Below are 58,456 nucleotides of genomic sequence, written 5' to 3'. Positions count from 1 at the left end.
CTGTGTCAGTTAATTGGATTATGGAGATAAAAGGCTAGCTAACGCATATTTTTTAGATGTTATCTATGTACTATTTTATCTATTGTTAAATTATAGACATATATATGTGTGTATATATATGTATAATTGTTGAATTGTGAGTTTTGTTATTTCATTAGTCTTCAAATGAGGACATGTCTATTTTCTTGTGTCAATATACTTCTATGTACTGTCTACACATTTAAATATGAAGTCAGTTCTTCTAGTTTTGTATCAGTATGGACAAAATCAAGGGTTTATTTTATGTTCTGTGGCCCATCACTGAGAAGTCAAAGCAAGGACTCAAGACATAAACTTGATGGAGAAACCTAGAGTAAAGCAACTTACTATTTGCTCCTTTTGGCTTTGCTCAACTAGCTTATTTATGTAGTTCAGAACCAACTCCTAAGGATAATATCTCACAACCTGGGCTCTTCCATGCCAAGTAGCAATCAACAAAATGCCATGTAGACAAGCACACAGGCCAATCTGATGAAGGCACTTCTTCAATGAGGTCCTCTCTTCCCATACCCGCAAGTGAAAGTAAAGTTGAAGACCAAGGTTAGCCATTAAATTCATATAGTAAAAAAAAAAAAATCAGAGGGCAAGTATTCGAAAGAATATAGTTCACCATAGTCTTCCATTAGTTAAATACATTGAACAAACCACTAAAATCCTCTAATACTTTCTTTCCACTTTTAGAGTGTTAGGTTTTTAAGAGTGTTTCCAAGGAGAGGATGTATTAAACATTTGGATCTTCAGTTGATGTGCTATTTTGAGAACTTTACAAAATTTTAAGTAGGATGTAGCTGGAAGGAGGTCACCGAGGCCAGGAACTATGGTGGAAAATTGCTGCGCCAGCTCCAGTGGAGCCCGCCTGACATGAAACAATCAACAGGCCTGAGATACGTGTTCCTCGGAACTTGGTCTCCTGGAGACACTTGGCCACTTCCTCCTCGACTTTCTGCCTAGCTGATTCGAATCGGTATGATCAGGAGCTACATACTTGCTCTTTTGTTTCTTTTTCTACTAACAGGAACAACGAGAACTGATTTGGTCTTTATGGTTCATGCCTCTTTTGAAAGCATGAGCAAAAATTAAGTAGAATCAGAATGAAACTCCTAGAGATGTGATCAATAACTTACAACAGGAAGGATTAATTGTGGAAAATCCAGACCTCCTAGATAGTAAAAGAATTAAGGCGCTAGCTATTAGAGGGGAAAGTCCCACCAATTATAAAAATCCAAACATTTAGGAATTTCTACCAAATAGTTACATGGAAGAAAACATTATTTAATTAGAGGAAGGTGGTGGGCCCCTCCTTTAAGTAAAGACAGCATGAGTAGATACAGGACTATTACAGAGCCATTGCCGTATACAGGGACACATGATGAAGAAGGTAATAGATGGGTTAATATTGATGGAAAGAGAGTACTATATTATTCTTTAAATTTTATAGAATGCTTGGCCAGATCACGTCCCCGTGCTTGCTTATTATCAAAAGGAACTATCCTATCTTTAAAAAGACAATTATATACATTTTGGCTAAGAGAGAGTAAAAGACTAAAGATTCCTTACAGTCGTCTGTTCTGTTGTTATCCGAGAGATGGTATTTAGAGATTGAGGTAAATGAGGTTTATGACCACCGTCTGGCACCAGTCTGATTCTCAGGAAAATTTATTTCCTGTCTTGCTTTCTGTTCCGAACTTCATGTAAACCGTTAAACTTTTTCTTGGTTATTGTTTGAGTGTACCCTGGCAAGGGGCCAAAAAATTAGCTCCTGTTCAAGCATTGTATATAACCACAAAGCAGATTTCAGTAAAATCGCAGCAGATTCAAACCACCCTGAGTGTGTTGGGTCTGTCTGTCATTGCGCCAAACCTGTGCCTTCCTCAGTACCAGAGCCCTGCTTCTCCCGCGGTGTCCTCCATCTGAGTGGTCCGTGGCAGAAAGTCGATGGAAAATTCATGACATTTCTCATTCTGCTTGTCTCTAATGAGGTAAAAAAGCTTCTCTACCCTATGTTTCTACTGACTTAATGTCTTGCCAAAAATATTGGACCAAGCAGCCATATACTGAACAACCAAACTGTGAGACAAATTAAATAATTCCCTAATGTTTTTTTTATTAAGTATTTGCTTAGAGCAGTACGAAAATTTAAAATGCTGTGTTTACTTCATCCCACTAATGACAAAGGAGGCAAAAGCTGTTTTTCTTTATTGTTTTCCTTTTCATGTTAATTCTATGAGGTTATAAAGAATTAGTGCCACATAGGCCCATCATGTTTCACGGCATCCAGTAGTTTTTTCCTACTAGAATATTGTGGATTTTTATCTCAATCAGTTTTCCTTTCTTTCACGTGGTCAGAATTATTCCTTATTGGATAGGGTAATAAACAGAACATGTCTGTAAGTAATAACAGCATATGACTTATTGCCCCCAACACATCATGCAAATTTGAAAATACTTGCTTTCCCACACTCATACTTCCTTACTTGAATCTGGCCTTCTTGGAATTCCTTAAATAGGACCAGCTAGTTTTTATTTCCTGAATCCAAATCAGCATCACAAATACAACATAAAATTATACCACAAAGAAGAAGGTAATTTAGACTAAATAAAAATGAAGTTTTTAATTGATCAATAAAATTGAAGTGAATTGTGTCCAATATATCAATCATAGTCACACCATCTTTACAGGGGTAGACTACAACTATCCCTTATAATATTGAAACTTATAATATTTTCTCTTTAAATTAATATATTAAACTTACTTATTACTATCTTAATTTTATTATAAACATGTATATACCTATGTCATAAATTAATGAAAGTTTCTCTCCTAAGCTTTCTGGTCACTTTTTACTGTAAAAAAATCAACTGATAGTGAAAATTTGTTCAAATCAGTATATTTTGTAGTCTATAATTAGTATTTAACCTATTTAAAAAAGTTATATTTAAATATTTTGTGGGGTTACACAGGAGATATAAGAACTAATTGTTATTAGGCTTCTTTACTTTTCATAAGTTAAATTTGCCTATAGAAAAAATTATCTTTTTTGAATATATTTTGAATATTTCTAAAAAACAATGTGATGTTCTACATTGCATGGATTATGAAAGTATCTTTTATTCGACCGATGTAATTGTCATCTCAGACGCTTACTACTGAGTAATCTCACCCTTTCTAGTTCTTTCTGAACTCTGGCTTGCAGGTTAAACTCAGCTGGTCTGGCTCAAACTCTTCTCCAAGCTGACAGATTCAATCTGGCTTCTCTCAGCTTCCCACTGAATTGCTCTGTTTGGTCCCAAGCTAACTCTGCTGGATTAAAATTCCTCTGCAATGGATTAGCTGAACAATCCTAATATAACCCTTGGAAATCCTCTGTAATTTCTTATGTGATAGCTGAAGATGTGAGTTCTACAGCTAGGCAGCCTGAAGTTAGACTACAGAGAGCGCTATGGAACATGAGAAAGTGATTCAATCATGTTGAGCTTTGTTCTCTTAGCTGCCCAAGGTTACAGCAAGGGAAAAATGAAATAACCTTTATGTATATCTTAGTGTAAGTTAGGTAGTACCCAGGTAAGTTTATTAATGTGGGAAGTTGAAGCTTTCAGAGGGTTTATGGACTTCACAAGCCAACATACTTGACTCATGGTTTTATTGGAATTGAGATAGAGAACATCAGAGGTTTAGATGTTTGAGAGATACACTTGGAATTTACTGCTTAATTTTGGTCTCATAATGACCATCTTTCATTTATCTAGAGAAAAGCAAAACTTTACAAAGACAAATGTGAGTCAAGCAGTCCCATAATTCCTTTATTATTCTCTCGCCATGCTGTCATCTCTCTTAACAACTTGTGAACTTTTAGTAGTTGATTTTAGCCAAAGATGGTCACCATAGTATCATGTACATGCTGGATTTGTTTGGTTTTGTTTTTCAGAGCCCCATTCCCCTCTGTGTGTATGTGTCTGTCTGTCTGTGTGTTTGTGTGTCTGTGTGCCTATGTGTCTATGTGCCTGTGTGTCTGTCTGTGTGGGGCTATGCCATTTTTGTGCAGGTACTTAAAATAGCTAGCAGAGGGTGAAAGCCAGTGGAGCTAGAGTTACCGTTAGTTGTCAACTGCTTGTCTTGGGTACTGGGAAACTAAAATACAGTCTCCTGGCAGAGAAGCAAATACCATTACCCACTGGGCCAGCCTCAGACGCTGTTCTTAAAATGTGATGTGGATCCTTTTTCTCTTAAGGGGATCTACTGCTACTCTCCTTGAAAGTAGGCAAAATACTGTGACTGCCCCAACATGTGAAATGACACACAAGTGATATTATGAAGCTTCTTCAACCAGGTCTCCAAACACTATGTACCTCATTTTGATCTCTTTAGTACTTCCTTTCTTGGAGCTAAGCAGCCATGATATAAGGAAATCCAGGTGTATTCATATCCTAGGACTACCATAGCAAGAAACGACTTATAATAAAAGATTGCTATTTTATAGCTCTGGAGGCTAAAGTCTGAACTGAAGTTAAGGGTAGGGCCATGTTCTCTTTCATATTGGCCAAGGTTCTTCCTAGTTTCTAATCTTTATTCATTATTCTGGTCCTCCATCTTCACATGAGAATCTACTCATGTCTCTGTGCTAGCTTCTGTTTTAAATATCTGTCACACACACACACACACACACACACCCACACACACACACACATACACAAACCCTAAATTTTAGAAGTTAGATAATATTTTACATTGATTAAAATAACAAACTACACTCTCAGTAAAGGTTCTGTCTTCCCAATCCCACATTTATGCTCAACTATCCGCTCTTTCTTCCTCTTTCTCTCTCTCTCTCTCTCTCTTTCTTTTTCTTTAAAGACACATTTATTTAGTGTCATGATCAGACTATTACATTTAGCAATCAACAGCACGGGTTTAAAAGAACAAGCCGACAGACTGGATAAACAGTTCTCTGCACCCAAATGCCATGGAAGGGAGAGCTAAACCTTCAGAGAGGCAGACACGCCTGGGAAACCAGAAGAGACTGCACTCTGCACACGTTACTGATTCCAGAGGAAAACACCAAACGCCATCTGGAACCCTGGTGCACTGAAGCTCCCGGAAACGGCGGCACAGATCTTCCTGGTTGCTGCCGCCGCAGAGAGCTCGTGGGCAGCACCCCGCGAGCGAACTTGAGCCTCGGGACCACAGGTAAGACCAACTTTTCTGCTGCAAGTGACCTGCCTGGTGAACCCAAGACACAGGCCCACAGGAACAGCTGAAGACCTGTAGAGAGGAAAAACTACACGCCCAAAAGCAGAACACTCTGTCCCCATAACAGGCTGAAAGAAAACAGGAAAACAGGTCTACAGCACTCCTGACACACAGGCTTATAGGACAGTCTAGCCACTGTCAGAAATAGCAGAACAAAGTAACACTAGAGATAATCTGATGTCGAGAGGCAAGTGCAGGAACCCAAGCAACAGAAACCAAGACTACATGGCACCATCAGAGCCCAATTCTCCCATCAAAACAAACATGGAATATCCAAACACACCAGAAAAGCAAGATCTAGTTTCAAAATCATTTTTGATCATGATGCTGGAGGACTTCAAGAAAGACGTGAAGAACTCCCTTAGAGAACAAGTAGAAGCCTACAGAGAGGAATCGCAAAAATGCCTGAAAGAATTCCAGGAAAACATAAATAAACAAGTAGAAGCCCATAGAGAGGAGACACAAAAATCCCTGAAAGAATTCCAGGAAAACACAATCAAACAGTTGAAGGAATTGAGGATGGAAATAGAAGCAATCAAGAAAGAACACATGGAAACAACCCTGGATATAGAAAACCAAAAGAAGAGACAAGGGGCTGTAGATACAAGCTTCACCAACAGAATACAAGAGATGGAAGAGAGAATCTCAGGAGCAGAAGATTCCATAGAAATCATTGACTCAACTGTCAAAGAAAATGTAAAGCAGAAAAAGCTACTGGTCCAAAACATACAGGAAATCCAGGACTCAATGAGAAGATCAAACCTAAGGATAATAGGTATAGAAGAGAGGGAAGACTCCCAGCTCAAAGGACCAGTAAATATGTTCAAGAAAATCATAGAAGAAAACTTCCCTAACCTAAAAAAAGAGATACCCATAGGCATACAAGAAGCCTACAGAACTCCAAATAGATTGGACCAGTAAAGAAACACCTCCCGTCACATAATTGTCAAAACACCAAACGCACAAAATAAAGAAAGAATATTAAAAGCAGTAAGGGAAAAAGGTCAAGTAACATATAAAGGCAGACCTATCAGAATCACACCAGACTTTTCGCCAGAAACTATGAAGGCCAGAAGATCCTGGACTGATGTCATACAGACCCTAAGAGAACACAAATGCCAGCCCAGGTTACTGTATCCTGCAAAACTCTCAATTAACATAGATGGAGAAACCAAGATATTCCATGACAAAACCAAAATTACACAATATCTTTCTACAAATCCAGCACTACAAAGGATAATAAATGGTAAAGCCCAACATAAGGAGGCAAGCTATACCCTAGAAGAAGCAAGAAACTAATCGTCTTGGCAACAAAACAAAGAGAAGAAAAGCACACAAACATAACCTCACATCCAAATATGAATATAACAGGAAGCAATAATCACTATTCCTTAATATCTCTCAATATCAATGGCCTCAACTCCCCAAAAAAAAGACATAGATTAACAAACTGGATACGCAACAAGGACCCTGCATTCTGCTGCCTACAGGAAACACACCTCAGAGACAAAGACAGACACTACCTCAGAGTGAAAGGCTGGAAAACAACTTTCCAAGCAAATGGTCGGAAGAAGCAAGCTGGAGTAGCCATTCTAATATCAAATAAAATCAATTTTCAACTCAAAGTCATCAAAAAAGATAAGGAAGGACACTTCATATTCATCAAAGGAAAAATCCACCAAGATGAACTCTCAATCCTAAATATCTATGCCCCAAATACAAGGGCACCTACATACGTAAAAGAAACCTTACTGAAGCTCAAAACACACATTGCACCTCACACAATAATAGTAGGAGATTTCAACACCCCACTCTCATCAATGGACAGATCATGGAAACAGAAATTAAACAGAGACGTAAACAGACTAAGAGAAGTCATGAGCCAAATGGACTTAACAGATATTTATAGAACATTCTATCCTAAAGCAAAAGGATATACCTTCTTCTCAGCTCCTCATGGTACTTTCTCCAAAATTGACCATATAATTGGTTAAAAAACGGGCCTCAACAGGTACAGAAAGACAGAAATAATCATGCTATCGGACCACCACGGCCTAAAACTGGTCTTCAATAACAATAAGGGAAGAATGCCCACATATATGTGGAAATTGAACAATGCTCTACTCAATGATAACCTGGTCAAGGAAGAAATAAAGAAAGAAATTAAAGACTTTTTAGAATTCAATGAAAATGAAGGAACAACATACCCAACTTATGGGACACAATGAAAGCTGTGCTAAGAGGAAAACTCATAGCGCTGAGTGCCTGCAGAAAGAAACAGGAAAGAGCATATGTCAGCAGCTTGACAGCACACCTAAAAGCTCTAGAACAAAAAGAAGCAAATACACCCAGGAGGAGTAGAAGGCAGGAAATAATCAAACTCAGAGCTGAAATCAACCAAGTAGAAACAAAAAGGACCATAGAAAGAATCAACAGAACCAAAAGTTGGTTCTTTGAGAAAATCAACAAGATAGATAAACCCTTAGCCAGACTAACGAGAGGACACAGAGAGTGCGTCCAAATTAACAAAATCAGAAATGAAAAGGGAGACATAACTACAGATTCAGAGGAAATTCAAAAAATCATCAGATCTTACTATAAAAACCTATATTCAACAAAACTTGAAAATCTGCAGGAAATGGACAATTTCCTAGACAGATACCAGGTACCGAAGTTAAATCAGGAACAGATAAACCAGTTAAACAACCCCATAACTCCTAAGGAAATAGAAGCAGTCATTAAAGGTCTCCCAACCAAAAAGAGCCCAGGTCCAGACAGGTTTAGTGCAGAATTCTATCAAACCTTCATAGAAGACCTCATACCAATATTATCCAAACTATTCCACAAAATTGAAACAGATGGAGCCCTACCGAATTCCTTCTACGAAGCCACAATTACTCTTATACCTAAACCACACAAAGACCCAACAAAGAAAGAGAACTTCAGACCAATTTCCCTTATGAATATCGATGCAAAAATACTCAATAAAATTCTGGCAAACCGAATTCAAGAGCACATCAAAACAATCATCCACCATGATCAAGTAGGCTTCATCCCAGGCATGCAGGGATGGTTTAATATACGGAAAACCATCAACGTGATCCATTATATAAACAAACTGAAAGAACAGAACCACATGATCATTTCATTAGATGCTGAGAAAGCATTTGACAAAATTCAACACCCCTTCATGATAAAAGTCCTGGAAAGAATAGGAATTCAAGGCCCATACCTAAACATAGTAAAAGCCATATACAGCAAACCAGTTGCTAACATTAAACTAAATGGAGAGAAACTTGAAGCAATCCCACTAAAATCAGGGACTAGACAAGGCTGCCCACTCTCTCCCTACTTATTCAATATAGTTCTTGAAGTTCTAGCCAGAGCAATCAGACAACAAAAGGAGGTCAAGGGGATACAGATCGGAAAAGAAGAAGTCAAAATATCACTATTTACAGATGATATGATAGTATATTTAAGTGATCCCAAAAGTTCCACCAGAGAACTACTAAAGCTGATAAACAACTTCAGCAAAGTGGCTGGGTATAAAATTAACTCAAATAAATCTGTAGCCTTCCTCTACACAAAAGAGAAACAAGCCCAGAAAGAAATTAGGGAAACGACACCCTTCATAATAGACCCAAATAATATAAAGTACCTCAGTGTGACTTTAACCATGCAAGTAAAAGATTTGTACAATAAGAACTTCAAGACACTGAAGAAAGAAATTGAAGAAGACCTCAGAAGATGGAAAGATCTCCCATGCTCATGGATTGGCAGGATTAATATAGTAAAAATGGCCATTTTACCAAAAGCGATCTACAGATTCAATGCAATCCCCATCAAAATACCAATCCAATTCTTCAAAGAGTTAGACAGAACAATTTGCAAATTGATCTGGAATAACAAGAAACCCAGGATAGCTAAAACTATCCTCAACAATAAAAGGACTTCAGGGGGAATCACTATCCCTGAACTCAAGCAGTATTACAGAGCAATAGTGATAAAAACTGCATGGTATTGGTACAGAGACAGACAGATAGACCAATGGAATAGAATTGAAGACCCAGAAATGAACCCACATACCTATGGTCACTTGATTTTTGACAAAGGAGCCAAAACCATCCAATGGAAAAAAGATAGCATTTTCAGCAAAAGGTGCTGGTTCAACTGGAGGGCAACATGTAGAAGAATGCAGATTGATTCATGCTTATCACCCTGTACAAAGCTTAAGTCTAAGTGGATCAAGGATCTCCACATCAAACCAGACACACTCAAACTAATAGAAGAAAAACTAGGGAAGCATCTGGAACACATATGCACTGGACAAAATTTCCTGAACAAAACACCAATGGCTTATGCTGTAAGATCAAGAATCGACAAGTGGGATCTCATAAAACTGCAAAGCTTCTGTAAGGCAAAGGACACTGTGGTTAGGACAAAACGGCAACCAACAGATTGGGAAAAGATCTTTACCAATCCTACAACAGATAGAGGCCTTATATCCAAAATATACAAAGAACTCAAGAAGTTAGACCGCAGGGAGACAAATAACCCTATTTAAAAATGGGGTTCAGAGCTAAACAAACTATTCACAGCTGAGGAATGCCGAATTGCTGAGAAACACCTAAAGAAATGTTCAACATCTTTAGTCATAAGGGAAATGCAAATCAAAACAACCCTGAGATTTCACCTCACACCAGTGACAATGGTTAAGATCAAAAACTCAGGTGACAGCAGATGCTGGCGAGGATGTGGAGAAAGAGGAACACTCCTCCATTGTTGGGGTTGCAGACTGGTACAACCATTCTGGAAATCAGTCTGGAGGTTCCTCAGAAAATTGGACAGTGAACTACCTGAGGATCCAGCTATACCTCTCTTGGGCGTATACCCAAAAGATGCCCCAACATATAAAAAAGACACTTGCTCCACTATGTTCATCACAGCCTTATTTATAATAGTCAGAAGCTGGAAAGAACCCAGATGCCCTTCAACAGAGGAATGGATACAGAAAATGTGGTACATCTACACAATGGAATATTACTCAGCTATCAAAAACAATGACTTTATGAAATTCGTAGGCAAATGGTTGGAACTGGAAAATATCATCCTGATTGCGCTAACCGAATCACAGAAAGCCATACATGGTATGCACTCATTGATAAGTGGCTATTAGCTCAAATGCTTGAATTACCCTAGATGCCTAGAACAAATGAAACTCAAGACGGGTGATCAAAATGTGAATGCTTCACTCCTTCTTTAAAAGGGGAACAAGAATACCCTTGGCAGGGAAGGGAGAGGCAAAGATTAAAACAGAGACTGAAGGAACACCCATTCAGAGTCTGCCCCACATGTGGCCCATACATATACAGCCACCCAATTAGACAAGATGGATGAAGCAAAGAAGTGCAGGCCGACAGGAGCCGGATATAGATTGCTCCTGAGAGACACAGCCAGAATACAGGAAATACAGAGGCGAATGCCAGCAGCAAACCTCTGAACTGAGAATAGGACCCCTGTTGAAGGAATCAGAGAAAGAACTGGAAGAGCTTGAAGGGGCTCGAGACCCCATATGTACAACAATGCCAAGCAACCAGAGCTTCCAGGGACTAAGCCACTACCTAAAGACTATACATGGACTGACTCTGGACTCTGACCTCATAGGTAGCAATGAATATCCTAGTAAGAGCACCAGTGGAAGGGGAAGCCCTGGGTCCTGCTAAGACTGAACCCCCAGTGAACTAGACTGTTGGGGGGAGGGCGGCAGTTGGGGGAGGATGGGGAGGGGAACACCCATAAGGAAGGGGAGGGGGGAGGGGGATGTTTGCCGGGAAACCGGGAAAGGGAATAACACTCGAAATGTATATGAAATACCCAAGTTAATAAAAAAAAAAACCAAAAATTCTTGTTTGGGGCTGGAGAGATACTTCAGCTGTTAAGCGAAGGTGCTATTTAAAGACATGATGAGACTAGTGGCTGTTAGTAAGTGATTACAACTTTCCCAGATGATAGGAGTTAGTTTCCAGTACCCATGTCAGGCGAGTTGAAACTGCCTGTGGCTCAAGCTCCAGGGGGTCCAGTGGTGCCGTCTGGCCTTTGTACACACATGAACATATATGACATGCACAGACCCATACACATACACAAAGGAAAAATTAAAAAATTCCTTCAAATTATTTTATTGAAAAAATAGTTGATACATTATAATTTGATCATGCTTTTACCTCCTCAGCTCTTCCCAGACCTTCTCCACATCCTGAGTCACCCAAGTTTATGTTCTTCTCTTCGTCTCTCATTCAAAAGCAAATTAGAAACAAAAGCAAAAATAAGAAACACAAAAGAACTCCACAAAAACACAAAATCAAAAGTCAAAACAAACAAGCAACGAACCAACTCTCAAGTGTTTTGATATCCCCACGCACGAGTATTACCTAAACCGTCTTCTTTGTTATAGCTAGGACGTGCCGGGACTGTGTGGCTGAGCCCACAAAAGTGTTATAACCTGTAGTGCCCCTGTTATTCCTCTGGTTCACCTCTGCTGCTGCATTTTGGCAGTAATTAGAGCCTTTGCCATGGCTGCTACTGCTTCAGCAACCACCCTAACATGCTGGTTTCTGGCTTAGCAAAGTAATTGCCTCCATTTCTAAAGTCATGTTACCTAGTTCTAGTCACATTACACAACCTCAGGTTCTGTAATGACGGAAAGAGGAAAACCAAACCAAGCCAAACCAGATTATTTTAGATTAGCCCTCCCTGCAGTTCAATAGTCACCGTTTCATCACATCTTTAAATAGCACCTTTTGTCTCACTTCTTAGGAAGCTGCACAGACAAGTTCAGCCCAACTCACTGCCAAGAAACCTTCTGAAAATTTCCACAAACATTGTTTGCTTACAATTGCAACTATTGGGAACTACCAAAAGTACTTTGGGAAGATATAGGCAAACCTCTTTTTTTTTTTTTCAGTTTTCTGAAATGATCGCTGCCTTTATAATCTTATTGTTCCAGGTTGATATATCCAGAAAAATATTAAGGGTGAATGAATGCCTAAAATCTGTAATTCGAATTGTTTTTGTTTCAGTGCCTTCTGTTGTCTTCAAATTCTCTGGCATATAAACACTTAAGAGTCTTCCTATGTGATGGTAAACCTCACTACCCCCAGTTTTATACTAATGCTTTATTTAATTTCTGATTCTCTTTTGATAAGAGAAATTTCTATAATATGGTATTAGAAGTATACAAGACCACCTTGCAATTCTGTTCCTTGCTAATCTAACTTATTTAACTTATAGGGAGTGTATATTCAAATTTCAATCCTATATCATTGTACATGGTAATAAACAGTTTTATTTAATTTGCAGTGGGGCAAATCACATAATCAAAAAAATTTCAAAGCCTCCACAATATATTTCACTACTTCAAGTTTGCTCATCCACTCTTTGGTATATCTAGCCTTGTCACACATGCAGAAGGCTGCCTTTTAGTCTCTTACTTACTACTCTGCAATGTAAAAGGAAGACTTCAAAGATCCTACCCACCTCACAATAGAAGTATAAGGGCAAAACTTAAAGAAAGTGTAGAAAATACATTCTTTAAAAGTTAATATTTGTAATAAAAAGTTAACTTGTGTGGTGGTTTGTATGCTATTTGGAGGTGTGTCCTTGTCGGATTAAGTGTGGCTTTCCCGGAGTAGGTGTGTCACTGTAGGTGTGGGCTTTAAGACCCTTATCCTAGCTGCCTAGAAGTCAGTATTCTCTTAACAACCTTCAGATAAAGATGTTCTCAGCTCCTACTGTACCATGCCTGCCTGGATGCTGCCATGTTCCCACTTTAATGATACTGGACTAAATCTCTGAACTTGCAAGCCAGCTCCAGTTAAATGTTATCTTTATAAGAGTTGCCTTGGTCATGGTGTCTGTTCACAGCAGTAAAACCCTAACTAAGACACCTTGTTTCTCACCTGGATTTTCCTGAAGAGGCCAGTGGTTTGCCTAAAGGATGTCAGCTTTGAAATAAGATCCAAAAATAAATGCTGCTCCTTTGATCAATTAGGAGAACATTTCTAGAAAGAGATCAATGACAGTATTCATTTCACTAGTAGAAGATGGTTTAAATATTTAAACTAATTCTAAGCAGATTTACTTGGTATTGATACTAGATTGCAGTCTTGGAAACCCAATGTTCTTAACATTACTGACATAGGGAATTGAAATACTGTATCCTTTTAGACCAAGAGATTAAAGCAAATGCCTAGCACTTAACAATCTGAAGGTCTGGGAATTAGTTTCTATTTATCTGATTTTCTCTTATTTATTCTTATCACTAATCTGCATATAAAGTACAATGTGAGGAGAAACAATTGTACATTTAAGGATAGTAAAGATTTACAGAGGATCTGAGAGTCATAGCAGAAGAGAGTGGAGAAGAAGCAGGGGTCAAATGTTGGAAAAGGCCCCCTTTCCCATGATTGCTCATATTATCAATGCTTTATTTGGGATGTGGGTTGTCATATTAGATGTGGATAATCATTATTTCGATTATCATTATTTTATGTATTTGCCTTTTAATCAACAAAAATGAATATATTTATGCTATGTTATATTTTAGTATATGTGTAATTTGAAATGGCTCAATCTAGTTTATGATTATATTTGTTGACTCACATTTACGATGATTATTTTTTTTATGGTGAAGAAATTCAAAATCTCTTAGTAACTTCCAAATATATACTACATTGTTATATGTTCACCCTGATGCACAAGAAAGTAAGCAACATTACTTTTGTGGACCCGAGGATTTGTAACATTTGGGCAATATCTTTCTAGCTTCCGCCTTTCAGTCCTTGGTAGTCTTTCTATCCAGTGAGTTGGATAAAAGTTCTAATTGTACATCACATAATAGTTGTCTTCACATTGCCCACTGTTAGTAATGTCCTTCAATTTCACAAATGATGTGGCAAACGACCATATTCTTTGAAGACTGAATAATGTCGATTTGTTTTCACATACCACTCTTTGCTGGCTCATACACTTATGGATATCTTGGCAGTCACACATAATGTAATGTGTGTGCAGATATTTTATAAGTTGCCGATCTCATTTCTGGCATACAAGTGTACATTCCACTTTCAGAGCGGAATTGCTGAATTATCTGTCTTTTTCTATTTGTCTTTTTTTATTTAAATTTTTTTTTGTTGAAAATTGATTTTCTTTTCTCAAATAATACATCTCGATTACAGCTGACTTCCCATCTGACTACTACACCCAGTTACTCCCCTCTTCCTCTCTAGTCTGGATCCACTCCCTCATTAGTCTGGATCTAACTCTCACTAGAAAACAAGCAGGTGCTGCCTCGTCGTGCAGGCTTTCAATCCCAGCACAATCAGACAGATCTCTGTGAGTATGAGGACCGTCTGGAATTTCAGGACAGTCAGAACAATGCCTAGAAACCCTGTTTCAAAACAACAACAAAAAATAGAACAGCCACAACAACATAACAACCACATAATGAATAGGCATATAAGGGATGATAATAAAATAATAAAACAAAGACACCCTTATTAGAATAGACTAAAACAAACAAGGAAAAAGCACCAGCTTGATTTCATGTTCCATTAGTTGTGTAGGTGTTTTCACAGTTTGTGGAGAGCCATCAGTTTGTGGAGAGCAAGCTATTGTCTTGGTAACAAGCTTCTGTTGTTAGGGGTTCTCATAGGACACCCCTTTGGCCAAAACTTCATTATATGTGACCCAATACAGTACTAGAAGCTTCATTTCATTATAAAAGATGGTCAGTTGAAGCTCTCTCTCCCCTATTATTTGACACTTTCATTTAGATCACCTTTATCTATGTATATATTTCAGGAACTTCTACTGTAGTAGGTTTCCAATACAATCTCTCAAATAGCCCTTTGTTTTAGCTGTCTCTCCCCATATTCTCTACCTCACCACCCCTCCCCCTACTTTATCTTTCCATTCTAGTGCCCCCCACCAATCCAAAACTATATATTCTATTTCTTTCTTAAGGAGATCTATTAGTTCTTGTGGTTCATTACTTTATATGTAACCTCTGTGCTTTTCCTGATTGTAGTTGCCCAATTGTTGACTTAACAGCTAATACTTACGTATAAGCAAATATAAGTCATATTTTTCATTCTGGGTCTAAGACTGATTTCTCAGAATTATTTACTCAGGATGATTTCTTTTCTAGTTCTATCCATTTGCCTACAAACTTCATTTTTATACTCCATTGTGTAAATGTACCATATTTTCTTTATGCATTCTACTGGTGAGGACCATCTAGATTGTTTCCAATAAATAATATTATAAATAGAGCCACAGGGGCTGGAGAGATGGGTCAGTGGTTAAGATCACTGACTGCTCTTCCAGAGGTCCTGAGTTCAAATCCCAGCAACCACATGGTGGCTCACAACCATCTGTAATGAGATCTGACGCCCTCTTCTGGTGTGTCTGAAGACAGTTACAATGAACTCATATACATAAAATGAACAATAAAAAATAAATAGAGCCACAAAGAACATGAATGATCAGGGTTTTTTGTGGTAGGATGAATTGTCCTTTGGGTATATACCCAACAGTGGTATAGCTGGATCTTTTCTTTTTAATTAGATATATTTTTATTTACACTTCAAATGTTGTCCCCTTTTCCTCACCCAACTATCCCCCCTTCCCACCTCCCAGCCCTCACATTCCCTACGCTGAGGGATCCAGCCTTGGCAGGGCCAAGGGCTTTTCCTCTCTTTGGTGCCCAACAAGGCCATCCTCTGTTACATATGCAGCTTGAGCCATGGGTCTGTCCATGCGTACTCTTCGGATGTTGGTTTGGTCGCTGAGAGCTCTGGTTGATTGGTATTGTTGATGGTTCACAACCCCTTTGGTTCCTTCTATTCTTTCTCTAACTCCTCTAACAGAGACCCTGTTCTCAGTTCAATGGTTGGCTGTGAGCATCCGCCTCTGTATTTGTCATGGTCTGGCAGAGCCTCTCAGGAGACAGCTATATCAGACTCCTGTCAGCATGTACTTGGCATTAGCAATATTGTCTGGGTTTAGTGGCTGCATGATATGGCTTGGATCCCCAGGTGGGGCAGTCTCTGAATGGCCATTTCTTCAGTCTCTGCTCCAAACTTTGTCTCCATATTCTCCTATGAATAATTTTGTTCCCTGTTCTAAGAAGGACTGAAGCACATTGGATATCCTTCTTCTTGATCTTCATGTGGTCTGTGGGTTGTATCTTGGGTAATCTGAGCTTTTCTCATCTTCCTGAAGAATTACAAGATTGATATCTTTTTTAAAAAGATTTATTCATTTATTATATATAAGTACACTGTAGCTGTCTTCAGACACACCAGAAGAGGGCATCAGATCTCTTTACAGATGGTTGTGATCCACCATGTGGTTGCTGGGAATTGAACTCAGGACCTCTGGAAGAGTAGTCGGGTGCTCTTAACAGCTGAGCCATCACTCCAGCCCCCAATTGATATCTTTTTTTATTATTATTATTTTTTTTATTAACTTGAGTATTTCTTATATACATTTCGAGTGTTATTCCCTTTCCCGGTTTCCCGGCAAACATCCCCCTCGGCTCTCCCCTTCCTTATGGGTGTTCCCCTCCCAACCCTCCCCCCATTGCCGCCCTCCCCCCATAGACTAGTTCACTGGGGGTTCAGTCTTAGCAGGACCCAGGGCTTCCCCTTCCACTGGTGCTCTTACTAGGATATTCATTGCTACCTATGGGGTCAGAGTCCAGGGTCAGTCCATGTATAGTCTTTAGGTAGTGGCTTAGTCCCTGGAAGCTCTGGTTGCTTGGCATTGTTGTACTTTTGGGGTCTCGAGCCCCTTCAAGCTCTTCCAGTTCTTTCTCTGATTCCTTCAACAGGGGACCTATTCTCAGTTCAGTGGTTTGCTGCTGGCATTCGCCTCTGTATTTGCTGTATTCTGGCTGTGTCTCTCAGGAGCGATCTACATCCGGCTCCTGTCGGTCTGCACTTCTTTGCTTCATCCATCTTGTTTAATTGGGTGGCTGTATATGTATGGGCCACATGTGGGGCAGGCTCTGAATGGGTGTTCCTTCAGTCTCTGTTTTAATCTTTGCCTCTCCCTTCCCTGCCAAGGGTATTCTTTTTCCTCATTTAAAGAAGGAGTGAAGCATTCACATTTTGATCATCCGTCTTGAGTTTCGTTTGTTCTAGGGATCTAGGGTAATTCAAGCATTTGGGCTAAAAGCTACTTATCAATGAGTGCATACCATGTATGTCTTTCTGTGATTGGGTTAGCTCACTCAGGATGATATTTTCCAGTTCCAATCATTTGCCTACGAATTTCATAAAGTCGTTGTTTTTGATAGCTGAGTAATATTCCATTGTGTAGATGTACCACATTTTCTGTATCCATTCCTCTGTTGAAGGGCATCTGGGTTCTTTCCATTTTCTGGCTATTATAAATAAGGCTGCGATGAACATAGTGGAGCACGTGTCTCTTTTATATGTTGAGGCATCTTTTGGGTATATGCCCAAGAGAGGTATAGCTGGATCCTCAGGCAGTTCAATGTCAAATTTTCTGAGGAACCTCCAGACTGATTTCCAGAATGGTTTTACCAGTCTGCAATCCCACCAACAATGGAGGAGTGTTCCTCTTTCTCCACATCCTTGCCAGCATCTGCTGTCACCTGAGTTTTTGATCTTAGCCATTCTCACTGGTGTGAGGTGAAATCTCAGGGTTGTTTTGATTTGCATTTCCCTTATGACTAAAGATGTTGAACATTTCTTTAGGTGTTTCTCAGCCATTCGGCATTCCTCAGCTGTGAATTCTTTGTTTAGCTCTGAACCCCATTTTTTAATAGGGTTATTTGTTTCCCTGCGGTCTAACTTCTTGAGTTCTTTGTATATTTTGGATATAAAGCCTCTATCTGTTGTAGGATTGGTAAAGATCTTTTCCCAATCTGTTGGTTGCCATTTTGTCCTAACCACAGTGTCCTTTGCCTTACAGAAGCTTTGCAGTTTTATGAGATCCCACTTGTCGATTCTTGATCTTAGAGCATAAGCCATTGGTGTTTTGTTCAGGAAATTTTTTCCAGTGCCTATGTGTTCCAGATGCTTCCCTAGTTTTTCTTCTATTAGTTTGAGTGTGTCTGGTTTGATGTGGAGGTCCTTGATCCACTTGGACTTAAGCTTTGTACAGGGTGATAAGGATGGATCGATCTGCATTCTTCTACATGTTGCCCTCCAGTTGAACCAGCACCATTTGCTGAAAATGCTATCTTTTTTCCATTGGATGGTTTTGGCTCCTTTGTCAAAAATCAAGTGACCATAGCTGTGTGGGTTCATTTCTGGGTCTTCAATTCTATTCCATTGGTCTATCTGTCTGTCTCTGTACCAATACCATGCAGTTTTTATCACTATTGCTCTGTAATACTGCTTGAGTTCAGGGATAGTGATTCCCCCTGAAGTCCTTTTATTGTTGAGGATAGCTTTAGCTCTCCTGGGTTTTTTGTTATTCCAGATGAATTTGCAAATTGTTCTGTCTAACTCTTTGAAGAATTGGATTGGTATTTTGATGGGGATTGCATTGAATCTGTAGATTGCTTTTGGTAAAATGGCCATTTTTACTATATTAATCCTGCCAATCCATGAGCATGGGAGATCTTTCCATCTTCTGAGGTCTTCTTCAATTTCTTTCCTCAGTGTCTTGAAGTTCTTATTGTACAGATCTTTTACTTGCTTGGTTAAAGTCACACCGAGGTACTTTATATTATTTGGGTCTATTATGAAGGGTGTCGTTTCCCTAATTTCTTTCTCGGCTTGTTTCTCTTTTGTATAGAGGAAGGCAACTGATTTATTTGAGTTAATTTTATACCCAGCCACTTTGCTGAAGTTGTTTATCAGCTTTAGTAGTTCTCTGGTGGAACTTTTGGGATCACTTAAATATACTATCATATCATCTGCAAATAGTGATATTTTGACCTCTTCTTTTCCGATCTGTATCCCTTTGATCTCCTTTTGTTGTCTGATTGCTCTGGCTAGAACTTCAAGAACTATATTGAGTAAGTAGGGAGAGAGTGGGCAGCCTTGTCTAGTCCCTGATTTTAGTGGGATTGCTTCAAGTTTCTCTCCATTTAGTTTAATGTTAGCAACTGGTTTGCTGTATATGGCTTTTACTATGTTTAGGTATGGGCCTTGAATTCCTATTCTTTCCAGGACTTTTATCATGGAGGGGTGTTGAATTTTGTCAAATGCTTTCTCAGCATCTAATGAAATGATCATGTGGTTCTGTTCTTTCAGTTTGTTTATATAATGGATCACGTTGATGGTTTTCCATATATTAAACCATCCCTGCATGCCTGGGATGAAGCCTACTTGATCATGGTGGATGATTATTTGATGTGCTCTTGAATTCGGTTTGCCAGAATTTTATTGAGTATTTTTGCATCGATATTCATAAGGGAAATTGGTCTGAAGTTCTCTTTCTTTGTTGTGTCTTTGTGTGGTTTAGGTATAAGAGTAATTGTGGCTTCGTAGAAGGAATTCGGTAGGGCTCCATCTGTTTCAATTTTGTGGAATAGTTTGGATAATATTGGTATGAGGTCTTCTATGAAGGTTTGATAGAATTCTGCACTAAACCCGTCTGGACCTGGGCTCTTTTTGTTTGGGAGACCTTTAATGACTGCTTCTATTTCCTTAGGAGTTATGGGGTTGTTTAACTGGTTTATCTGTTCCTGATTTAACTTCGATACCTGGTATCTGTCTAGGAAATTGTCCATTTCCTGAAGATTTTCAAGTTTTGTTGAATATAGGTTTTTATAGTAAGATCTGATGATTTTTTGAATTTCCTCTGAATCTGTAGTTATGTCTCCCTTTTCATTTCTGATTTTGTTAATTTGGACGCACTCTCTGTGTCCTCTCGTTAGTCTGGCTAAGGGTTTATCTATCTTGTTCATTTTCTCAAAGAACCAACTTTTGGTTCTGTTGATTCTTTCTATGGTCCTTTTTGTTTCTACTTGGTTGATTTCAGCTCTGAGTTTGATTATTTCCTGCCTTCTACTCCTCCTGGGTGTATTTGCTTCTTTTTGTTCTAGAGCTTTTAGGTGTGCTGTCAAGCTGCTGACATATGCTCTTTCCTGTTTCTTTCTGCAGGCACTCAGCGCTATGAGTTTTCCTCTTAGCACAGCTTTCATTGTGTCCCATAAGTTTGGGTATGTTGTATCTTCATTTTCATTAAATTCTAAAAAGTTTTTAATTTTTTTCTTTATTTCTTCCTTGACCAGGTTATCATTGAGTAGAGCATTGTTCAATTTCCACGTATATGTGGGCATTCTTCCCTTATTGTTATTGAAGACCAGTTTTAGGCCGTGGTGGTCCGATAGCACGCATGGGATTATTTCTATCTTTCTGTACCTGTTGAGGCCCGTTTTTTGACCAATTATATGGTCAATTTTGGAGAAAGTACCATGAGGAGCTGAGAAGAAGGTATATCCTTTTGCTTTAGGATAGAATGTTCTATAAATATCCGTTAAGCCCATTTGGCTCATGACTTCTCTTAGTCTGTCGACATCACTGTTTAATTTCTGTTTCCATGATCTGTCCATTGATGAGAGTGGGGTGTTGAAATCTCCCACTATTATTGTGTGAGGTGCAATGCGTGTTTTGAGCTTTAGTAAGGTTTCTTTTACATATGTAGGTGCCCTTGTATTTGGGGCATAAATATTTAGGATTGAGAGTTCATCTTGGTGGATTTTTCCTTTGATGAATATGAAGTGTCCTTCCTTATCTTTTTTGATGACTTTTAGTTGAAAATTGATTTTATTTGATATTAGAATGGCTACTCCAGCTTGCTTCTTCTGACCATTTGCTTGGAAAGTTGTTTTCCAGCCTTTCACTCTGAGGTAGTGTCTGTCTTTGTCTCTGAGGTGTGTTTCCTGTAGGCAGCAGAATGCAGGGTCCTCGTTGCGTATCCAGTTTGTTAATCTATGTCTTTTTATTGGGGAGTTGAGGCCATTGATATTGAGAGATATTAAGGAATAGTGATTATTGTTGCCCTTTATATTCATATTTGGATGTGAGGTTATGTTTGTGTGCTTTCATTTTCTTTGTTTTGTTGCCAAGACGATTAGTTTCTTGCTTCTTCAAGGGTATAGCTTGCCTCCTTATGTTGGGCTTTACCATTTATTATCCTTTGTAGTGCTGGATTTGTAGAAAGATATTGTGTAAATTTGGTTTTGTCATGGAATATCTTGGTTTGTCCATCAATGTTAATTGAGAGTTTTGCTGGATACAGTAACCTGGGCTGGCATTTGTGTTCTCTTAGGGTCTGTATGACATCAGTCCAGGATCTTCTGGCCTTCATAGTTTCTGGCGAGATGTCTGGTGTGATTCTGATAGGTCTCCCTTTATATGTTACTTGACCTTTTTCCCTTACTGCTTTTAATATTCTTTCTTTATTTTGTGCGTTTGGTGTTTTGACAATTATGTGACGGGAGATGTTTCTTTTCTGGTCCAATCTATTTGGAGTTCTGTAGGCTTCCTGTATGTCTATGGGTATCTCTTTTTTTAGGTTAGGGAAGTTTTCTTCTATGATTTTGTTGCAGATATTTACTGGTCCTTTGAGCTGGGAGTCTTCACTCTCTTCTATACCTATTATCCTTAGGTTTGATCTTCTCATTGAGTCCTGGATTTCCTGTATGTTTTGGACCAGTAGCTTTTTCTGCTTTACATTATCTTTGACAGTTGAGTCAATGATTTCTATTGAATCTTCTGCTCCTGAGATTCTCTCTTCCATCTCTTGTATTCTGTTGGTGAAGCTTGTATCTACAGCTCCTTGTCTCTTCTTTTGGTTTTCTATATCCAGGGTTGTTTCCATGTGTTTTTTCTTGATTGCTTCTATTTCCATATTTAATTCCTTCAACTGTTTGATTGTGTTTTCCTGGAATTCTTTCAGGGATTTTTGTGTCTCCTCTCTATGGGCTTCTACTTGTTTATTTATGTTTTCCTGGAATTCTTTCAGGGATTTTTGCGTCTCCTCTCTATGGGCTTCTACTTGTTTATTTATGTTTTCCTGGAATTCTTTCAGTGATTTTTGTGATTCTTTCAGGCATTTTTGCGATTCCTCTCTGTAGGCTTCTACTTGTTCTCTAAGGGAGTTCTTCACGTCTTTCTTGAAGTCCTCCAGCATCATGATCAAAAATGATTTTGGAACTAGATCTTGCTTTTCTGGTGTGTTTGGATATTCCATGTTTGTTTTGATGGGAGAATTGGGCTCCGATGGTGCCATGTAGTCTTGGTTTCTGTTGCTTGGGTTCCTGCGCTTGCCTCTCGCCATCAGATTATCTCTAGTGTTACTTTGTTCTGCTATTTCTGACAGTGGCTAGACTGTCCTATAAGCCTGTGTGTCAGGAGTGCTGTAGACCTGTTTTCCTCTCTTTCAGTCAGTTATGGGGACAGAGTGTTATGTTTTCGGGCGTGTAGTTTTTCCTCTCTACAGGTCTTCAGCTGTTCCTGTGGGCCTGTGTCTTGAGTTCACCAGGCAGCTTTCTTGCAGCAGAAAATTTGGTCTTACCTGTGGTCCCGAGGCTCAAGTTTGCTCGTGGGGTGCTGCCCACGGGCTCTCTGCAGCGGCAGCAACCAGGAAGACCTGTGCTGCCCCTTCCGGGAGCTTCAGTGCACCAGGGTTCCAGATGGTCTTTGGCTTTTTCCTCTGGCATCCGAGATGTGTGTGCAGGGAGCAGTCTCTTCTGGTTTCCCAGGCTTGTCTGCCTCTCTGAAGGTTTAGCTCTCCCTCCCACGGGATTTGGGTGCAGAGAACTGTTTATCCGGTCTGTTTCTTTCAGGTTCAGGCGGTGTCTCAGGCAGGGGTCCTGCCGCTCCTGTGCCCTCCCCCACGGGAGCCCAGAGGCCTTATACAGTTTCCTCTTGGGCCAGGGATGTGGGCAGGGGTGAGCAGTGTTGGTGGTCTCTTCCGCTCTGCAGCCTCAGGAGTGCCCACCTGACTAGGCAGTTGGGTCTCTCTCTCACCGGGTCTGGGAGCAGAAAGCTGCTGCGGGCCTGGATCCGCGGGTGTGGTACTTCCGGTAAACACAGAACGTGCCTGGTCCTAGAGAAATTCTGCTTCCGTGTGTCCCAAGCTCACCAGGCAGCTTTCTTGCAGCAGAAAATTTGGTCTTACCTGTGGTTCCGAGGCTCAGGTTCGCTCGTGGGGTGCTGCCCAGGGGCTCTCTAATTGATATCTTTTTAAGAAAACGTTTGGGTTCTTTGTGAATTTCACATCATGCACCCCAATTCCACTCATCTCCCCATTCCCTTCATACCCATTCTTAACCCTTGTAATCTCAATCCTCAACAGAGGAAAAAAATGTCCTTCTTGAAGCTGTAGTGTGTTACAGTGTGTCCCTCAATATACCCTTTTGTCTACACTTCTTCCCTTGCAGATCTTCATTGCAATGACTCCTTAGTCTGGTACAAGGCCTCTGACTTCTGCTACTCTATCAATACTAGAATCTCACTGGGACTTCTCTCAGAATTCCTGTTATTGCCCTGTGTCATGGAAATTCTGCAGTTTTGGATCTTGGACTGACTTTTTCATGTACTTCAGCAAGTCATCAGTGGGGTAGATATTGGAGTGGGTTAATTCAAAGCCCTGAATCTGGGCCTGAGAAGTATCTGAGCTGGTCAGCTACTGGCTCTCCTACTTTCATGACCTTAGGAATGGCTCACCAGCAACCTCCTGCAACCTCAGCTCTCCCACTCTCATGACCCCAGGGCCAGATCTTCTAGTTGCCGTAGATGGCAAGGGACAAGAGAGGGAAAACGGGCATCTGTCTCTCATCTGTTCTACCACACAGCAAACAGAGGCAGGGCCAGCCCTTCTCTATTCATGCCTTTCAGGATAGCTTACCTGCAGCCTCCTTATCCAGAGCCAGTTCTACTGTGATGGTCAGTGAAGGTATGTGGTGCAGGGCCTGCTCTCCTGAGTCCTGCAGCAGATGAGGGGCAGGGTCAGTTCTCCTGCTTCCATGACCCCAGGGCCAGTTCTCCTGTCTGCTGTAGATGGCAAGGGGTGAGAGTGGGGTATGGTATCTCTCTCTCTTACCCATGCTGCCACATGGTAGACAAGTTGCAGGGCCAGCTCTCTCATGCTGACGCCCTTGGTTCAGCTCTACTGTGTGTGGCCTAGGCAAGGTACAGGGCCTGGTCTCTTGAGTTCTTCCTCTGTTGAGGGACAGGGCTAACTTTCCTGCTCTCAGAACCACAGGTGGCAGGCAGGGAGGAAGGTATTCTCTCACAACCGTGCCACCATTCAGGAGATGAGTGTCAGGGTCAGCTCTCTAACACTCATACCCTTGGGACTGGCCACCCACAACCCTCACAATGTGCTTGGGGGTGGTGGTTAGGGGAGTACTCTCTGCTCTCCCTAATAATGCAGTTAGCAATGGGCAGGATCAACTCTCCTGTCATCCATCATGATCCCAGAGCTAACTCTCTCACGGTGCCCAGGTGAGGGGTGGGGCCAGCTCTGCACAGTCCTCAGACATTAACATGTTCTCTGGGCAGCAGCCAAGACCAGGGAAGTCTGCCTGGCATTTGGTAGGAGCAGACCCCTGCTGCTGCAGGGCCATGGATCCACATGTGGCTCCTGGTGGCAGCATAGGCCAGGATCCAACCATGGACCCAGTTAGCATCACCAGCTACACACATCAGGCTGATGTTTCTCATTAACTTTGAGTCTCCAGTTCTACCTCTCTTCATTGTGCCTACATCCTTCTGTTTCTCTTTTTCTTCCATTTCTCCACCACTTATATGCTCCTCTTAGTGGCACCCAGGGTCTTCTGAATGTCTGGGGTCATCTCAGGAGTAGTCTCAGGGTGCTGTACCCCACTTGTACATTATGGCATCAGGCAGGGGTCATCTTGGGCCCATGCAAGGTTCATCTTTCTAGGGCTCACTCCTGCCCAGGGACTGAGGTTCCAGCCATGGTTCTTCTAGTCTCCAGCTTGCTTCTCACCCTTGGGGCCCATCCAGGCCTGCAAAGCACCAGACTGGTGGTTGTCTCAGGCTTATCTTTTTCAGGGAATGTTAGACTACTAATCATTCAGATAGTCACAGGTCAGAATACTCATTGTAGACACAGCTTTTCTCCTCTCTGCCACCTACTGACGCACGAGTGAAACAGCAGCCATAACAATACCTCTAAAGGTGATTTCTATATTGGCTGTAAAGGTTTGCACTCCCACCAGTCATGGAGGGGTGTTCCTTTTGCTCTACATTTTCTATAGCATAAGCTGTTATTTGTTTTTATTGATCTTAGCCATTCTGAAGCATATAAGATGAAATCTCACAGTAGTTTTGATTTGTATTTCCCTGCTGATAAAGGATGTTGGTCATTTCTTTGAGTGCTTTTCAGCTTTTGTCTTTCTCTCTCTCTCTCTCTCTCTCTCTCTCTCTCTCTCTCTCTCTCTTTCTGTCTCTCTCTCTTTCTCTCTCTCTCTCTCCCTTCCTTCCTTCCTTCCTTCCTTCCTTCCTTCCTTCCTTCCTTCCTTCCTTTCTTTCTTTGAGATTTTTCTATCTATATCTGCATCCCATTTTAAAATTGGGTTGTTTGCTTTGTTGATATCTAGGGTTTTTTTGCATTCTTTATATATTTTGGACATTATCCTATCAGGATAAAGTAATTGGTGAAAATCTTTTCCTATCCTGTGGGTTGCTGCTTTGTTGGAAGGATGACCTTTCTCATAGAGAGAAGCTTTTCAGTTTCATAAGATCCCATTTATTAATTGTTGCTCTTAGTGCCTCTGTTAATAGTGTTCTGGGAGTTTCCTGATGAATTTCTAGGGTCACTTATGTATAATATCTTATCATCTGCAAATAAAGATACTCTGACTTCTTCCTTTTCAATCTGTGTAACCTTGATATCCTTCTGTTGTCTAGCTCCAGTTCAGTCTTAAGTACTATATATATCGAATAAGTATGGAGAGAGTGAACAACTTTGTCTTGTTCCTGATTTTAGTGGATTTGCTTTGAGTTTCTTTCCATTAAGTCTCCATGTTGGCTATAGGCTTGCTATAAATTGTGTTTATCACGTTGAAGTATGTTCCTTGTCTCTCTAATATTTCTAGGACTTTTAACATGAAGAGGCATTTGATTTTGTCATGAAATGATTATGCATTTTATGTCTTTCAGTTTGTTTATGTGGTAAATTTCACTTATTCATTTACATATATTGAACCATTTCTTCATGTCTGGATCATGGTGGATAGTCTTTTTGATGCATTCTTGGATTTATTTGCAAGTATATTATTGAAAATTTTTGCATCTGTATTCATAAGGGAAACTGGGCTGTAATTATCTTTCTTTCTTGGGTTTTTGTGTATCAGGGCAACAGTAATCTCATAAAACAAAGTGGGCAATGGTGCCTCTGTTTGTGAAATAATTTGAGAACTATTGCCATTAATTCTTTGAAGGTCTGGTGGAATTCTGCACTAAAACCATCTAGCCCTTTTCCTTTTCTTTCTTTCTTTTTTCTTTTTCTTTTTTCTTTTTTGGGAGGAGGCGGGTAGGATTATTTTCAGCTACTGCTTCTATTTCACTAGGGATTAATTATAAGTGTTTAAATTGCTTAACTGATCATGATTTAACTTTGGTAAGTGATAGGTATTGAGGAAATTGTCCATTTCTTTTAGATTTTCCAAGTTGGTGGAGTACAGGTTTTGAAAGTATGTCCTCATGATTCTCTGGATTTCCTTGGTGTCTATTGTTATATTTTCCTTTTTCATCTCTAATTTTCTTAATTTAGATATTCTATCTCTACCTTTCAGTTACGTTGGGGAAGGGTTTTCAATCTTATTGATTTTTTTTAAGGAATCTTTGTTTCATTTATTATTTTTCTTTTGGTTGTTGCTTCTGTGTTGTTGATTTCAACTTTGAGTCTGATTATTTCATTTCTTGATGTCTACTCCTTTTGAATGTGATTTTTTCTTTTTTGCATTAGCTTTCAGTGGTGTTGTTAAGTTGCTAGCAAATATCTCAATTATTTTATTTTATGTTTTTTAATGTAGGCCCTTAGTGGTGTGAACTTGACTCTTAGTCAGCCTTCATTATGTCCCACAAGTTTGGATATGTTGTGTATTCATCTTCACTCAATTTTAGGAAGTCTTTAATTTCTTTTTGAATTTATGTCTTGACCCATTTTCATTCAGTAGTAAGTTGCTCTTTTTCCACGTTTGTAAGGATTTTATTGTTTCTGTAAAACTATATTGTTCAATTTTATTATATTTTGTTGATACTGCAGCTTCAATCATGGTGGTCAGATAGCACAAAGAGTGTTATTGCAATTTTCTTGTCTGTTGAGACTTGCTTTGTATATAAGTGTAGATGGTCAGTTTTAGAGAAAGTTCCATGAGGAGTTGGGAAGAAGGTATATTTTTTGTGTGTTTGGGTGAAATGCTCTGGAAATACATTAGGTTCATTTGGTTATAACATCAGTTAGGTCCAGCATTTCTCTGTTCAGTTTTTTCTGAGTGGCCTGCTAATTGGCGAGAATGTGCTATTGAAATCTCCCATTACCAGTGTGTGAGGGTCAATGTGTGATTTAGTGTGTTACTGTAGTGTTTCTTTTATGAACTTGGGTGCCCCTGTATTTGGTGCATAGATGTTAAGAATTGCAATGTCCTCTTGGTGGACTTTCCCTTTGAATATGTATGTTCTTCTCTATCTCTTCTGACTAGTTTTGGCATAAAGCATATTCTTTTTCAGATATTAAAATCGCTATAACAGCTTGCTTCTTAGGGTCCATTTGTTTGAAATATCTTTTATCTCTCCATTCTCTTTTCTGAAGTGATGTCTATCCTTGATGCTAAAGTGTGTCACTTGGATGCAGCAGAAGAATGAAGCCTGGTTTGGCATCAACTCCATTTTTCTGCATCATTTTATTGTGGAATTAGATATTAATGAGGTGTGTTTGTTGATTCATGTTATTTTGTTGTTGTTTTGTGTTTTTCCTCCTTCGTATTTTTGGCCTGGGATTATTTATTTATTGTGTTTTTTTGGGGGTGGGGGGAGGAGTGGTTAATTTCTTTAGGTTAGGATTTTCCTTCTAGTGTCTTTGGTAGAGATGGAGTTTTAGTTAAATATTGCTTAAATTTGGTATTGTTATGGATTGCCCTTTGTGCCTTAAAGTTTTTTCAGTGACAATAATTTATACAATGGGTGGGCATCTGTGGTTTCTTAGAGTCCAGGACTTTCTGGCTTTTCCTGTCTCCACTGAGAGAGAAGTTCAGTGTTATTGTAATAGGTCTACCTTTATATGTTACTTGGTCCTTTTATCATCCTTGTAGTTCTCAATATTCTTTCTTTGTTCTGTACATATAATGTCTTGATTATTATGTACTGGTCCAATCTATTTGGTATTTTGTATGCTTCTTGTACATGGTTAGATATCTTCTTTAGGTTAGAGAAATTTTCTTCTATGATTTTGTTTAATTTTTTTCCCCTGTGCCTTTCACCCCGGTTTCTTCTCCGTCTCTTCCTATTATTCTTAGATTTGGTATTTTCATAGTTCCAGATTCCTTTGGTTTTTATGCCAAGAGTTTTTTAGATTTAACATTTTCGTTGGCTGAAGTATCTATTTCTTCTATTGTGTCTTCAATGCCCAAGATTCTCTCTTCCTTTTCTTGTATTCTATTAGTGTTGCTCTGACATTTCTGTTCAAATTCCCAAAGTTTTAATTTCCTGATTTTCATCAGTTTGTATTTTTCACCTTGATTTTATTTCAATTTCAGATTTTGAAGTTTTATTCTCTTCCTTCCAGTGTTTGTTTATGTTTTCATTGATTTCTTTAAGCATCATTCATTTCTTCTTTACGGCCATCACTCATATTCACAATGGCTATTTTAAGGTATTTTTCTTGCGGTTCAGCTGTATTACAGTACTCAGTCTGCTCTGGTAGGATTGCTGGGTTCTATTGAAGACATCGCTCTGGCTGTAATTGGTCCAGGCATCTGTGTTTAGGAAGATTGTAATTCTAGGTAATGATAATGAGATGATGACATAAACCCCATTTGTTTCCATTTAAGGGCCAAGTCTGATTTAAAAAAGAAGGCCATAAGGCAACAGCTCCAGGAATAGACCATAAAATCCAGAAACAAGGTCATAAAAACTCCTCCCAAAGAACAGTCTGGGGATATCCACAAAATGGGGAAATATCTTATCCCAGGATGGGCCAGATGTGCTGGGCAGTCCTATCTCATCCTGTGGTTAAAGATTCATGGCAAAGGAAAGCAGACCACTGGCAACCTGTGACCCCCTCACACTCACAAATGAAATTTTGGATTACATAATTCTCCTAGAGAGTTTCGCCAGTTCTCTTTAAGAAGGCCTGCATGCAGACCTATAAAAACCTATAAGAACCCTTACATGCTGTGGTTGTTTCTGCAGAATAAATGTTCTTTGTCTTTGCATACTCTCTGTTTCTGGGGTCTTCCTTCAGCAATTTTCAGTCCCTTACAATATCCAGTCTTGTCTTAATAAATTATCTTCCTGCCATTGAAATGAGGCAATTCAAGCCAGATTAGATTAATTGCACGTTTATTGGAAAACTGCTCTCTGGTGAGTTCACTGGCACTGTGAAGGAGGCCAGGGGAGTTGCCATGGGATGGGAGAGAGAGGGGAGCTGGAAGAGAGAGAGTGCATGCAGAAAGAGAGGAAAATGAGGAGGACAAGGAGGAGGAGGAGCAACAGCAGAATGAGAGGAGAAGAAGCAACAGAAGGAGGAGGGAGAGGAGGAGGAGGAAGAGGAGAAGGAGGAGGAGGAGGAGGAGGAGGAGGAGGAGAAGAAGAAGAAGAAGAAGAAGAAGAAGAAGAAGAAGAAGAAGAAGAAGAAGAAGAAGAAGAAGAAGAAGAAGAAGAAGAAAAAGAAGAAGACAACGACTAGAGGCAGGCCATGAAAGTAGGTCAGTGAAACGTGTGGAGAGGGGAGGGAGAGAGATGGGGTCAGGAGGGACAGAGAGGGAAGAGAGAAAGAGAGGAGAGTGAGGAGGGGGCAGGTAGCCCCTTTCACAGGAGCTTCTTCCCCTACTCCTCCTCCTCCTCTTCCTCCTCCTCCTCTTCCTCTTCCTCCTCCTCCTTCTCTTTCTCCTCCTCCTCCTCTTCCTCTCTCTCTCCCCCCTCTGTTTTCCTGATCTCTACTTCCTTTTTTCCCAACTCCTCTTCCCTTGTCCTAAATAAACTATTTCATACTATACACTTGTGTAACTGGTACCTCAATCTCAAGGGATGCCTCAGCATGGGTCCACAGAGGCATCCCTCCACCTCACCTCACCATATGGAGCCTCTACCAAACACATCCCTGGCTTTCTTTCTTTTTTATAAAACAGAACAGAGGACAGGTCTGCTTTGATATGTAAAATATATACCTCAGTTCCTTGGGTCTGAAACCAAACAGGTGGGTGTTTTGTCCTGTGGTCCCTGCTGCCCTCTCTTGTTCTTAGGACGTGTGGTGGTTGTGTGATGCCATCTCAATGTTTTGTGTCAGTGTTTTAAGATTTAATAATTATTTTTGACTGAGGTAACTTTTCTTCTATTGTTCTTCAATGCCTGAGATTCTTCTCATTTGTTGGGGGGTAGTTTGGGGCACTGTGTATTGAGATGCTGATTTCTATGCCCAGAGATCTGGTTCCTTTTGAGTTCCTAAGCTTTTCATTTGCAGAATTTCCTTAGATTTTTTTTTCTGGGATCCCTTTAGGTGCGACCACTAGGGGTTCTGGATAAAATGTGTTTCTAGGTAGTAGGAGTTTAGGAATGGAGATGTGTTAGACTGGTGTAGGGCGGAGGTGGGGTGGGTGGGGGATTGAGAGCATCATCAGAGGGGAGGAAAGCACGGTGTTCCACAAAGGTCTATTTATTTCTCTGGCAATAAAGCCAGAAAGTAAATAGAGGACAAAAGAGGTTATCTACTACAGAGCTGGTGTTGAGACTGGGGGATTGCTTATCAGGAGGAGAAGAGAGAGTGAAGAACTGGTGCTTGCCTACCTGCTACACTGACCTACTTTCTTCTCTGTCAGCCTTGGATGACTGGAATGGTCTTTGGGTTCCCAGGGAATCTGTTCCTCTCTTTTTCATTTTTGGTGTCCTCCACACTAATTTCTTTTTCTCCCATTTTTAATTGGATATTTTACGTATTTACAATGTTATCCCCTTTTCCAGTTCCCCCCTTTCCCATCGCCTCTCTCCGTGCTTCTGAGGATGCTCTCCCTCTCACCCACCTGCTCCTACCTAACCACCCCGACATTCCTTTACACGGGGAAATGAGCCTTCACAGGAAGGGCTTCTCCTCCTACTGTTGCTAGACAATGCCATCCTCTGCTACATATGCAACTGGAGCCATGAGCCCCTCCATGTGTACTCTTTTGTTGGTGATTTAGTCCCTGGGAGCTCTGGGGGGTCTGGTTGTTCTTCATATGGGGTTGCAAACTCCTTTAGCGGTCTCTGTGCTCAGTCTAATGGTTAGCTGCAAGCATCATCATCTGTATCAGTAAGGCTCTGGCAGAACCTCTCAGGAGACAGCTATGTCAGGTTTCTATTAGCAAGCACTTCTGGGCATCAGCAATAGTGACTGGGTTTGATGGCTGCATATGGGATGGATCCCCTGGTGGGGCAGTCTCTGGATGACCTTTCCTTCAATCTCTCTGTTCCACCCTTTATCCCTGTATTTCCTCCCATGAGTATTTTGCTCCTCCTTCTAAAAAGGACTGAAGCATTCACATTTTGGTCTTCCTTCTTCCTGAGCTTCATATGGTCTGTGAATTGTATCTTGGATATTCCAAGATTTTGGGCTAATATTCACTTATCAATGAGTACATACCATGTGTGTTCTTTTGTGATCTGATTTACCTCACTCAGGATGATATTTTCTAGTTCCATCCATTTGCCTAAGAATTTCATAAAGTCAGGGGTTGGGGATTTAGCTCAGTGGTAGAGCACTTGTCTAGCAAGCGCAAGGCCCTGGGTTTGGTCCCCAGCTCCGAAAAAAAGAAAAAAAAAGAATTTCATAAAGTCACTGTTTTTGATAGCTGAGTAGTACTCCATTGTGTAAATGTACCACCTTTTCTGTATCCATTCCTCTGTTGAAGGGCATCTGGGTTCTTTCCAGCTTCTGGCTATTATAAATAAGGCTGCTATGAAGATAGTGGAGCACGTGTCTTTTTTATATGTTGGGGCATCTTTTGGGTATATGCCCAGGATTGGTATTGCTAAGTCCTCAGGTAGTACTATGTCCAATTTTCTGAGGAACCACCAGACTGATTTCCAGAGTGGTTATACTAGCTTACAATCCCACCAACAATGGAGGAGTGTTCCTCTTTCTCCACATCCTTGCCAGCATCTGCTGTCACCTGAGTTTTGATCTTAGCCATTCTGACTGCTGAGAGGTGGAATCTCAGGGTTGTTTTGATTTGTATTTCTCTGATGACTAAGGATGATGAAAAACTATGGAACACTTCATGAATTTGTGTGTCACATTAATTTCTTAAATGGCTATATTAATTTATATTCTTGTCAGGATAAAACACTCTTCCCGCTACATTCTTTCCAGTTCACTTTCTCTTATCTTTTCTACACCTTAACTCCATTCTGTCCTTTTCCCTTCCCTAGTAGATATTTGTTGACACAAAGCATCTTTAATACATTTACTTGGCCCTCACATCCTTCCCTTTGAGCTGTTTTTATTCAGTTCCATTGTCAGGTGTGTCGCAAAGCATTCATTTTCTCACTGTTGAGTTGTTTGTCTTCCTCTTCACTCTTAACTAGAATTTTATATCCATAAGTCTTTTAATTTGATTCAATTTTACTAATCTTTATCATGCATGCTTTTGCCGTCATAAGAAAATCATTGTCTGAAGAAATGCCATTGTGTTTTCTCTCTCTCCTTCTCTGCCAGGTTTTAGGACTTACATCTAATGAGGTAACTCATTTGTATTTGTGTTTTTATACATGGCATGAGATGACCCAATTTAAACGGAATTTATGTGAATATTCAGCAGTTCCTATGCTATTTGCTGGAAGACTAGTATATCCTTACTGTATGCTCTTGGTACCTTTATCCAAAATAAATTGCTCAATAGTGCATGGGTTTATTTAGGGATACTGTTCCATATTTCGATATTTTGTGTCTATTTTTCTGTCAGCATATTTCAGATTGATCACCATAGCTTTGTTATAGTTTATGAAAAAAAGTAGAACACACATTGCTCAGATAGACATTGGATGAATCCTAAATTGCTGTGTTTAATTTCAAATGACCAAGAAAATCCTGAAATATATATAAGTGAAAAATACTACATTAGTTTTCCTAGATCTTTATAGACACAAGATGTTTTACTTATTCATGAGTTTAGAGTACTAGAAATATTTTTGTTTTCCCCCTATATTTCACCCTTGGTGGCTGGGTGTATTGACTATTATATTGTGACAACTATTTCTGGGCATTTAGCTGTGACTCCAGAGCATCAAGAGAGCAGGGGGAAGGAAGAACTTTGTGTTACCTGATATGTGTCATCTATGATACAGTGTTAGTAACAAAATTACTGGCAGTTGTTCTGTTAACAAGATTGACTGATGTATTAATCACACATTCCACATGGCAAGATCTCAACAAATGTGTGTTGTGATAATTGGAAAATGGTTATTTTATGATGACACATTAGTATCAATAGATTCTACTTCTACTCTATATTTTGCTATTTTTCACAAAAAGGATTTTTAAAAGATAATCCCTATTCACATTTTATTTCCCCAATACTTTTTTGTGTGCACATACGATAGCCACAAAGTACTATTTCCACTGTTAAATCCCCCTTCCTCATCTCTCATGAGGAGGTACAGAAAATTTTGGCTTAATTATTTGACACTTCTCAAATTTTTTTATACGGTTTAATTGTCTAGAATTTTGTCTTATTGAAACTATGTACATATACATGAGAATAAAAAACATTTTAAGGCCAGCCTCTCTAAAAATTAACAATTTGAATTAGCCATTTAGTCTGAAAAGAACTTTGATATACACACACAATGTTCACCTCTGTGGCATGCATCCATTTCTATATTTAATCCATCTTCAACAGAGTAGTACTCACCTAATGTTCTTAGAAGAGTTCCCCATCTTCACCTACCAAAATTTTGTTGCTCCTGCTTTTAAGTAGCTTAATCTGGTGACATTTCACAGGTTCTAATGTCCTGTAGCTTACCCAAGTGCTCATGCTCCAAGCTATTCAAATGAGTTGATTATAAATGCTTATATGATCGAAGTTTATATTTTAGCTGCAAGTTCTTGTTGTCTTTTGGATGTTTACTGTCCCCAACATGGATGAAGGCCACGAGTCTAGCAGCAGACTGTTTGGATATTTGAATTTCAAAGTTTACTTTTCATTTTTCCTATTTTCTTTTAAGATCCATCCCAATGTGATATTTTACCTATATTTCCACCCTGCATACCGCTGCTTAAGAGAGCGTTATGGACTTTAACATTTTTGCATAAAGTTTCCAAAGCATTTCCCCTGTGTAACTTCCTTCATGTGATGCTTTTGTTGAATTGAGTTTTTACACTATAGCAGATGCTTGTCTAAAATTCCTTGAGATTATTTTTTTCTGCAGAATTTTCTGCAAGACATTCTTTACTTCTTTATTTCTCAGGCTATAAATAAATGGGTTTAGTAAGGGAACCACTATTGTAAACAAAATAGCAGCCGGTATATCTTTATCCCCTTCTTCTAGCAAATTTGGTCTAATGTACATGAAGAAAAGAGATCCGTAGAATAGTGAAACAGACAGAAAATGGGACGCACAGGTGGAGAAGGCTTTCACCCTTCCCTCTTTGGATTTCATCTGGAAAATTGTTAAAACAATGTAAAGGTAAGATACGAGCACACAGCCTATTGTGAAGACTTGGATAGAGCCTGAAAAGACAAACAGCACAAGCTCGTTGATATAGGGGTCAACACAGGAGAGTCTGTACAAAGGAAGAATATCACAATAAAAGTGGTTGATTTGATTAGTCCCACAGAATGCTAGTCTAAATAATAGCCCCACATGAATCATGGAATGCAGGTTACCAGCTATGAAGGCTCCCGTGGTCATCTGAAGGCAGAGTTTCTTGGACATCATGGTATGGTACTGCAGGGGGTTGCATATGGCCACATAGCGGTCATAGGCCATGGCTGCCAGAAGAAAGCAGTCTGCAGTTTCAACAGTGCACAGAAAATAAAACTGTGCCATGCATTCATAAAGAGAAATTATTCCAGTCTCAGAGAAAAAGTTCTCCAACATCTTAGGGGTAATAGCACAAGCACAACAAGAATCTATGAGAGCCAGGTGGCCCAGAAAGATGTACATTGGGGTGTGAAGAGAACGTTCTCTGGAAATCAGAATCACTAGGCCCATATTCCCTACCATGGTAATCAGATAGATGATAAAGAATACCGCAAACAGAAGGGCCTTCATTTCAGGATGGTCTGTAAATCCTGTGAGGGTAAACTTACACTTCATGGTGTGATTTTCTTTAAGCATTTCTGATTCTCTGAAACAAATAAAGTTGGGAATAAAGTACTAGTTTATTGTGTGCCTCAAACATATTTGAGTTCTCTTCGGTTCAAAGGAGGAGACACATCTTGAGTAGTACCACAACATGTCAGTTGGACTTGAGCTGCATTGCCCAATTCATGGCATAATTATTATTTCTATGCCAGGCTAGAGATTGAACCCATTGTGTTGTATATGCTAGGTAAGTGGTTTCATCACCAAAGTACATTCCTTGGTTAAGCTACTCCTTTTACTTCTGTCTATTAAACACTGTCCCATCACATTTGCATGAAAAACTTCATATTGTGTTCACATAGATTGTATTCATTTACTTATAAATAGGACAAAGTATGCCTCAGGAAATGACTTTATAATTTTATAATATATCTAACATTGCTGTTTCAAACAAATTCAACATCTGTATTTGTAATAGCTAAGTATACTGTTTAGAAGACTATCATTGTTACAATATCGATAGCAGCACTATGCACAGTATCCAAGAGGTGGCAAGAATTCAGATGTGCATAGACAGATGAATGGATAGAAAGTGTATATACATAAAATGGAATATTAGTCATTCTTATAAAGGGATAAGAATAGCAACATTGCAACATAGGCAAAATTTAAGACTAAAAATAAAAGACTAAAAGGAAGGGAGACACAATGGACACGTTCCATAATTTTATTTAAGTGACATACCTACAATAGACAAATTCATAGTGAGAGTGGTGATTCTTGAGGGAACTGGGAACAGACCTATCTGGTTTAATGAGCACCCACTTTCCGTTTGGGAAGATGGAATACTGCAGATGAGGAGTGGTCACAGCTGCACAAAATAAACGCACCTAACACCGTGCACTACACAGTTACATTGGCTACAATGGTAAATTGTGTTATGCGTAATGTACTTCAAAATTATTTTTATTTATATATGCTTAGGAATTTTCTCTTTCATAACTTTTTAATATTTAGACTGTTCTTGAAGTATATGCAAACAATAAAATTCTTCAGGTAACGGGATATCTGCAAAGTATTCTTTTTCTGAGCATTGGTATGCACAGTCATACAGGTAACACAGAGAGAAAAGCAAGAGAGACAGATTGAGACATAGAGTAGCAAGAGACCAAAAGACAGACAGACAGACACACGTATACAGGGGTTAGAGAGAGCAATGAGTGCACAGTCATACAGGTGACAGAGAAAACAAGAGAGAGATAATAAGACAAATAGTAGCAGAATACAGAAAAACAACACACAGACAGACAGACACACACACATACACACACACACACACACAAACACAGAGATGAGAGGGAGCAGTGAAGCACAAAGAATAGCAAGAGATAGTGCGAGAAAAGACAGACAAAGAAAGACACACAGAGAAAGGTGAAAGGGAGGAGTGGAGAATAAGGTCTGTTTTAGGACTGCCAGCTTATTTGTGATGTCACTGTGCTTGCAGTGTAAAACACATTCAACTTTTATGTGTATAAATAAGTCTAAATGTGATCAGAAGAAATTTGAAAAATCTTAAGGGTTACAATTGATAAATTCCCCATGTATGGGTAAAAATTCATGAAATCACATGCCCAAATAAATAAATGTTTTTTAATAGTTCTTTTTTATATAAAGCTTACAAATTAACAGGATAGTTGGCAAATAAGTGAATGACATCAACACTAATGTTTTAATAAATCAGAAGCCATTGAGTTCCTTACTTGAAACAGTGATATGTTTAATCATTTTGTCTACTGAGACAGAAAGTTTTTTTAAAAGAAGAAATGATAATATTTGAGTTCTGTTCAATATGGAATGGAAACTTAGCTGTATTTCTGCAAATTGGTGGAATCCCTGGAAAATTATTTGGTAGTAGAAGTTTGAGATGCCTAAGTGTTTACGCATTTTGACTATTAGTGATGAACCTATCTAAAAATAAAAAAAATGCAAGCAAAGGGTTACAAGTAATGACTCCCACTGTGATTTTATTAGTAGCGAGAACAGCATTTCAACTAAGTGGTATGCACAATTAGGAAATGTCAGTCACCCACATGATAGCATATTATACAATTACTGCCAAGAATATTTATTTAATTAACTATTACTTTGAAAATCAGGAAAAAAATGTTAACAAGTAAATGTCATACTCAGAGTTCTGCAGTATTCTGTAACCTTGACATGTCTACAGAAATCTTTGAGGGACCACTGGTATTTTCTGCACATCACAGGTTTATGGAGGATGACCTCATAACAGAGCCAGTGAGCAACTTAAGGATGATACTGGCAGTGAGAAGTAACAACTTACACAGGTCCTGGTGTGCCTCCTAAGTATGGAGGAACACACTTACATAGGGTAGTTAAGAAGTAATCACTTTCCTCTGTGGAAACAGTATCTCCTTGAGGCTAACTTTCAGTTTTTCCAGGGCTTAGTGTTATCATGGTATTTCTTAATTATATAGTTCTTACACTTATTAAAAATTCACATTTTATATTTCTTTTACACATTACATTGGTTTAAGATTTGTTGGGCATTTACCATGTGTTATGTTTTTGTTGCTGTTTGCTTGTTTGATGGGTGGTTGGTTTCCACAGGAACAGAGTTTTGGATAGTTACTGACCGTAGCTAGACTCTAAACTCAGGGACAGAGGACAAGTTCTGCAGCAGCAGAAACAAGGCGCTTAGTTTTTGGTTTACTGGAAGTATTTCCGAGCTTTAAATCTTAGATTTCTTTAAGAAGAAACCCTCAGGAATAATACTGAAAAGGAGTGTATGACACATGCACATGCACATGCACACGCACACACACACACACACACTATACATAGATATGTATAATTTACATAATTTCTCTACTAAATACATTTTTTGTGTGTCAGCTTAATGGTTTTCTGCAACTTCCAAATTGATACAAACAAAATTTACATTGGCACTTCTCTAAGAATCCTAAGATAAGCTAGAAAACTCTCTCAAGTTTCATTGAGAATTAAAAAAAAATAGTCTGGTGTAAAATTACTTATTTTTCATGAAACTTTCCTAATATACATACAGAGTGCCCCAAACAGAAAAATTAAATGCTAGGCAGAAAGTCAAAAGTACCATGATATTATTATTTTAAAATGATCTCAAAACATTTCAAATGTACTCTCATAGTAGTATAAAATACTTCTTTAATTAGTTAAGTGTGGGGATGTCTTGGATTGAGAAATGACACGAATGAATGGTGATCCTTTACCTAGAATTTAGACAAAAGATGTGTGGGAAGCGTAGTTTTAATAACTTAAAATTGAGCAATTCTAATCACAAGGGAAGACAACTCTAGCTTAAAGAATGTTTCAAGGAGTTACGATTTCTAGAAAAACACATTTAAAATCCTCTCACCTGGCTTTCTCTGATGAGAATTGTATAGATGCTGACTGTTTGCCTGATGTGGCTAAGGGGGTCCAGTATAAATTTCTGTTCACTTGGCCATTTAGGAGACTATGTGTGCATGCTGTTGGTAGAGAATTATTCAAATATTCAAAATAATTCCAAGGAGATTTACGTGGCATTGACATCAGAGCATAGCCTGAGAGACCCAATCTACTCAACTTTGTATGCAAACTAAATTGAAGTAATTACTTATATCCTTTGAGACATAGCAAATAAGACACACACTTCTTTTGAAGCCAATTTGAAAGGCTCAGAAAGGAAATAAGCTTATGCTGTTTACCATTTCGATTTAAAAATAGGAAGTGAGAAAGGAAAAAAATTACTAGTTGGTCAGCAAAAATTTCAGAGTGAAACTTGTAGCTGAGTTAGGATTGCTACTTCTGCAGGAAGAAAGTCTGGTGTGAACAGAGGTTGAACCGTTCTTATCTCTTTTAAATGTCGAAACGCAATTTCAGAATCTTCTCTGAAGTTACAATATCCTTCATACCCTTACTTACTAAAATAATTGCTAATTTGGAAATTATTGCAAATTGGAATACTTTGGAATAATTTGTGCTATAATTTGCAAAAAAAAAAAGAGGAATAATTGAAAACTAGAAGCAGCATCTTGAAAACCTTTTCCTCCAAACATGGCTTTTTCTCCCCAGTGTTGATTCCTTAGTGATCTCTAATCTCAGTTTTTCACCTTTTTGTTGTTGTTAATTACCATAGTAGTGAGCTGATAACCATTATTAGAGATTCCCTGAATGGTCACATTTAGTATCAATACAATTTGGCTCATAGTTGGGAGGCTTCAGTTCATGACTGGTTGACAATTTTGATTCAGGGCCATGGTGAGGGAGTCCATCAGTGTAGCAGTGTATAGTACAACAAATTACTCAACTTGTGGCCATGGTACAAAGAAGAGTAATGGATGTTTGTGGTTTTTGGGCCACTAGCATGTGGCTATATTATTATAGCTTCATAATATAACTTGAGATCGAGTACAGTAATGTCTCCACAATTGTTACATTTGCTGACGATTGTTTGGTTATCTGGGGCCTTTTGTGTTTCCATATGAAGTTTATAATTTTTTTTTTCTACAAAGAACGCCATGGGAATTTTGATGTGTGAATTACCATTGGTAGGATGACTGTTTTCACAATATTAGTTCTACCAATCCATAAATATGGGAGGTGTTTCCATCTTCTAGTGCCTTCTTCAATATCTCCATATATTTAAGGTCTTAATTTTAGAAGTCTTTCTCTTCCTTGGTTTGGGCTATTCCTAGATATTTTATTTATTTTTTCGAGGCTATTAAGAATGAGAGTTTTTCCATTCTCTCAATCTTTGCATGTTTATTATTGGCACATAGGAAGTCTGCTGGTTTCTGTAAGTTGATTTTGTATCCTGCTTCTTTGATTAAAATGCTGATTACTTCTGAAGCTTTGGAACTTCTGGGTGTTTGATGTATAATATAATACTATCTACAAATAGGGATTATTTGACTTCTTCTCTTCCTATTTGCATACCTTATTTTATTTCTCCATCTTGGCTTATTGCTGTAACTAGTTCTTCAAGCACCACATTGAAAATTAGCAGGAATAATGAACAGCCCTGTCTCACTTGGGATAGTAATGAAATTGCTTTGTATTTTTCCCATTTATAGTGATGTTATATGTGGTTTCGTCTAACTTTGATACTAAGTGAAAGCTTGTCAGAATTTTGAGGTGAAGCCTCCTCTGTTGGCTGGACCACAGGAACAGACAGTTGTTGTTTGTCCCCTATTCTCCTCTTGTCTTTAAAATATGTGAGCCAGTCAAAAAAAGGTGTCTCAGAAAACAATCTGTTCCTAACATTCCTGCACATTTAGGAATTTGTTTTGCCAAATTTAAAACTTGAATAGTATTCATTTTCAGAACTCCAAATTAAGCACCATGCATTTTACTGTTTAATCATTCAATTACATAATAATTTCTGTATAGTAATTTCTATAATTATGTGCTATCATGATTATACATTCTATTCTCATAGAGGTTACCTTCTGTCATAAGAAATAGAACATAGTTAGAGATAAATATGAAAAATTAAAAATAGAAAGATAAGCAGGAATGAGGTATCTAGCTACTTAGATCTTAAAGTTCAGAATTATAGTGATATTGATGTACATGGATAATTGTAATTGAAGGATACATTCTACTCTTTCCTGCAACATTATTTCTATCCCAAATCAGTTACTTAGTACTAATGCTCTTGTCATGTCCTGAGAAGTTTCCAGAAATCCTTATCTACTCCTCATGATGTACTTTGTAGTTTGTTTGCACAGAAAGGAAAGTCATTTGCTGTTACTGAACTTACTCAATTCCCCATCTCCAAGGGCCAAATTTCTAATAAAGTCTCCAGTGAGGACATTCAGTCCTACTGAAATTTCATTGGGCATTATTAATTTAGGCAATTTTTTTTTTTAGCTAACCAGCCAAATTAGAACCGATCAACCTATACGCAGATATGATGGCTTATTGTAAGTATAAGAACAGTATACAAAGAACTTTTCAATACTTTCCACTAAGAAGTTTTATTCATTTGTGATAAATTAGAAAAAGCAATAATTAAGATTTTACCATCTATCTTTTCTGAGCCAGAAAAGATTAGGATACATAGTCATCTTATTACATAAAATGTAATGAATCCAAACAAAAGCAGACTCCCATTGGAACATTTGCTAGTTAAATAGAGGCAATTTCTAATTTTCCTAAAATGTCCTAAAAACTTTAAATTTTCTACTCTTTAAAGTGAATACAACAGAAAAATTGTTTAAAAGGAAAAGCTAAATAATTGTATTATTTAGGGTTTTTGTGTTCTATAATAGAATGGTTTTTATTTTGATATCAATATACATATCTGTATAATGCATCAAAATATTAATGCAAATATATACATGTAAATATAAAATTATTTAAATTTATAATGTTCATGATGAAGACAGAAGTTTATTTTTATGAAATAAAAATATAATTGTCATTTGATATTTTGCTTTTTGGGGAGGAGCATACGTTATTTCTTCTGTTTTATTTTACTTTTTCTTCAATCATTGTCCATGAATTCTCTTGAAAATCACAATGTATCTTTTATTCCTCAACTCAAAGCTAGAGTTAATCACTTTTTAGAAATTAATACAAACTTCATGTAGAAAATAAGTATACCAACCTCTTGTGGATCAGTGAAATATCATCTAGTAATCAACATTTGTTATCATGATCTTTTGTAGATCTCTTCTTCATTCTGTATCTCCTTCTCTTTTCCATGTATCTGTCTCCAGTCCCTCTGTCTTTCTGTACGATTGCTCATTGTTTATTTTTATGACCACATCATCATCTACTTGGAATGGACCCTCCTAGTGCCTCTTCTCTATTTATCTCTGTTCTAACTTTCACATGTGAAGGTGTATCCACATGTTCCTGGACTAACTTAGTAGCCTTATTATGCACAATGCTGAACTCTCATGGACTTGGATAAAAATCAAGCCTAGAAAGGTTGGTAGAATGGCAAAAATTAGTTATGCCAACCCTACAGTGTTTAGGACAGTCAGAGAGTCACTCTGGAGCAAGAATGAGTGGGCAACACACTAACTCCAACACAGTAGCTGAACTTGGCCTTTCATGCTCAAGAATCAGGTATTTCATGAAGTCACCCTAACTTGGTCAAGGCATATCAGACGTAGCATAAAACAATAAATGAAGGCAAAAAAACCACTAATATCAGGCACTTGTTTACTTGTTTTCATTTTGGAAAAAGGAATATTTTTGTTTTAAAATTACTTTTATAACCACAGAAAAGTAAAATAAAAGACATATAAATCAGAAATGTATGAAAGAAAAAGTTAAAATATATATGAAATAAATAACTTAAGGCTACCTAAACCTACTATTATCATCCTAATGTATATGTACCAGACAATTAATGAAGAGTCCCTCAATTGGTCAACATAATGAGAAAGGTATGCATAGTTCTCAGCCCTAATGGAACATACATATACCTCTCCCCGTAAGGAATAAGAGCTTCTTGGAAGTAGGAGCAGAAAGATTATTTTAGACAGAGGTGGAGGATGAAGTCAAGGAAATATTGTTTTCAAACAGAGTTGAGCACAGTCAATTGCACATATGATCTTATGGTGCTTTTACTGGCATACACAAGACTTGCAGAAGTTCAAGGCTGAAAAAAAATTTCCAGCACAGAGATGGGAGTTGGGCACAAAACCCCATCACTACCTTAGGAGCTGTTGGGTTTGATAGCTGTTGAAATAGGGACACTCAACCTTCTCTAGTAAGAAGAGGTGGACATATACCACTTTCCAGGTTAGTCGACACTCACAAAAAAAGTTGGGCAACAACAAACTGGACTCAACAAAGAGAAAGAAAAATGAATCTTAATGTTGAGTGGGAAGATGGGTGAGGGTAGAGATGGTAGATATGAAAGAATTTGGAAAAGTGAATATAAACAAATTTATTGTATAGAATTATCAAAGAATAAAAATATTAAAAATAAGTATGATTTATATGGTTAAAATATATGCTTATTTTAAAGTAGTTGATATTTACCATCATATGTAACAAAAGGAGCTAGAAATGCTGTGAATATGTATTTGTATTTGTTATTAAAAAAAGCTAGTTGTCATAAGACTACAATATCTGTTGATTTGAACTAGAACTTTCTGGTACTCAGATATTTGTAGCCTGTTTGACGTGTGTATTATTTTTCTTTGTCTCTGCCTGTGACTATTTTTACAGTGCACCAAGTTGGTTCCTTTTCATACACCCTGGAAGGTATTGTCAAAATCATTTTTTTCTTGTAGAAAATTCTTAAAACAATTTTGTACATGGTTGAGCCAGTGTCCTTGTGGTAGAATGGAGAGTCCTCTGGCTATATGCCCAAGAATTGTATAGCTGGGTCTTGAGGTATACTGATGCCTAATTTTCTGAAAAACCACTACATTGATTTCCATAATGGTTGTACAAGTTTGCTCTCCCATCAGTAGCAGAGGACGCCCCACATCCTCTCTAGCATGTGCTGTCACTTGTGTTTTTCATATTAGCCATTCTGATTGTTATAAGATGAAATTTCAGTCATTTTCATTTGCACTTTCCTGGTGGTTAAGAATGTTGAACATTTATTTTCAGTGGTTCTTATCCATCTTAAATTCTTCTGCTGAGAAATCCCTTTGTAGATCTGTAGCCTATTTTTTAAATTGGATTGTATGGTTTGTTGATGCCTGGTTTCTTGAGTTCCTTATATATTTTGGATATCAGCTCTCTGTTAGATGTGGAGCTGTTAAAAATCTTTTCCCATTCTGTAAACTCCCACTTTGTCCAATTGACCTGTCCTTTGCTTTTCAGTTTCATGAGGTCCCATTTGTTAATTGTTGATGTTAGGGTCTGCACTATTGTTCTGTAAAGTTGTCATTTATTCCAATGCTTTCAAGGCTTCTCCTTACCTTTTCTTTTATTAGATTTAGTGTATATTGTTTTATGTTAAGGTCTTTGATCCTCTTGGACTTGGGATTTTTGAAGGGTGATATGTATGGATCTATTTTCATTCTTCTACCATATGTTGAAGATTTTTTCCATTGTGTCTTTCTGGCTCTTTATAAAAAATCAGATGTTCATAAGTGTGTGGATTGACAGCTGGGTCTTCAACTTAATTCCATTGATCAATCTGGTTTTATGGAAATACCATACAGTTTTTATCACTATAGCTCTGTAGTAGAGCTTAAACTCAGGGATGGTGATACCTCTGGAAGTTATTTTACTGTACAGGATTGTTTAGCTATCCTGTTTTGTTTGTTTGTTTGGTTATTTTGTTTTTGTTTTGTTTTTCTATATGAAGTTGGTTATTGTTTTTGCAAGGTCTATAAAGAATTGTGTTAGAATTTTGATGGGGATTGTGTTGAATCTGTAGATTTTTGGTAAGATGGCCACTTTTACTATCCATCCATGACCAGGGGAGATCTTTATATTTTCTGGTATTTTCTCCAAATTCTTTCCTCAATAATTTGAAGTTACTGCAGTGCAGGTCTTTCATTTGCTTGATTTAAGATGCCTCAAGGTATCTATCTATCTATCTATCTATCTATCTATCTATCTATCTATCTATCTATCTATCATCTATCTATCTATGTATGGCTATTGTGTATGGCTATTGTTTCACTTATTTCTTTCTCAGCCTGTTTTTCATGTGCATATAGGAGGGCTACAAAGTTTTTTTTCTTTTAATAATCTTGTATTCAGCCACTTTGCTGAAGGTGTTTATCAACTGTATGAGGTCCTTGGTAGAATTTTGGGATCATTTGTGTATATTATCATGTCATCGGCAAATAGCAATACTTTGATTTCATTTACAATTTGTAACCACTTGATCTCCTTTAATTGTGGTGCTGCACTAGCTAGAACTGCAAGTACTATATTGAATAGATATGGAGATAGTACAACCTTGCCTTGTCCCTGATTTTAGTGGGATTGTTTTAAGTGATATTGGCTACAGGCTTGCGGTAAATTGGCTTAATTATATTTAGGTGTTTCCCTTTTGTTCCTAATGTCTCTAAGACTTTCATTATGAAGAGGTATTGTATTTTGTCAGTGGCTTTTTCAGCATGTAATGAGATGATCAGACTCATAGTAGCTTTATTTATAATAGCCAGAAACTATAAACAACCTAGATGTCCCTCAACCAAAGAGTGGATAAATTTACATACAATGGAATGTTATGCAGCTATTTTAAAAAAATAACATTATGAGATTTGCTGGCAAATGAATGGAACTGTCCCCTCCCCAAACAAACAAACAACAAACAGCAACAATAACAACAACAACAACAACAACAAAAACAACAAAAACGCAAACCATCTTGAGTGAGGTAACTCAGACCTAGAAAGACAAACATGATATGTATTCACTTAGAAATGGATATTAGCTGTAAAGTAGAAAATAATCATGCTACATTCTATAGACCCAGAAAGGCTAAATTATAAAGAAAGCTTAAGGAGGGGAAGCATGAATCTATCTGAAAAGGATAATTAGAATAGGTTTTTGGGTGGATATATGGTGGGGTCATGGTGGGGATGCGAACAGGAGGGATCAGGTGTGTTTAGAGGGAATATGGAGGGGAAGAGAAATGGAAGAGACGCCTTGAATTGGGGTCCATTTTGGGAGCAAAATAGAAAGCTGGCATAGTGGAAACTACCGGAATCTATAAGGGTGACTGTAGTGAAGACTGCTCATAAGGGGATATGGAGCTGGAACCCGCCATCTTCTGTAAGTAGGCAAGGCTTCCAGTGGAAAGACTGGGACAACAACCCAGCCACAAAACCTTCGACCATTTGTTTTGTCAGCAAGATGTGCTAGGGTAGAGCTAGTGCAGACCTTATGGAAGTGGCCAACCAATGACTGGTCCAACTTGAGACCCATGCTCAGAGAGGGAGCCCATCCCTAACACTCCCTGGACGTGTTATTGATGGCCAGGAACCAAAGGCTGAATAGCCCAAAGACCTAAGATAGAACCAACCACGAGAAAAAAGTCAATGAAATGATTTCTTATGATATTCTGCTATACTCATAGAGCAGAGCCTAGCGTAATGGCAATCAATAATGCCTCATTCAGCAACTGATAGGGGCAGACTAGAGACTCACAGCCAAATATTTGAAGAAGCTTTGGGAATCCTATGGAAAAAGGGGAGGAAGGATTAAAGACAGTGAGGTAAAGGATAACCCCAGAACCTGGCCCACAGATTCAATGAAGTCTGTCTCATAGGGGCTCATGGAGACTAAAGTGACAGTCAGGGCACATGTATGGATCTGAGAAAGGTCCTCTGCACATATGTTATGGTTGTATAGATTGTTGTTTTTATGGGACTCCTAACATTGGTAGTGGGGCTGTTTCTGGTCCTTTTATCTACTTTGGGAACCCTACTGTTTTTCATGTTTCTAGTCATATCATGGTAACATGTTATACCATGGTTGTTTGATACTTTTTTTCTGAAGAGAAAGAGAGGATGAGTGGATCTGGGGAAGAGGAGAGGTATGTGTGTGTGTGTGTGTGTGTGTGTGTGTGTGTGTGTGTGTGTGTGTGTGTAGGGGGTTTGGGAGGACAGAAGGAATGGGAAACTGCAGTAGGTAGGTAATATAAAAGATGAATATATAAGTTAAAAATGTAAGGCTTTCTTTCTTCTGGCTTTCAATTCTGCCAGGGCAGATCTAGATCACTTCCTATACCTAGAGACAGCTCAACTCCCAGGAGATCTGTCAGAATCGGCTCACAGGTGAAACAACTCCCCAGACCCAATTCCTGGCCTAGCTGGGAAACCCAAGGGGCTCAGCAGATATAGGACCTATTTGCCTTGCCTGAGACACATCTTCCTTTTGGTATGCAACTCTGCCTAGGGCAGATGGGGTGTTGCAGTCCCCCTCCCACACCCAGAGACAGCCTGACTTAACAAGGTCCATCATAACCAGGCTCACAGGAAGAACAGGTTCTAGGCAGAGACAGCAAGGCCAGGTAACACCAGAGATAACCAGATGGTAAGAAGCAAGCAGAACATAAGCAACAGAAACCAATGCTACTTGACACCATCAGAACTCAATTCTCTTACCACAGCAAGCACTGGATAATCTAACCTGTTTACCTGAGTTCTGTATTTCTTTTTTTTTTTAATTTAGAGAATACTTTATTAGTTTTTGTAATCAAACCCACGTATATAAGACCTTACATATTTAATACAGTGTGCTACCCCTGTACAAATGGAAAAAACTTAAGTTCAACATTTCTAGACCAATATGGCTGTTAATTTCTGTACAGTGCCAACTCAACACAGTAAACGGGGATACTTTTTTCCAAAGTTGACAGCACAGGTAAAGTTTCAAAAAATTCAAATTATATATCTGTATATATATATTTATATAAAAAGACCAATAATAGCAGTGTTATGCATCAACAGCAGCAACAGCTTTTCCAGGTTCTGCAGTCATCTGAACAAAACTGTAGAGACATCCAGCATACTCCATTAAAAAAAAAAGTAAAAAAACAAAACCCGAGAAAACAGCACAGTTCTGTTACTCTTGTGGTACCTGGCACCATTTTTTTTTTAAAATTAGCTTCTCAATCATCATCTGGAAAGAAAACATTCTGAGCAACATCATTAAAAACAGCTCTGATAAAGCACGGTCACTACTACGTATCATAAAGCAGGTACAAGCTATTTTACATCCACAGAGGTATGATACAGTACTGTCCTACATCTATAATACTAGAGGATACAATTTAAAAGGCATTATTTGAGACTTGATTCTACTTTTCCAGCAGAGGGCCCAAAGGATGGTGTGACACAGCTTTGTAAAGAAACATACTCTAGACAGGATTTCCTTTCACTAGTGGCACACTTCTAAGGATTCATTCTCTCCATGAATGTCAGCTAAAACCGTTATTAAAAAAATGAAATATCCCTAGAACAAAACCGTATAACCACCGGATTCACATGAAGATGACCTAGTGGAGACAAGCTGGACCTCACCTTACCAACAAGCTATCAAATCTGTTATGTTTAAACAGTGAGACCTCCAAGGAAGGAGATGCCAAGTAGTGCTTCAAAGCTTCGGACCACAATCAAACACAGCATCCTTTTCAACAGAAGTAGAAGCTCATCTGAATATGCTCATGGATGCTGACATCAACATTTAATCATCTCCTCACTCATCCAGGAAGAGGGGGAGATCAGTTACTACTGTACTTTATTGTGTTCAACCAAATCACCATGTTACAAAAATAGCAAGCTGCCATAATAAAAAATAAGGCTCCTCTATCCAGCACCAGATAGCATCATTTTACTTTCAAGCCTAGAAATTGCACACTTGTATATAAACCAATCGAAGATGAGGATTGAGAGTTCATCTTGGTGGATTTTTCCTTTGATGAATATGAAGTGTCCTTCCTTATCTTTTTTGATGACTTTTAATTGGAAATTGATTTTATTTGATATTATAATGGCTACTCCAGCTTGCTTCTTCTGACCATTTGCTTGGAAAGTTGTTTTCCAGCCTTTCACTCTGAGGTAGTGTCTGTCTTTGTCTCTGAGGTGTGTTTCCTGTAGGCAGCAGAATGCAGGGTCCTCATTGCGTATCCAGTTTGTTAATCTATGTCTTTTTATTGGGGAGTTGAGGCCATTGATGTTGAGAGATATTAAGGAATAGTGATTATTGCTTCCTGCTATATTGATATTTGGATGTGAGGTTATGTTTGTGTGCTTTCATTCTCTTTGTTTTGTTGCCAAGACGATTAGTTTCTTGCTTCTTCTAGGGTATAGCTTGCCTCCTTATGTTGGGCTTTACCCTTTATTATCCTTTGTAGTGCTGGATTTGTAGAAAGATATTGTGCAAATTTGGTTTTGTCATGGAATATCTTGGTTTCTCCATCTATGTTAATTGAGAGTTTTGCAGGATACAGTAACCTGGGCTGGCATTTGTGTTCTCTTAGGGTCTGTATGACATCTGTCCAGGATCTTCTGGCCTTCATAGTTTCTGGTGAAAAGTCTGGTGTGATTCTGATAGGTCTGCCTTTATATGTTACTTGACCTTTTTCCCTTACTGCTTTTAATATTCTTTATTTTGTGCGTTTGGTGTTTTGACAATTATGTGACGGGAGGTGTTTCTTTTCTGGTCCAATCTATTTGGAGTTCTGTAGGCTTCTTGTATGCCTATGGGTATCTCTTTTTTTAGGTTAGGGAAGTTTTCTTCTATGATTTTGTTGAAGATATTTACTGGTCCTTTGAGCTGGGAGTCTTCACTCTCTTCTATACCTATTATCCTTAGGTTTGATCTTCTCATTGAGTCCTGGATTTCCTGTATGTTTTGGATCAGTAGCTTTTTCTGTTTTACATTATCTTTGACCGTTGTGTCAATGATTTCTATGGAATCTTCTGCTCCCGAGATTCTCTCTTCCATCTCTTGTATTCTGTTGGTGAAGCTTGTATCTACAGCTCCTTGTCTTTTCTTTTGATTTTCTATGTCCAGGGTTGTTTCCATGTGTTCTTTCTTGATTGCTTCTATTTCCATTTTTAATTCCTTCAACTGTTTGATTGTGTTTTCCTGGAATTCTTTCAGGGATTTTTGCGATTCCTCTCTGTAGGCTTCTACTTGTTCTCTAAGGGAGTTCTTTATGTCTTTCTTGAAGTCCTCCAGCATCATGATCAAATATGATTTTGAAACTAGATCTTGCTTTTCTGGTGTGTTTGGATATTCCGTGTTTGCTTTGGTGGGAGAATTGGGCTCCGATGATGCCATGTAGTCTTGGTTTCTGTTGCTTGGGTTCCTGCGCTTGCCTCTCGCCATCAGATTATCTCTAGTGTTACTTTGTTCTGCTCTTTCTGACCGTGGCTAGACTGTCCTATAAGCCTGTGTGTCAGGAGTGCTGTAGACCTGTTTTCCTGTTTTCTTTCAGCCAGTTATGGGGACAGAGTGTTCTGCTTTCGGGCGTGTAGTTTTTCCTCTCTACAGGTCTTCAGCTGTTCCTGTGGGCCTGTGTCTTGAGTTCACCAGGCAGGTTTCTTGCAGGGGAAAAGTTGGTCCTACCTGTGGTTCCAAGGCTCAAGTTTGCTCGTGGGGTACTGCCTAAGTCCTCTCCACGGCAGCAGCAACTGGGAAGATCTGCGCCGCTCTTTCCAGGAGCCTCTGTGCACCAGGGTTCCAGATGGCGTTTGGTGTTTTCCTCTGGCGTCTGGATGTGCACAGAGTGCAGTCTCTTCTGGTTTCCCAGGCGTGTCCGCCTCTCTGAAGGTTTAGCTCTCCCTCCCACGGGATTTGGGTGCAGAGAACTGTTTATCCGGTCTGTTTCCTTCAGGTTCCGACGGTGTCTCAGGCGCAGGGATCCTGCCGCTCCTGGGCCCTCCCCTACTGGAACCCAGAGGCCTTATACAGTTGCCTCTTGGGCCAGGGATGTGGGCAGGGGTGGGCAGTGTTGGTGGTCTCCTCCGCTCTGCAGCCTCAGGAGTGCCCACCTGATCAGGCGGTGAGGTCTCTCCCCCACGGGGTTTGGGAGCAGAGAGCTGCTGCGGGCCGGGATCCTCGGGTGAGTTCTGTATTTCTTAAAGAGAGTTATTTTTGTCCTTCTTAAGGTTCTCTATCATCTTCAGGAGGTGGAATTTTAGGTCAGAATATTGCTTTTCAGGTGTGTTGTTTTCTTTTATTTGATATTTTCTTTATTTACATTTCAACTGTTATTGCCTTTCCAGGTTTCCCCTCTAGCAACCCCCTATCTTATCTTATCCCCACTCTTCTATGAGTATACTCCTTCACACACCCACACATCTACTTTCTCCCTCCTCCCTCCTGGCATTCCCCTACACTGGGGCATTGAGCCTTCACAGGACCAAGGACCTCTCCTCCAGTTAATGTCCAACAAGGCCATCCTCTGCTACATATGCAACTGGAGCCACCAGTAGTTCCATTTGTACTGCTTTGTTGGTAGTTTAGTCCCTGGGAACTTTGGGGTGTATGGTTGGTCGATATTCTTCTTCCTATGGGGTTGCAAACACCTTCAGCTCCTTCAGTCCTTTCTCTAACTCCTCCATCAGGGACACCATTTTCAGTTGGATGGTTGGTCTAGCATCTGCCTCTATATTTGTCAGGCTCTGGCAGAGTCTCTCAGGTGACAGCTATATCAGGCTCCTGCCAGCATGTACTTCTTGGCATCTGCAATAGTGTCAGAGTTGGTGACTGTATATGATACATTTTGTCTCTGTATTTCCTCCTGTGAGTATTTTGTTCCCCCTTCTGAGCTTCTATGCTTCAGTCCTTTGGTCTGAAGCATCCACACTTTGGTCTTCCTTCTTGAACTTCATGTGGTCTGTAAATTGTACCTTGGGTATTCAGAGCTTTTGGGCTAATATTCACTTATCAGTAAGTGCATACCATGTGTATTCTATTGTGATTGGGTTACCTCATTTAGGATGATATTTTTTTTTTTTTTGGTCTGTGAAATGTTTTATTACTCCCTTCCCCTTCTGTGTATAAAGGACCAACCAAAGCTTCATCTATGAGGAAAGGGATCCTTGTGCCTCAAACATTTGTTGGTCTGGCTCCTGCCTGTTTTGTAAATTTTCTTTTCTTTTCTTTTCTTTTTTTTTATTAACTTGAGTATTTCTTATTTACATTTCGAATGCTATTCCCTTTCCCGGTTTCCGGGCAAATATCCCCCTAATCCTCCCCCTCCCCTTCTTTATGGGTGTTCCCCTCCCCAACTCTCCCCCCTTGGCACCCTCCCCCCTACAATCATGTTCACTGGGGGTTTAGTCTTAGCAGGACCAAGGGCTTCCCCTTCCACTGGTGATCTTACTAGGATATTCATTGCTACCTATGAGGTTAGAGTCCAGGGTCAGTCCATGTATAGTCTTTAGGTAGTGGCTCAGTCCCTGGAAGCTCTAGTTGCTTGGCATTGTTGTTCATAAGGGGTCTCGAGCCCCTTCAAGCTCTTCCAGTTCTTTCTCTGATTCCTTCAACAGGGGTCCTGTTCTCAGTTCAGTGGTTTGCTGCTGGCATTCACCTCTGTATTTGCTGTATTCTGACTGTGTCTCTCAGGGGAGATCTACATCCGGCTCCTGTCTGCCTGCCCTTCTTTGCTTCATCCATCTTGTCTAATTGGGTGGCTGTATATGTATGGGCCACATGTGGGGCAGGCTCTGAATGGGTGTTCCTTCTGTCTCTGTTTTAATGTTTGCCTCTCTCTTCCCTGCCAAGGGTATTCTTGTTCCCACTTTTAAAGGAGTGAAGCATTCACATTTTGATCATCCGTCTTGAGTTTCATGTGTTCTAGGCATCTAGGGTAATTCAAGCATTTGGGCTAATAGCCATTTATCAATGAGTGCATACCATGTGTGTTTTTCTGTGATTGGGTTAGCTCACTCAGGATGATATTTTCCAGTTCCAACCATTTGCCTACAAATTTCATAAAGTCATTGTCTTTGATAGCTGAGTAATATTCCATTGTGTAGATGTACAACATTTTCTGTATCCATTCCTCTGTTGAAGGGCATCTGGGTTCTTTCCAGCTTCTGGCTATTATAAATAAGGCTGCTTTGAACATAGTGGAGCACGTGTCTTTTTTATATGTTGGGGAATCTTGTGGGTATATGCCCAAGAGAGGTATAGCTGGATCCTCAGGTAGTTCACTGTCCAATTTTCTGAGGAACCTCCAGACTGATTTCCAGAATGGTTTTACCAGTCTGCAATCCCACCAACAATGGAGGAGTGTTCCTCTATCTCCACAACCTCACCAGCATCTGCTGTCACCTGAGTTTTTGATCTTAGCCATTCTCAGTGGTGTGAGGTGAAATCTCAGGGTTGTTTTGATTTGCATTTCCCTTATGACTAAAGATGTTGAACATTTCTTTAGGTGTTTCTCAGCCATTCGGCATTCCTCAGCTGTGAATTCTTTGTTTAGTTCTGAACCCCATTTTTAATAGGGTTATTTGTCTCCCTGCGGTCTAACTTCTTGAGTTCTTTGTATATTTTGGTTATAAGCCCTCTATCTGTTGTAGGATTGGTAAAGATCTTTTCCCAATCGGTTGGTTGCCGTTTTGTCCTAACCACAGTGTCCTTTGCCTTACAGAAGCTTTGCAGTTTTATGAGCTCCCATTTGTCGATTCTTGATCTTAGAGCATAACCCATTGGTGTTTTGTTCAGGAAATTTTCTTCAGTGCCCATGTGTTCGAGATGCTTCTCCACTTTTTCTTCTATTAGTTTGAGTGTGTCTGGTTTGATGTGGAGGTCCTTGATCCACTTGGACTTAAGCTTTGTACAGGGTGATAAGCATGGATCGATCTGCATTCTTCTACATGTTGACCTCCATTTGAACCAGCAACATTTGCTGAAAATGCTATCTTTTTTCCATTTGATGGTTTTGGCTCCTTTGTCAAAAATCAGGTGGCCATAGGTGTGAGGGTTCATTTCTGGGTCTTCAATTCTGTTCCATTGGTCTTTCTGCCTGTCTCTGTACCAATACCATGCAGTTTTAATCACTATTGCTCTGTAATATTGCTTGAGTTCAGGGATAGTGATTCCCCGTGAAGTCCTTTTATTGTTGAGGAGAGTTTTAGCTATCCTTGGTTTTTTGTTATTCCAGATGAATTTGCAAATTGTTCTGTCTAACTCTTTGAAGAATTGGATTGGTATTTTGATGGGGATTGCATTGAATCTGTAGATCGCTTTTGGTAGAATGGCAATTTTTACTATATTAATCCTGCCAATCCATGAGCATGGGAGATCTTTCCATCTTCTGAGGTCTTCTTCATTTTCTTTCTTCAGAGTCTTGAAGTTCTTATTGTACAGATCTTTTACTTGCTTGGCTAAAGTCACACCGAGGTACTTTATATTGTTTGGGTCTATTATGAAGGGTGTCGTTTCCCTAATTTCTTTCTCGGCTTGTTTCTCTTTTGTGTAGAGGAAGGCTACTGATTTATTTGAGTTAATTTTATACCCAGCCACTTTGCTGAAGTTGTTTATCAGCTTTAGTAGTTCTCTGGTGGAACTTTTGGGATCACTTAAATATACTATCATGTCATCTGCAAATAGTGATATTTTGACTTCTTCTTTACCAATCTGAATTCCCTTGATTTCCGTTTGTTGTCTGATTGCTCTGGCTAGAACTTCAAGAACTGTATTGAATAAGTAGGGAGAGAGTGGGTAGCCTTGTTTAGTCCCTGATTTTAGTGGGATTGCTTCAAGTTTCTCTCCATTTAGTTTAATGATAGCAATTAGTTTGCTGTATATGGCATTTACTATGTTTAGGTATGGGCCTTGAATTCCTATTCTTTCTAGGACTTTTATCATGAAGGGGTGTTGAATTTTGTGAAATACTTTCTCAGCATCTAATGGAATGATCATGTGGTTTTGTTCTTTCAGTTTGTTTATATAATGGATCACGTTGATGGTTTTCCGTATATTAAACCATCCCTGCATGCCTGGGATGAAGCCTACTTGATCATGGTGGATGATTGTTTTGATGTGCTCTTGGATTCGGTTTGCCAGAATTTTATTGAGTATTTTTGCATCGATATTCATAAGGGAAATTGGTCTGAAGTTCTCTTTCTTTGTTGGGTCTTTGTGTGGTTTAGGTATAAGAGTAATTGTGGCTTCATAGAAGGAATTCGGTAGTGCTCCATCTGTTTCAATTTTGTGGAATAGTTTGGATAGTATTGGTATGAGGTCTTCTATGAAGGTCTGATAGAATTCTGCACTAAACCTGTCTGGACCTGGGCTCTTATTGGTTGGGAGACCTTTAACTGCTTCTATTTCCTTAGGAGTTATGGGGTTGTTTAACTGGTTTTTGTATTCCTGATTTAACTTTGTACCTGGTATCTGTGTAGGAAATTATCCATTTTCTGCAGATTTTCAAGTTTTGTTGAATATAGGCTTTTATAGTAAGATCTGATGATTTTTTGAATTTCCTCTGAATCTGTAGTTATGTCTCCCTTTTCATTTCTGATTTTGTTAATTTGAAAACACTCTCTGTGTCCTCTCATGAGTCTGGCTAAGGGTTTATCTATCTTGTTGATTTTCTCAAAGAACCAACTTTTGGTTCTATTGATTCTTTCTATGGTCCTTTTTGTTTCTACTTGGTTGATTTCAGCTCTTAGTTTGATTATTTCCTGTCTTCTACTCCTCCTGGGTGTATTTGCTTCTTTTTGTTGTAGATCTTTTAGGTGTGCTGTCAAGCTGCTGACATATGCCCTCTCCTGTTTCTTTCTGCAGGCACACAGAGCTATGAGTTTTCCTCTTAGCACAGCTTTCATTGTGTCCCATAAGTTTGGGTATGTTGTACCTTCATTTTCATTAAATTCTAAGAAGTCTTTAAATTCTTTCTTTATTTCTTCCTTGACCAGGTTATCATTGATTAGAGCATTGTTCCACTTCCACGTAAATGTGGGCATTCTTCCCTTATTGTTATTGAAGACCAGCTTTAGGCCGTGGTGGTCTGATATCTCGCATGGGATTATTTCTATCTTTCTCTACCTGTTGAGGCCTGTTTTTTGACCAATTATATGGTCAATTTTTGAGAAAGTACCATGAGGAGCTGAGAAAAATGTATATCCTTTTGCTTTAGGATAGAATGTTCTATAAATATCCGTTAAGTCTATTTGGTTCATGACTTCTCTTAGTCTGTCTACGTCTCTGTTTAATTTCTGTTTCCATGATCTGTCCATTGATGAGAGTGGGGTGTTGAAATCTCCTACTATTATTGTGTGAGGTGCAATGTGTGTTTTGAGCTTTAGTAAGGTTTCTTTTACGTATATAGGTGCCCTTGTATTTGGGGCATAGATATTTAGGATTGAAAGTTCATCTTGGTGGATTTTTCCTTTGATGAATATGAAGTGTCCTTCTTTATCCTTTTTGATGACGTTTGGTTGGAAATTGATTTTGTTTGATATTAGAATGGCTACTCCAGCTTGCTTCTCCCGACCATTTTCTTGGAAAGTTGATTTCCAGCCTTTCACTCTGAGGTAGTATCCGTGTTTGTCTCTGAGGTGTGTTTCCTGTAGGCAGCAGAATGCAGGGTCCTCATTGCACATCTAGTTTGTTAATCTATGTCTTTTTATTGGGGAGTTGAGACCATTGATGTTGAGAGATATTAAGGAATAGTGATTATTGCTTCCTGTTATATTCATATTTGGATGTGAGGTTATGTTTGTGTGCTTTTCTTCTCTTTGTTTTGTTGCCAAGATGATTAGTTTCCTGCTTATTCTAGGGTGTAGCTTGCCTCCTTATGTTGGGCTTTACCATTTATTATCCTTTGTAGTGTTGGATTTGTAGAAAGATATTATGTAAATTTGGTTTTGTCATGGAATATCTTGGTTTCTCCATGTATGTAAATTGAGAGTTTTGCAGGATACAGTAACCTGGGCTGACATTTGTGTTCTCTTAGGGTCTGTATGACATCTGTCCAGGATCTTTTGGCTTTCATAGTCTCTGGCGAAAAGTCTGGTGTGATCCGTCTGGTGTGATCCTGATAGGTCTAGCTTTATATGTGACTTGACCTTTTTCCCTTATTGCTTTCAATATTCTTTCTTTATTTTGTGCATTTGGTGTTTTGACTATTATGTGACGGGAGGTGTTTCTTTTCTGGTCCAATCTATTTGGAGTTCTGTAGGCTTCTTGTATGCCTATGGGTATCTCTTTTTTTAGGTTAGGGAAGTTTTCTTCTATGATTTTGTTGAAGATATTTACTGGTCCTTTGAGCTGGGAGTCTTCACTCTCTTCTATACCTATTATCCTTAGGTTTCGTCTTCTCATTGAGTCCTGGATTTCCTGTATGTTTTGGACCAGTAGCTTTTTCTGCTTTACATTATCTTTGACAGTTGAGTCGATGATTTCTATGGAATCTTCTGCTCCTGAGATTCTCTCTTCCATCTCTTGTATTCTGTTGGTGATGCTTGTATCTACGGCTCCTTGTCTCTTCCTTTGGTTTTCTATATCCAGTGTTGTTTCCATGTGTTCTTTCTTGATTGCCTCTATTTCCATTTTTAATTCCTTCAGTTGTTTGATTGTGTTTTCCTGGAATTTTTTCAGGGATTTTTGGGATTCCTCTCTATAGGCTTCTACTTGTTTATTTATGTTTTCCTGGAATTCTTTTAGGGATTTTTGAGATTCCTCTCTGTAGGCTTCTACTTGTTTATTTATGTTTTCCTGTGTTTCCCTAAGGGAGTTCTTCACGTCTTTCTTGACGTCCTCCAGCATCATGATCAAATATGATTTTGAAACTAGATCTTGCTTTTCTGGTGTGTTTGGATATTCCGTGTTTGCTTTGGTGGGAGAATTGGGCTCTGATGATGCCATGTAGTCTTGGTTTCTGTTGCTTGGGTTCCTGCGCTTGCCTCTCGCCATCAGATTATCTCTAGTGTTACTTTGTTCTGCTATTTCTGACAGTGGCTAGACTGTCCTATAAGCCTGTGTGTCAGGAGTGCTGTAGACCTGTTTTCCTGTTTCCTTTCAGCCAGTTATGGGGACAGAGTGTTCTCCTTTCGGGCGTGTAGTTTTTCCTATCTACAGGTCTTCAGCTGTTCCTGTGGGCCTGTGTCTTGAGTTCGCCAGGCAGGTTGCTTGCAGCAGAGAAGTTGGTCTTACCTGTGGTTCTGAGGCTCAAGTTTGCTCATGGGGTATTGCT

General features: G+C 39.0%; 1 non-coding gene and 1 pseudogene across 1 annotated transcript; both read right to left on the bottom strand.

Annotated features, from left to right (window-relative positions):
* Positions 1 to 25,361: 25,361 nt before the first annotated feature.
* On the bottom strand, positions 25,362 to 25,490 carry LOC120095756 (small nucleolar RNA SNORA17). Its single transcript, XR_015633809.1, has one exon. It is a non-coding gene; the product is annotated as a small nucleolar RNA SNORA17 (small nucleolar RNA).
* Positions 25,491 to 34,878: 9,388 nt separating this feature from the next.
* Positions 34,879 to 35,930, bottom strand: Or5k1-ps1 (olfactory receptor family 5 subfamily K member 1, pseudogene 1; annotated as a pseudogene).
* Between the last annotated feature and the right edge of the window lie 22,526 nt (positions 35,931 to 58,456).

Source organism: Rattus norvegicus, chromosome 11, assembly GCF_021556685.1.
Source record: "Rattus norvegicus strain SHRSP/BbbUtx chromosome 11, alternate assembly SHRSP_T2T, whole genome shotgun sequence".
Lineage (NCBI taxonomy): Eukaryota > Metazoa > Chordata > Mammalia > Rodentia > Muridae > Rattus > Rattus norvegicus.
This window is presented reverse-complemented; position numbering and strand designations above follow the sequence as displayed.